This window comes from Panthera tigris, chromosome A3 (assembly GCF_018350195.1).
Source record: "Panthera tigris isolate Pti1 chromosome A3, P.tigris_Pti1_mat1.1, whole genome shotgun sequence".
Classification (NCBI taxonomy): Eukaryota; Metazoa; Chordata; class Mammalia; order Carnivora; family Felidae; genus Panthera; species Panthera tigris.
The window spans coordinates 4,349,207-4,420,077 of record NC_056662.1 but is presented as its reverse complement, the minus strand read 5'-3'; the positions used below and the strand labels follow the sequence as shown (position 1 = coordinate 4,420,077).

The window sequence follows — 70,871 nt, the reverse complement described above, 5'->3', positions numbered from 1 at the left end:
TCTTCTTTGCCCTCTTTTGTGTTCTCACACGCCGACGCGTGCCCTACCTGAAATGCTCTTTTCGGAAAGTTCTGTGAGGGCCGACGGGATCAGAGTGACATTCTCACAAAATGACATGAGACGCCATTGCCAGGACTTTAGCAAGAGCCCTAAACACTGCAGTGTCCGTGACAGGCAAGGAGTGTCACCCAGCGGCTCAGTGGCGCTCGGCTAGGAGGAGGAGGGCATTTAATTATGCGTGTAAGTTACAGCTTTATTTCAAACACAAACACGCAGGCCGAGGACGGTATTAAATACGCAGTCACGCTTTCCCTGTGAGCGTGAAAGGCATTTGGATTTTATCTTCCCAGATCCAGAACCTATTACCTTCCTCCCAAACAGCTTCCTCCTGCCCCTTAGATAAGTCAACAGGGAGAATCAGCCTCCAAATGCGGCTGGATTGTGCACCCTGACAATGACTGGTAATTAGGGAGCCCGCGTGGATGGGAGCCCAGAGGTAGCCGCGGCCGCCAGTCCTGCCCGTTAAGATGGCTTCGCCAGCACCTTGCCGCAGAGAGAGGCCGCTCCAAACATCGATTCTCTCCCCCCCCCACCCCCCCAAGGTTAGGATTCTGCTTCGAACTCTCTGCTTCCAGCTAAAATTTCCATCCCCGAAGGGTCTGATTTCTGGCGGAGAAAGGACCACTTTAGCAAATGAGAGAAGAGAAATGAGGGGGTCATTTCAACTGCGGCAAAAATCAGCCATGCCATTTTCCCTGACAGCACTTTAATTATGATGAAAGAACAAGATGGTTTTTGGTTTTTACAGAGGAGGCTGGGGGCGGGGGGAAGGGAAGGGGCCTCTGGAAGAGGTGCCGGCTGCAGAGCCTGTCACCCAGTGATGGATGCTCCGGGAGGGGGAGCGCCCCCCTGCCCTTGGCCCCCGGGCCCCTCCCCAGCCCCCTCCCCCCCCCCTCCCCGGTCACGCCTTGCTGTGAAGTATGAATAGGAAGGGCCCACAGGACAGAGCTCAGCAAGCTGCTGGGGGGTGGCCTCTGCCTTCCCTTCCATGCGGGTGAGCTGTGACTTTCACCCCGAGGAGCCTGTCTTCTCCACCGGCTTTGAAAGCCGGGGAGGGATTTTGAGCGGTCACACACCCCACTGTTGAAAATAATGTTTTTCTTTACAGTCAGGTGCGTGACTCGGATGGACGAGCAAGGGCCTTGGCGCCGCAGGGAGGGCCGGGGACCGATGCTCTCTGATGGGCAGAGAGGCCGTGTTTTGGAGTGAGGAGAGAGTTAGCAAAGCAGGTGTTGGCCTTCATTTGGCTCAGGCAAGGATCGGGGAAGGAGCCCCGTTTCCCCCCCTCCCACCCTCCTGGGCTTGTCTGTAATCCCCACCCTGACCTTAGGCACTGAGCCCATAGGGAGCCCCCCCAAGTGGGTTGCTGCACCCCCGGAAGGTGGCCCTGGAACTCGAGTCTGGCAGCGTTTAGAGAGAAACAAAAGTGAAAAGGAGACTCTCTCAGCTGCATACGGCCTCGGCTCCTGTGAATGAGGACGTAGGCTAGAGAAGAGCAAAACACATCCAGGTTAGCTGCGGGGTCCCCAGGGATGAAGGGAGCAGAGGAAAGAGAAAACAGACCCGGAAGGTGCATGATTTCCTGCCACCTTTCACCTCCCTCGTCCCTTTTAGGGCTCTTTCATGCCCTGCTCCAGCACAGAATCACACAGAACAGGAGAGATGATTTGAACCTGCTCATCTAGGCTGCTTTTGTGTAACTGAATCACACAATGTCTCTGCTCAAAGTGATGTCGCTGCCGAAAGCGCCCCTCGGCCTTGAATTAAACACCGGTGGGCATTATTTCCCTCCCAGGAGGCACCCTCTGCGGTGACGTCCCCCAGACAATTTGCGATTTTTCTGGGCTCCTTATCCCCCTCACTAAAAACTGGCATGCTGCTGGAGACACTTCCGATGTTGACGATTATTAACGGGCAGCAGATAATGAAACAGCGCGGACTTAGGGCTTTGTGGTGGATGAATTACGGACATTTACAAGTAACCCCACTTTATTTCTTGCATTTAACAAGAGGATTAACAAGCGAAATGCAACATGTGCAGACTCTTAAGAGGAGGGGCCAGCGGTCTGGAAATGGTGAGGCAGGACTGCAGGCTGGGCTGAGATGCCTCCTTCCCCTAGAACAAGCGCAGTCTCCCCAAGCCGAGATGCAAATCCTTGCTCTAGCTAGACACGCGGCGGTTCTGCCCGCTGCAGAGGTGGATCGTGGAGGCGCCATGATCCTGCTGATTTCAATGGACCAGTTGAGGGGAGAACGTTAGAAAAATATGCTTAAACCCATTCCCCTCCCTTTTTTGCTTGGAAAATAATATTAGGAGCCGGCAGTTTCGTCGGCAAGGAGAAACATTCCAGGACAGCATCTTGACTTACAAACCTTGGGGTAGTTTGACGTTTTATTTTATAGCTTGGAGGAGAAAAAGAAAACAGATAAGGTACAGAAGCTGGCAGAGTGGGGGGCGGGGGGGGGCGGTCCAGGCTAGCCCACTGTAGGAGACTGTGCCTTTCCAACGTCAGAAGAGGGACAGAGTGAGGATTTCATCCCCTCTTTGAAAGAAATGGGCCCTTCGGAAAAGGAAAACATCCCATTCTTTTGAGAAACACAGTGAAGTGATCGGTTAATGTCAAGCCATGGTGGTCATAATCCTATCTGCAGAATTGGTCTCGTTTTTCACGTCAGAATTAATATTGGTTGGGATTAGATGGCTTCTTGATTTAGACCATTTACATTTTATACAGTGCTAAAAAGGAGGGCTCGAGCCACTTTCTGGCAACAGCAACACCAAATAAACAGGAACAATGTAAGCCTTAAAAACATCCATTCTTTCTGCTATGGCTTTGTTCTGGCAAATTCTGAGTCACTCACCACAATCTGAAAACTCGGATTTTCATTGCTAGGAAAATGGAACGCCTTCCACCATCCTATGACTTCTTATTGCCCCCAAATGTCTCTTCTGGTGACCTTCTTGACTTGAGTTTTTGTCTTCTTCACGCTGAAGCGTCCAATGGATTTGGTCAAAAATGGAATTGTGAAAAGGCATCTGGTTGTTTCGTCTACAGACAGCCAGTTTGCCTGAATATTTCAGGGGAACAGCTCATCCAACCACCTACCCTGACTTCACCCCAGCACAGCCCAAATGCCGTAGATCAACTTATTTTTTGGAACCAGAGGGAAGAGACCGTAGAAGCGAGGCTGCGCTCTGAGGGACGAGGAAGACAGGGCATGAACAAGGTGTTGGAGGGTCCTGCTTTCTCTGCCGTGGCCATCTGAAGTCTGCAGAGGGACGCTGGGGGTGCAGTGGCAAGCCGGTCCTTACAGCCCGGCTCGGGGAGGCAGGCTGGGGCAAGGGACATCTTTATGACTTGGCTCTCGGCACCATCATCACCGAGGTCAAGATTTGTCTGGTGCCTGCAGCCATCTTAGAATTTAGAGGAAGCTGAAGTCACGCCTGCCCTTGTTTTGCCTTAGGTTACAACCAGCTCAGTCGCACCAGGAAAAAAAAAATAATAAGGATGAGAAATGTAGCTTTTATGGAAAAAGAAAAAAATGTCCATGATTCAGTTTCTCAAAAAAGCTGACACCCCCCCCCTCCTTTTATCTCACGGTCCCCCAAACTAGAACAGGATCATCAATCTTCTCTCCTTTTCTTTCTTTCTCCTGTGGATAGCAAATTTAGACTCTCCAGGCTACGTTGTTTTTTTTTCCCCCCGGATCTTTCAACGCGGTAAACAGCCAGGCAGGTGGAGGAGGAAGGGGATGAGGAGAGGCAGGGGAAGGGTACCGGCTGCCTTGTCACACCTCCCTTGTGTGCTGCAGCCTTGTGGATTTCATTTCTATTTGCAGACAGCTCAGCCCAGAGCGGAGCATTGCTATTACCCCCAGATACTGTCTCTAACCCGTCTTTCTTCCTTTCCCTCCGGGGTGCGTGCAGGACAGAGCCCAGATGTGCTCAAACCCCCAGAACCACCCAGCCTTGATCCTTTATTTTTATGTCAGAGTTACAGAACCTTGAAAATGTGTTTTCAGCAGTTTACCACATACCGAGAATTTCAGGAGAAAAAGGTCAAAAATTGATGACTTAGATTTATTAGTAGCCCCATTAGGCAGACCTCAGAATTCTAATAATGGGTGTTTGCCGGACAAATCAATGTCACGTTTCTGAAAGGAAGAGAGTGACAGCTGGGTGATTTCACAGAATTACCAGGTATTGGAAGGAAGGTTAAGCAAGGGTTCAATTACGATAAATGAGAGTGATTTTTCTCGTTTGTTTCCCTGGGGTTTGCGTGCCGCTATAGCTTTTAAAAAATTTTTCATTTGCAAGACGTGCTGTTTGGCTTTACACGTTTTAGAAGCGACGCGTGTTTTTTTCTCCCCAAATCTCCTGCCTTTGGCATCCATTTTAGAGACGAGATTTTTTGCGGCAGGCTTCCCTCCTTTGGTCCTTTTTCCTCTTTCTTTTTACCGAGTCCCCTCTCTGCTTTCTGTACCGTCAGTAAATCTCGCAGATAACGTGGTGACGTTACGCCAGGTTGAGGAAAACACGTTTATTTAACACATTTAAGAACGTGTAAGGTAAATGGAATACACACGTATTTTATATCTAAGATTCCAACATGAAGTGTCCTTGGGGATCACGTCAGTTAGTCAACAATTTGGTTTTCCCACATTTTGCATTCAGCCAGCTCATTGAAATGATGTGTTTAGAGGGCTTACTGACCTTATTAATAGCAAACCATCTAAGAGACTCTCTTTTAAGGCTGAGAATGATTTTCAGTTACCCTGCTCTGGGGCGCCCCCCTGAGGCACTGGGTTAATAACATCATAGTAGGTATTGGGGGTCAGTTAGGTTTTCCTAGACTTGGGGATGCTTTTAGTGGCTGTGAGTAAACGAAGTGTCCATTTAACTTGCGGATTAGAGGTCTTCGGGTCCCAACTAAGTTTTATATCAGCTTCCTTGGAAAGCTTCTTTCACGGCTCTGCTCTGTGGGATCCAGCTCTGGGGAGCCAATGATGAAGGAAATCCTGGTGCTCACGAGGCAGAGATTACCTGTTAAGGGTAGGAAGCAGAAAAGCCTGACAGTGCTTTCAGCCAGTCGACACCTTCCACCATCTTCTTAGAAGCAGCGTTACTAGAACCAGTCTCCAAAGTGGCAGCATCTGGTCCCCTACCGTCAGCCCCTATTGCCAAGAGACAGGGGCCCAGTGCACACGGGGGACGGACCAAGGAAAGCCTTGTGAAGGATCCATGTCGGCTCGACAAAAAGCCTGGCCACCTTCCTTCCCTCTGTAGACCGGGACGCCCTGTGGGAGTCGTCAACTGTGCCCAGGCCAGACTGACATTCCAGAGTGGCCCTCTGACCAGCATGCTGACATCAGCCCAGAACGCCCAAGGTTTGGTCTAGAGCCTTACTTGGCTTCCTCCACTGCTGCCAAGTTCCCATGAAAATCCGCTGCCTTCGCAGGTGACCGCTGACTTCTCACCCCAGAGGGGACCCCCGGACTCCGTGGAGCCGGTGCCCCGCGGCCCCCACCCCCAAGGTGTTTGCGCCTCGTACACGTGAAGGGCTAGTTTTCTAGAGATTTCATTTCTTGGCGTTAGGTCACTGCAACCCTGGGGTAAAAATAGGTATAATTAGTATGTTGCAGATTAGACTCCGTGTTTCTAGCTTGGTGCCACTTCGCCACTTCCTCTAATAATACCAATTTTGGTGACACGTCTCCTAGAATCCCGGGCTCGCTTCGGTTGCTAAAACCCTCCAAGAGGCGGTTATAGGACAGACCTGTTTGCTTGAAAACCTGGAAGGGTTTGGTCCTGATCAGTTCTCTCGGCTCCCACCTTGTCTTTCCCCCACCTCGCAGGGTCTGGATCTCCTTGTTTTATGTTCAGGGAGCGATGCCTCCATTTTCCGCGCGCCCCCCCCCCCCCCACCACCCCGAGGCTGGCGTTTTTGTTGATGGCTGAGCACACATGGTCTTCTGTGTCTGTGGCGAAAGGCACTTTCCTGGCTGGCTCCAGAGTCCCCTACCAATTAATCGGTGGGGAAAATCTGAGTGGGGCACCACTTGAGCCAAGCTGGGCATTCATTAAGTACACCTGTCACTCGAGCCGGTGTCCAAAATCCAGCCCTGCGGGGCACAGCTGTGGCATTATTTCAGCCTGAGCAATTCAGTATTTAATGTTCCTTAGAAAAATAAATCATTCCAAGCTGCTACTGTTCACCTATTAACCCTTAGGGGATTTCAGAGCGGCGGGGGCGGGGGGGGGGGGGTTCTAACCCACAGCTCCCTTGGCTTTGCAGGGATAGCTCGTCCTTCCCAATGCTGGCTTGTACAAGACGCTTCCCACACAGGGGAGAACAGGGGCAGTGCAACCCGCATCCTCTCGCTGTGCTACAGCCACCGCCTTCCCCCGGGGTGGGGAGGGGGGAGAAGTTAGACCTTCATTTCATCGATGCCTTTACCTGCATAGTACAGGTATTGCTTTCTCCAGGTGGCCAACTTCCTTTCTTTCCGCGGTCGCTTCCATTAGCCTGCCATCGTTGGCAAGTCATAATTTACAATTAAGGAAGTGTGTGGGGGGGGCGTGGGGGGGGTTCATCAATAATCCGATCTTCTCATTTTATGTAAATGGACCCCCAAAGCAGTTTGTCCTCCCGATCGTTGGGCCCTTCTGTCACCTGGGTCTTAATAAATGAACCGGCCATCTGCGATTAATCCACGCGGTACAAGTCGTGAAAGCCGAGTTGTGTGCCTCCTGAAAGAAATCGGCTATATTTAGGTTTCGAGGCAATCCTGCTTTGTGTTCTTTGTAAAGTCAGCGACATTCTTTCAATTTTTTCAGTGTAATTAGCACAAAAGGGGCCCGTAATCTGAGAAGGTAGTAGGGACTCAGGCAACGGAGAGGCAGGAATGTTCAAGAAAGCTGCCCAGCAGCTTTCACAGCCCGGGCGGCGTGCAGAGACCCCCGAGACGCGGCTGCGGGTAGAACTGAGGTCTGGAGCTCGTGGAAGCCTCTCCTTTTCATCTGATCCCCAGACCGGGGGCAAATGGCCGATGCTTTGGCCAAATGGTTTTCTCCTCCTAACTTGCAGTGGTTGGCAAAGACCCGGGGAAGCCACCGTGCCAATAGGGCTGTGCTGCTGTTGAGCGGGCTCCCGCCAGGCCGGCGGGGTGCGGTGCACCCCTGCAGACCCCAGCACCCGAGGGAGGGTGTCGGGGGGGGTGCAGCCTGGGCATCTCACCAAATGGTGGCTGAATGAAGATTGGGGGGAAGGGGAGGGGGGCGGCCGGGAGGAGAGCTGGGGCTTGCTTGGAGCCTCAGTGCAGAGCAGAAGGCCGCCTTCCCCGTCTGGGAGCTAGGCTGTTTGTGCCCCCTCAAAATAAAAACCCGGGCAGATAGGTGGACCTGAAGTATAATTACACATTTTTTCTAATTCAGTCTCAACGTGTGTGGGCAAACACAAGAAGATGAAAAGGTAGACCCATTCCTAGATGAAGGAGACACGTGACTAATTATGTCCCATTAATTGCTTAATTCAGGGTTTACCAACAGCAGGTAGAAGTGAGCCTCGGGAGGGGTTCCAGCGGGGAAGGCCAGCGCCCAGGCCTGGCCGGAACCTCGGGCATCTGAAACACAGGCTGGTCGGTAGTTGCAAGGCTGTTTGAAAGGGGTCGCCGACGTTCCGTTGGTAGGTCGATCAAGTAACACCCGAGATGTAAAACTTGTATCTCGAAGTCATTGCGTTGGTACGTAGGTAAAGCCAAAGCAGCATTTAATGAAAGGAAATTTATTACCCGGTGAAGCCAGAGCGTTTGACTGTCTAAACTCTTGATTACAGGGGGCTAAATTTGAAGAATTGAACGTGATGGCAAAAACCTAAAATCTTTAAAATCAGAGCAATTAAAGGGCTTCTTTGTATCTGAGGAGGTCTTATTAGGATGCCACTCTATTGATTGGGCCGACTGGCTTTTTGTTTCTTCCTGTTGATACTTGTTTAGTAGGATGTTGGATCAAAATGTCACTTAAATAAGGCACCTCGAAAATGAAAACAGAAGTTAGCCGGCCCTCCTTCCATCACTCCCCATCCTGGATGAGTCTCCATCCTCATGGCCAACGCAAAAGCTCTAAGCCACAGGCTTTGCCATTACCTTGGCCCTCAAGAAAAAATTTCCCCCCACGGGGAGTTAAAAATATTTTATGTTTAGGGGAATTAATCTTCCTGCTCTCAAGCAGTTAACGCTTGTACAGCTCTTTTTTTTTTTTTTTTTTTTAACCCAATTACAAACTCCAGTCAGTGGATCCATGGGTCTCTGTTTGATGTCATTGTGCCCCAAGTCCAAAGCGTGTCCACCTAGAATCTTCAGTCAAGGCTACCATGGGTATCATTGTATTTAGATATAAGTTTAAAATTTTTTTAATGTTTATTTATTTTTGAGAGAGAGAGAGAGAAGAGAGAGAGAGAGAGAGAGAGAGAGCACGAGTGGGGGAGGGGCAGAGAAAGAGGGAGACACAGAGTCCGAAGCAGGCTCCAGGCTCAGAGCTGTCAGCACAGAGCCCGACGCAGGGCTTGAATCCACCAACAGTGAGATCATGACCTGAGCTGAAGTCTGGCGCTTAACCGACTGAGCCACCCAGGCGCCCCCTAGATTTAAGTTTTAAAAGGAACAGAGGGGCAGGGGTCCTCTGATTTCAGCTCAGGCCATATCTCGCAGTTCGTGGGATCAAGTCCCATGTGGTGCTCCGTGGCTCACTCTCTGCCTCTCCCTTGCTCATGCTTGATATCTCTCTCTCTCTCTCTCTCTCTCTCTCTCTCTCTCTCTCTCTCTCAAAATAAATAAACTTAAAAAAATAAAATGAAAGGAACAGAGTAAAGCCTATAGTCTCCTTTTGAGGTTAGGGTTAGGGCCTTTTAAGGTCGGTGGTGACTTTGTTAAAAGTCTACTCCCAACCACTCTGGGACTCTTGGGGATGTTGGGAGGAAGGCACTAACAGCCTTGGCGACTGGGCATCCGTGGAGACCAGAAAGCTCCCCTCATAAATGGGGCCCACTCATCAGAGTCCAAAAAGTTCCATGAAGGTGCAGAAAATCCCAGGTGCCTTCACAGTTGTGCACCGTGGTCTACCACAGATGCTTGAATGGCGTCTTAACGCACTGGCTCGAGGAACTGGGTCCAAACGCTTTGGCTAGGGTGCTCCCCACAGTCCGTTTGGATTAGCTGTGTTTTAAATTTGCAACAGATTGTTTTGGAATTAGTCAACGGAAACGAAAGCAGGAAAGTTCATGTGGCAGGTAGTTAATTCTTTGACTTCGAATCTTCTGAGATGAAGTTTTACTAACTTGAACATCATGTGTCATCTAGAACGCAAGTTGAGAAGTACACTGTGATTGAAGTCACTAACTAGGGAATATGACAAGAAAAAATGCCCTGGGTCATCGCTAGGTTAGATTTTAAGGACTCTGTGGCCATAAGCGATAGAACCTCTTTCGCAGGGATTCCCTGGCTCTTGTGTGGCACATTCATCATCTGTACGGCACAGGCTTCACGTCACATCCATTTGCAACAATTTCATCCTACTTAAATAAAGCGCAGAAGGTGCCTTAAAGACCGAAAACACTGTGCGGAGGCATTAAATGCTATTAAAATCTTCTAGCTGAGGTTTCTGTTTCAGTGGAAACCTATTTATTGTTTCCTAGGCTATTAAAATATTATTATATTTTCTCTGGGCTCTTTCCATGACCCCAGCTGATGAAAGGCCAAGAACACCCTTGTCCAAAAACTGAATTACATCATTAAGTGTAACAATATTTTCACGATTCCGAGCTATAGTGAGTATAAAAGCAGACAAGGCATTCTTGCTCAGACAGGAAAATGTAAAAGAGCCAAGGAACACATCCATCCGTAAATACGAAGCTTACAAGACCACAAAACTCAAACTCGGACACGTGAATTCGCCGTCAAATGTGGCGCTGGAAGGACCCGTCGCTAGGCCGTCGCTCTGGGTAGCATGTGACAGCATCTGTCTCACCCAGTTGTATCATTAGGAGACCTCGTGTTTTAGGTTAAGGGTGCGTCATCCCAATTTGCTGGCTTTGGAAGGAAGCAGGTCACCTGAGCCAGGGACCTGTGCCCTCCCTGGATGTTTGATGCCCGGGACATTCTGGCCCTTTGCTCCTCTCTGGAGCCTGAAGTTTCCACGACCTCCATCTCTCCCTGAGCCAAACGAGAGGCCCCCCCCATTAAAAAAAACAAAACAAAACAAAACTCTAGTCTGAGCTGTTCCAAGAATTATGCTAATGGATCGCTTGTACTTTCAAAGCGTAAACCAGGTCCTTAAAATGGCAACGACCTATTAGAATAAATTACTAATTCATATGAAAAGGTCACGCATGGTGGCCTCCAAATGTGAAAGCCCTTTTTAAAAATTAAAACTTTTAAGGCCAGGGGTAGGTCAAATGCGAGACGGAAAACTATAGCCGGTGTCAGCTCACCACACCAATTAAGTAAAATCTCGTCTTTCCGTTTGTGTTGGGTGAAAACAGAAAGCCGGACAGACCACAACGAGCTTGTGTTTCAGGGCGCTCGGTGCCATTTGCTTACCTGTAAACCCTTGATTCCACCTGCTGTCGTTTATTTACAAAGTAGATGCCTCGTGCGTCCGCCAGCGGCCACAACGCCATATAGGTGAAGCCTACGCCGAAACAAAACAAAAGCCCCTGGAGGGTGGCCTGCTGGGTTAGAAGTCGAAACGAGTGAAGCCCTGACCTTGCTGGATACGTTTCCGGGACAATAGCCCCCATTGTGCCTTTGCCTGGAATATGTGTCTGTGTGTGACATGGGACAGCTTCACCCCTTTCAGGGTTCAGGTGTGATGTTTATCGAGAAGGGGGGAGATGGTAACCCAGCTCCAGGATTTCCAAATAAGGAGACTCAGCAGTAGAGTCACCCCAGTGATGTGTAGCTACTGGCATAAGTATGGAGGCCGTCTGTATTGGTCACCCTTTCGCTTGTTCCTCTTAAATACAGTGTATTTGTGTTTTGCCACATTAGAAGCAGGAAGGAAGATGCTTTTGAACAAATGGAGCGTAACAGAAACTTCTGGCCTGTTCCTCCTCCTTATCCGTCTTTGCCAGTTTTCAAAAATGACGATCAGTTGGTCGAATTCAATCAAGAAGTTTTTATTGAATAGGGGAAGATAACCAGTCGTTTCGGGGCTAGTCGGTGAATGATTGTGAGTGAGCCGTGACCCCTTCAAAAAGCCGCGGAATCCTTGCCCGTGAGGCCTTCCCGTCCAAGCGGCCTCCAGGCGCATTTGGGTCTATCCCTTTAACATCTTCATCCACTTGGGTTTAGGGGAAAAGCATTAACATCCAACATATCTCTTTGGAGCTCTTTTCAAAAGAAGGTGCATTTTGGGGGTGGAAGGGAGGCCAGGCCGCAGCCGGAAGTGTGATGGGAGACGTGGCTCCCTCTGCGTGCGTGTGCGGTGGGAAGGCGCGCTCAGCAGTTCGCGGAGGTTGGAGAAGGTTGGAGGCCCTCGGAGGCCTAGCAGCTGCAGGTTATGAGGGTCCGGAGCGGCTTTTGCTTCCTGTTCTTCGTGCCCAGGGTCTTTAGCGACTTTGCGTTGCCCTCTGTTGTCTTTCAGAGCCATAAAAAAAAAAAAAGGGGGGGGGGCCTTGTAGAGCAGGGATAGAGGTGTTACCTGACGGGGCCAAGAGAAATAATAGGTAACCTCTCCTTCTCTCCACCTCTTCTTACTTTTTGGCAAAGGGGGATTTCAGTGGTTCAGTTGAATGGTTAACAGTGTCCTTCTGCTTTCAAAGAAAACTTAGAATGTTACAGACAGTGTACTCAAGGCCTCTGGAAGGATCCACAGCCCCCACCCCTCCCGGTACCCCTAGGTATGGTAAGCGTGCTTCCCGTTTACAGGTGGGCTTCCTTCCTTCCTTTTTCCCGAGGCACCCCACGCTTTCCTGACTGTTGAGAAAGTCAGATAAGGCCAAAAGTAAGGGAGAGAGTTTCCTGACCACTTTGCCCGTCTGGGTTTCCTGGCAGGTAGGCCGGCCACGCACCCAAGGCAGTCACCGAGTCTTATTAGCCTTATCACCTGGGCACCAGGGGGGCCACATGGCCCGACCACCTGTTGAATGGATGAATGAATGAATGAAAGAATGAACTGTACCCAAGCAGACACCCGTGTGGCAGCAAGTGACTCATCCAGGGTCCCAGGAAAAAAAGTGAGCGACGGCTCTGAGGAACTTTAGCGTCGCTGCCCTGAACCCCAGTGCGCTCCTACCACGTCCTGGGGTGGGGACACTTGAAAGTTTTCCAACAAATTCGTGGTCAATAAACTACTTCTCCGTCTGTTGCAGGGGCTCCCCCGCAGTGCCCGGGCCGGGCCGCGGGCCTCCAGGACACCCCTCGGCCCTCCACCCCTCCGGCCTGGGAGGACGCCGCCGCCGCCGCGCACCAACTCTGCGGCCTCCGGCCACCGCCGCTCGGCTCTCTTGCGCGCGTCGCCGGCGCGCCGCCCGCCTCCTGCTCCTTGGCGGTAGGGCTGGCTTTGCGCTCGCACAGCGCCTCTCACCGCAAGAGCGAAACCCTTTCCAGGCGTCGCGATTAATTAGTCTTGCCGACACCTAGCTTCCACGGGCACGCGCCGCCGGGGAAGGGAGGGGTGGGGTGGCGGTCCCCGCGCGCGCTAACCGGGAAACTGGAGGTAAGGAGGCGCGCAACAGGGGTAAGCGCCGCCGTCGCACACTTTGTACGCCGCCCAGGGCTACACCACTCACCGAAAATTGGGAGGCAGGTCTGGGAGGCGGGGTCCGGCGCCCACCGCCTTGGGCGGCCCCGCGCCCCGCGCCGCCGCGCCCCCCGCGCCCCCCGCCCACACCCGCACCACCCGCACGGTGGCCCGCACCCCCTGGGTGCGCGGCGGCCCGTTTGGGTGCGTCCCCGGCGGGCCGATTTTTCGGCTTCCCCTTCGCTTTATAGGGGCCGCCACTGTGGGTCCGTCCTCTGAAGAGGCTGGGGCGTCATCGGGCTGGTTAGGAGCGCCGGTCTTCGGCGGGGACACTCAGTCGCGTCGGCACCGCGGAGCGGGCTGCGTCAGGTGGCTGGCCCGGCGCGGCACTCGCCCGCCCGCCCGCTCGCTCGCTCACTCGCTCGCCCGCTCGCTCGCTGGCTCTCCGGCTCGGGGCTGCGGCGCCGGCTGGAGCGAACCCCTGTCCCGGCGCGGGGCGGCGGCGGGCGGCCGGCCGGCAGGCAGGCAGGCAGGCAGGCAGGCACTGCCTTGCGTGTGAGTGCCTCTCACTCACATGTAAGTCCGGGTGCACCGTGGCCTCCCGCGGAAGTGCGAGTAGCCCGGCGCGGGGCAAGAGCCGCCGGGGCCGGGACGGGGCAGGGGCGCCCCGGCGCCGCCGCCCTGCCCCGCGCCTGCCGGGCACCCCCCAATTCTCTCTTTTCTCTTTTCTCCTCTCCATTGGCGTGCCCAAGAGCCAAACCGAGGAGCGCCTGAGGGTAACAGCAAACTCGTGCCATCGCGCCTCTGCACTTTTCTTTTTTGAGTTGTTTGACATTTCTCGGTGCTTTTTGGTTTCTCGCTGTTGTTGGGTGCTTTTTGGTTTGTTCTCACCCCTTTTTTTCGTTTGCTCATCCTTTTTGGCGCTAACTCTTAGGCAGCCCGCCCAGCAGCCCGAAGCCCGGGCCAGCCGCGCTCCGCGGCCCCGGGGGCAGCGCAGCGGCGGGGATCGCAGCCGACTCCCCCCCGACACGGGGCGCACGGGGTCCGGCCAGGCCGAGGCCGGGGGCAAGCAGGGCGCCCGGGCCAGGCGAGAGCCCGGCACCCCGAGGTGGCCGAGCCACCATGCTGAAGATGGCCATGAAGATCAAAGCCCGAGCGGCGGAGAGCGAGAAGAAGACGGCGGCGGCTGCGGCCGAGGTGGCTGCCGAAGCTGCGGCGGCGGCTGCGGCGCTGGCCGAGCCGAGAGAGCCGCTCGCGCCGCGGAAGAGCGGGGACTCCGAGAGGACCCCGAAGAGCGCGGCGCGGGAGGCGCCCCCCGAGAAGTTCCTGACCGAAAAGGAGCGCAGGAAGATGGAGAAGAAGCTGCTGGAGCAGCGAAGAAAAGAGGAGAAGAAGAAGGAGAAGGAGAGGAAGAAGCTGGAGAAGATGCAGAAGAAGAAGAAGAAGAAGACGGCGCCCGAAGCCCGGGAGGAGGCCCGAGGCCCGGAGGCCGCCGCCGCTGCCGCCGCCGCCGCCGCCGACGAGGGCGCCGCGGAGGGCGCCGGCGGGGTCGGCGAGGGCGCCGGCGGCGGCGGGGGCACGAGTAGGGCCTGGGCCGCGTGGGACACGGACTCGGGCGACGAGGACGACGCCTACTACACGGCGCCGCGCGTGGGGGGCGTCGTGTGGCGGCCCGGGCCGCTGAAGGCCGGCGCGCTGAGCGCCCACCTGCCGCTCGTGGTCTTCCTGGTCTTCTCGGTGCGCAGCCCCTCGTGGGTGCTCAACTTCCTGCTGCAGAAGCGCACGGAGCAGGGCCGCGGCTGCGGCTTCGTGTTCGGCGCGACCTGCTGCTTCCGAGTGTTCCTGGGCTGCGCCTTCTTCTCCTACTTGGGCGGCCGCGCCAAGCGCAGAGGCCGCGGGCGCTCGGGGGCCAGCGGTGCCTTCGGCCCGGGCAGTGGCGCCCGGCGCCGGGGGCGCGACGAGCGGCTCATCTAGTCAGACCCCCGCCCCCCGCCCCCCGCCGCCCCCACCAGAAACCACCATCGCTGTGTAGTGTGGATTTTTATTCAGTATTTGTGTGTGTGTGTTTGGACACATTTTCCTTTTCGGTTGCTCTGTCCTTTGGTTCGTGCTCGCCTCGCTTTTTCCACACTCCCTGCTCTCTGGTTCTCTCTGTGTCTCTCTCTCTCTCTCTCTCTTTTCGAAAATTTTCCGAAGTCCGGGCTCGGGCTGGCGCTCCCTCCCCTTCCGCCCACCCCGGCCCCTCGGCGGCGCCCGCGGGAGGAGGGGGGGTGGGGGGGACTCGGCCTTGGGGGCCGCAAGGGCTACGCGGCCCGGGGGGTGGAGCGTTGGCGTCGTGCGAGGGGTCGTCACTGGCTCGGGGCCGCCCCCTCTCCCCCCCCCCCCCTTTCCCGTGGCCGGGCCCTCCCGGGGGCCCGAGCCAGGGAGGGGGGCGGGGGGGCGGCTCCCCGGCCCGTCCCGTCCCGGGCCGGGCGCGGGCGGAGGGACCCCCCTTCCCGGGCACCCGGGGAGTGGGGGGGGTGGGGGACGCCTCCCTCCGCCAGCTCCCGCCCTCCCCGCCGCCGCGGCCGCTGCCGCGGCTGCTCCTCATCCCTCCTCCTCCTCCTCCTCCTCCTCCTTCCACCCCCCTCGCCGCCGCCGCCTCCTCCTCCTCCCCCCGCCTCCCCCCGCCCGCTGCAAAGCTTTGGGTCGGGGCGGCGGCGGGCCCGGGCCGAGGCAATAAGAGCGGCGGCGGCGGCAGCGGCGGCAGCAGCTCCCGCAGCTCCTGCTCTGGTCCGCCTCGGCCCGGCGGCGGCCATCAGCCCCCTCGGCCTCGGCTCGAGGGGCGGGGAGCGACGCGCTCCCCTCGGTCCGACCGCCACCACCCTCCCCGCGCGCTCCGCGGCCCGCGCCCCGTAGTCCGCCCCGCGCGCTCCTCCCCGAGGAGCCGAGCCCGCGCCCGGCCCGCCCGCCCGGCGCTGCCCCGGCCCTCCGGCCCCGCGTGAGGCCGCCCGCGCCCGGCCCCGCCGCCGCCGCCGCCGCCGCCGCAGCCCGGCCGCGCCCCGCGCCCCGCCGCCGCCGCCATGGGCTGCCTCGGAAACAGTAAGACCGAGGACCAGCGCAACGAGGAGAAGGCGCAGCGCGAGGCCAACAAAAAGATCGAGAAACAGCTGCAGAAGGACAAGCAGGTCTACCGGGCCACGCACCGCCTGCTGCTGCTGGGTAAGGGCGGGGCGGGGGGCGCCGGCCCCGGCCCGGCCCGGGGGCCCCTCGGGGCGCCCCGCAGGCCGCGCGCGCCGAGCCCGCCCCCCGCCCCGGGCGCGCGCTCCCGAGCCCGCCGCCCGCTCGCGGGCTCTGTCTCTGGGGGGCGAGGCCGGAAGGGGGACCCCGGGGCGCAGATTCGGCCGGGCGGGGGCGGGGGGGGCTCAAAATGGGGCGGGGGGCCGCGGCGGCGCGGGCGCGGGGCCCCCTCCCCTGGCCCGCCCGTTCTCCGTCTCTGTTTCTCTCTCTCTCGCCCTCCCCCTTGCTCTTTTTCCTCTCTCTGTTTTCCGCGAGGCCTACACGACGCCGGGGGTTTGGGTGCATGTTGGGGAGGGGGAGGGGGAGGGGGAGCCCCACAGGGCTCGGGAGACTGCGACAAAAAGAGGGTTTCGGGGACAGGAAATGGGGTGGCGGGCAGAGGGAGGGGGACCCGCCTCCGTGGGGTGTGTGATTTGTTGGGAGACGGAGAAGAAAAGAGGGGCCAGAGAGGAGGGGGTGACGTGGGGGGGGGGCCGCCGCGGTGGCGGAGGGGACCTCGCCGAGGGGAGGCTGTGGCGAGGGAAGTGGCCGAGGAGAGTGGGGGGGGGGGCGGGTGACATCAGCCCCTCGGAAGGGATCGGAGTGGTAAAGGTGGTGCAGTGAGGGGGAGGGGGCGCGGGCGAGTCGTGGCGCCGGAGTGGGGGGGGGGGGCGGGGAGGAGGGAGCGCGGCGGCCGCTGGGCGCGACTCGGTGCGTTTCGGGCAGGACACACTGTGTGCGCGGAGCAGACGTGTCCCGGGCCGGGGCCGGCCGTGGAAGGAAGAGAAGGAGAATCAAATAAAATGAGACCAAAAAAAAAAAAAAAAAAAAAAAAATGGAGTTAGTACGCTAAGTGCCCAGTGAAACCAAATGACACGTCATTTTTACAGTATGACCTTTTTTTCCCCTTCCAGACATGCAGGCTTTTTGAAAAGCAAAGAGAATTAATTGTAGCACAGCCCCCTCCCGCCCCCCCCCACGACACACACACACACACACACACACACACACACACCATTAACACACGCGCACACACACATTTTCCTGTTGGCCACATTGAGAGTGCTTTGTGAAAAAGAAAAAAAAAAGACATTCATAAATCAGAACTGGAAAATGACATTTGTCTGTAAATGGCTTCTTGGTCTGGAAATGGCGTGGGGTTTTTTTGTTTGTTTTTTTGTGTGTGTTTTGGTTTTTTGTCCTTCTCAAGGTGGGAGGGGGCATTGAGAGCGCTTTAAGGAGAAGACTTTTTTTCCAGGTGGAAGGAGATGGACAGACGTTAATTAGTTGTTTGTCAAGTGACATTTGGTTGTTTGATTTTGGGTTTTCTCTTGATTGCGGTTTTTCCTCTTTGGCCAAAAAAAAAAAAAAAAGGCGGGGAGGTGGGGGTTGTTAAGTATAAGGACATGGCCTCTCCTCTTTTCTTAAAGGTGCTGATGGGGGGGGGGGGAGGCAAAGTAAAACATAAGCACAAAAGAAATTGTTGAAATGACCACAAGAATGACACAAACATTAATTAGCATGGAAGTTTTCCACTTCCTTAGTAATTTGGCTGAGTTAATTTGTGAATTTGCGAGGTTAAACCCTAGTTCATGGTCACACTTCAAAAACAGTTTGACTATAAAGAATAAAGACGTAAAAGGCCGATTTTTTCCTTTGTGGTGGTGTTTGGTTTGCTGTTTCTGGATGGGTCACCTCTTTGTTCTCCTGGGTCCAGATTTATATAAAGCAGAAAATTATTAATTAAGTGGAAACGAGTCTGGTGTTCTGTGCATTTGCAATTTCAATAATTAAATGATACATATGTTGAAGTCTTGCCTACAGCTTCTGAAGGTAGAATTCTGCTATGTGAATATTAATATGCATATAACTTGATTTCAAAGTATCAGCTTGGAAAAGTCTAGAATCTTTTCCTGGGAATGCCATCTTGTTACCTGAATACTAATTAGAAACAAGTGTGACACTTAACAGTGCCTTCAATTTCTAACACCTTTGCTCTGTGAACATAAAGTCTCCACTTAATTTGAGACTGTTACTCTGAATACACCTTTTACATCCCTGTGGGCTAATTTTCCCCAGGTGTCCTAGTCTATATGGCTACATATTACCATGATTGATTGATAGCCTCTGGCAGGGGGGGTCTGCAACCAAAGTAATAAGCCCCCCCCCCCAAGAGGAAACCTCATGATGCCCAAAATGCATCTTAATGACATAAATGTGGAAACTGAGGCACAAATCTGTGCCTGTAAGAGAGAGGTGGTGCACATTTTAACACTTCTGACAGAAGAATTTGGAGGTTCTGATTAATGCCTTGTATTCTCTGCACGGAATCTCTTAATAGTGCCTTTAATATTTTAATTTATTAGACTTGGGCTCATTAAGATAGAGTGTTTGCTTTGAAATCAATGTTTCTGTGGAAACTAATTTTAACTTTTACAGATATTGATTACAGCCTTGTGAAAAAGCAAGAGAAGGAGGAATGCTTTGCCCTCTGGGCAGTAAAACAAAAACAATTAATAAAATTAAAACTGAAAAAGGGGGGGGTAAAAAAAAAACAGATTTGTGTGGGAGGAGGGCAAAAAATTTTTCACATACACAGTACTTGTTCAAGAGAGTATACATTTGCAAAAAAAAAAAAAGAATGAAAAAAATAGCAATCCTCCTCCTTGCTGGGTGGAACTGTGCTTTTTCCATAAAATATATGTTTACAAATGAAAGGTGATTTAAAATGGAGGCATGTGCTCCTTTTTACTGTTTAGTTGAGAAGGGCTCGAGGAATCTGAAAATCCAGTGGCTCCCTCATGATTAAAGTCATGTCCTTTTAACAGTACTTTTCATAGTTGTTGCTGCATGCGAATGTGGTCGTTTTCAAGCACTATATTTGATACCAAAACGTATTTTTCGAGAAGATGACATAAACTGGATGGTCTTCCATTTTCCACCCCCCCCCACCCCCCGCAACATGGTGGTTGTATCCAAAGAGAATTTATCTTTAGGAAGATACCCTTTGCAGAAAAGGAGGATAAATGGAAGATTGCGGGTTGGGGTTGATTTTTGAGTAGCCCGAGGGGAGAAAAGCTGTCCATTAAAGAAGCTGAATTGTGAAAATTTGCGGGAGGGAAATGCTGCGTCAGTCCGTGAGCTGAAGACAGCGGTGTCTGGGCATTGTTTGTGAATCCTGGGTGTTTTAACCGTGAAACCTCTGACAAACCGGGAATTCTGTGGCTATCTACATGTATGTGTATGTTTCACCAGTGAATGCTATTCAGTTTCAGTTTTGACTTCCAAGTTTCTCCCCCCCCACCCCCTCAAATGACAAAATTGCGTCATCCTGTCTTTGCCCCCCCCCTTGCTTTCCCACCCCACAAATTTGAAAACAACCAAAACAAAACAAAACCCTGAAAACAGCAAGCCCTTTAATTCTTGTTACTGTGATGGTGAAAACACTGCAGGTAGACACAGAGTTGGACATGTTACTTCATTTTCTCTGCGTCGAAATGTCAAGGAAGATTGCAAGTCTGTTGTTTTGTTTGTTTGGTGTTTTTGTGTTTCCTGTTGTTGTCGTGTTGTTGTTGTTTTGCGTGCTGCTTCTGTGGAAAACACGGCAGCCCTCTTCCCTGCCCAAAGTGTGTAAAATGCCTCCCTCATAACCTGAGACTTACTTTCATTTTCTAGGTGCTGGAGAATCTGGTAAAAGCACCATTGTGAAGCAAATGAGGATTCTGCATGTTAATGGGTTTAATGGAGAGTAAGTGTCAACTCTGTGCTGGGGCACAATAAGATTAACACGTTTTATACTAACCTTTAGGAAGTTTAGGTAGATTTTGGGGGCTGGGCAGCCAATTTTCACTTAATTTTTTCAGCCTACATAGGAGAAAATCCAGGGAAGAGCTCTTTGGAGATTCGCCCCCCCCCCCCTTAGACTCTTTGGTGCAGCAATAAATAATAAAAGTAATAATAAAGCACCAGTGTTGTTGTAAAACTATCCCCCCCCCCCCCCCCACCAGGGAGAGAGCACCTGGCTGGCCCCATGACAGGTCTGTTGCAGACCTGCCCAAATTTTGGTGCAGTGGGTCTCTGACATAGCTGACACCTGCTGTGACCACCCCCCTTTTCAGACAACCTGACCACTGCAGAGAAGCGCCCCCCCCCCCCCCAGCAGATTTCAGCGCAATGCGCCATTGCGGGATGTATTAAACTATTAGGGAGAACATTGTTTCAGTAATATTCTCACATGAAAACAGTTGAAGGAGACAGCCCTTGTTAATAATTCCTCATTCCCTCACCGTCCTCCCCCCGCCCCGCCCCCCCCCCCGGAAATTAACATTATGGGCAAATCATTGTTTCCCTTTCTAAAAATCAGTAGTCTTGCCTAGAGAAAGAAGATGGAGACTGGGAGTTAGGTACTTCCGGCTGGGTCAAGGGGCATTTTTGCCTTTGAAAAGTCCTTCGAGGCATCTTGGTACAGGACAATGTGACAATACCACAGTGAGAATAAAGATGAAAAGAGAGTGCGTGTACTAGGGATGTAAGAAATGGGGGGTCACGCTTGCCATGAAAAACATGCAAACAGAGGGGAGCGCTCAATACACTCAGAATTTGCTTTTTCTGCCCGGACCCCAGATGGGCCCTTCCCATGTGAAACAGAAGGACCTAAATCTGCCAGCCTCTGTTCTCACGGGATGACAGCGGTTAACCTTACAAACACCTGAAGACACTAGTTTACAATTACTAGCTGGTTAGCAATCCCATTCCCTTTCTTAAACCTGGATTCAGTTGAAAACTTGTCTCAGTTTGGTTTCATGGGTGGGGGGGGGGGGCGGACATTGAGTCAAGGTCGCATAGTTTAATTCAGTTATGCGCCAAAAGCCCCCAAAACAAACCAATAAAGAGGCAGTTACTGACACCTACTATGCACCAAGCACCAGGCAAACAAAGATCAATTTTATCACCTTTCAGAGGTACGAGGACTGCGCCTGAAGGCAGCTCTTTATGGAACATTCTAGAATTTCTTAGGTCACATAATCGGGGCTAAGGATGATGTCACACATGCAAATGGACGGTTTAGTTTAGGATGCTCTTTATCCTCGAACCTCGAATTCAGAAGGATGGGCTGTTTTACCAGTTGTATGAATGGCTCGTTATCAATATGGATATACAGGCGGTTAATTGAATAGCTCGCTTGCAGTTCTTAATTCCTGACACACCCTTCAATAAAGCCCTCTTACCAGAGATTGCCATCGGTTGATAAACAAAAAGCCAGAAACCGACTTTTTAGCTATGTGAATTTGTAATTTAAAGAAAAATCTTGCATAATTATTTCCCTTGCATCTTGCCGGGGAGTGCTTCTTCATGAGGCTAGTTAAGCAAAAATGATTTGACCATGTACCCTCTAGATAAATATTTTGATTAAAACTGGACATGGCTAGCATTTTTAAAAGGATGCAGCAGCCACTGTTTACCTTAGCTCGAGTCCAGTAGAAGATAGGACATCCTTGCAATAATTTACTTAAGGTTTTATTACTCTACAGACTGCCCTACGGTTTTTTAATTTTTAGAGCAAGGATTCTCCTCCCTTAGCGAGCCAGTCTGTAATGCACATGAGGCATTTAAACCAGAACTTCTCTTTTCTATTTTCTTTTTAAAAAGAGGAAGCGACATTCCCAGTTTGCCTGCCTTGTAGAGGAAGCCATAGGTAATCTCTGAGGACGTTAAATTTAGCCCGTGGAAGTGACATACAGGGGAATTCTTCGTGTGAGTCTAGAAACCTTATTTTTATCTCCTTCAACTGAGCCTCCTTTTTTCTTTTTCCTCACTGCGGTATTGCAACAAAAGCGGTTTCCTTCTTCACTAGGAATTCCCTATGAAATGGTGACATCCATCCACTAAAGGGTGTTCTGCGTGGTGCAGGGGCCTTCTCCTCCTCGCTCCCGTAAATGTGCGCTTTGTTAGGGCTGGGCTAAGCTATGAAATTTGCCTTAACTATCCGCAGACTGCCGTGCTGGTTACATTTTGAGAGTAAGGTGTACTATTAATCTGACCTTCAGAAATACAGAGGTCAAGTGCGGATTTTCCTAACTCAAAGCTAACTCTTCCTTACATTTAGTGCCAGGGCAGGGGGTGGGGGGCGGGGGGAAGGAGTGCCATTAACACTGGTTGAGCTAATAAGCTAATCAATTAAAAAACTCTGTAGAACGCTTAGCCGTCCTGCCCTTCCTACCTTCAAGGAGAAATTCCTACCATTTATGAAGATTGGGTTTTGTTTTGTTTTGTTGGGTTTTGTTTGTTTTTTGGAGGTGTAGTGAGTTTTGTTCTTTTAATTTTTTTTCTTTTTTTTTTTTTTTTTTTTTTTTTTTTTGCTGTCTCACAGTTCAGACATAGTTTTAATTGATGACAGTTATCAGGAACGAGTCTATATAAATAAAAACATTTCATAGGTAGTTTCCCTGACCTCAAGAAGGGAGGAAATTAATACTGCACCAGGAAATCATGGGCAAAAATCACCCGTACCTCTGCCTTTGTGTGTTCAGATACAACATGGTAAAAGATTGAGATCTGGGAGAATCCAGGAGCCTTATGCGCGGCTCTGTTCTCCAAAGAATTGTGAGATAAATCACTGCTTTATCTCCCTAATGCATGTACATTTAGTGAAAGCACAAGAAAATAATTATCCGTCCCTTCTGTATACCCTACCGGAGAGTCTCCAGAGGGCTCGGCTAATCCTGCGGCAGAGGTGTGGTGTTCTTTCCTCCACGGCCTGCAGTCTCAGTGGACATTGCAACTTAGCCAGAAAGGCGGCTAAGAATTAACGGGAGGATGGTGACCGTTTGTTTAGGAATGTAGAGAGGCTGTGTGGGGTTTTTGGGAAATTGCGGTGCCTTGCAGATTAGGTGAGCTTTCAATCTCTCTTTAAAAGGGGCGGCGAAGAGGACCCGCAGGCTGCCAGGAGCAACAGCGATGGGTAGGCACATTCAAAACCACAACAACTTTGTAACAAACAAACAAACATGAAGATCATCCTGGGAAACTGAGGGCAGAGCCCCGGGGAGAAAACAAAACTCATCTCGGGGGCCATCAGCCATCTTGGTATACATGTTTGCACATGACACGTAATCTCTTCGCATTTCGGAGCAAGTGCAGTGCAAAACATAATTTTTTTTTTTTTTCTGGCCATCCTTTAAATGTAATTAAATCCAGGTGGGGGAAAGTTAACAGATTTCAGCTTTAGACGATCAGTTTAAGGTTTCGAGTATTGACGTTTTTCCATATGGTTTCTGTTTCTCCACCCACCCCACCCCCCAGCTCTCCGTTTGAATTGGCTACTCGTTTTTAAAACTAGACTAAATTCCATCCACCCGCTGCTTGGTCTGATGTTAAAATTTCAGACTTTTCGGAGAGGAAAAAAAAAAATCTTTTTCCTCGATTAAGATACATGGTGCTGCACCGTCTATAATTTGGGGAGGGGGGGAAAAAAAAACACCTCGGCACCTTGAGGAGGTCATTGTTAAGAATGGTCTCGAAAAGCCTCTGATCTTTTAAAACTTCTCAAATGTAGGTTAACCAGAGGCACTTTGCGTTAGCCAGTGGATAGGTAATTCACGATGGCATCCGCTTTTTATTTTTTTTTTCCCCATTCATTATCAGTTTTGTTTTTCTTCACTTCCTACATCCCCGCTGCCCATCACACGCCGACATGCACACGCATGCCAGGTAGCCATCGCAGCTCAGCTATTTCTCATGAGAGCACGCAGAGCCGACTGACCCAGCCTAGGGCATCTCAAAGAAATAGCTTCTGTGGCCGGGGGTGGGGCGGGGCAAAGGATACCGGGGTGGACAAAGTGACTTACACATGTCTGTTCATCTGTTTCTTTTAGAATGTATTATCCCTAGATGGTGGCTACAGTTTCTCCTCTTCCCGGCTATGCTATCCCACTTTGCATGCTGGAATTGCCTGGTCTTAGGAACCTCTAATAAGAATACTATTCTGTTGTGGGGGGGAGGGGGATGGGGCCCTACCACCTAACCTCTAAAGATAACTGAAAACAAAACAAAACAAAAAAAACCAAAAAAAAAGCACAAAAACCCACAAAACCACAAAAAAAAAATGGAATGAAATCCTTAATTGGCAAAAATGTAGTGTAACAGCAATCCAAAAAAGGCATCTACATAAAAGTGACTAACTGACCGTTTACTGTACCAAAAGTTGGCATCTGAGAACTATGACAAGCCCATATTGACCCCCCGACTCTGTACTAGATGCTGTGCTAGACCCCCGAACCCTACTAACACCTGCCTGCACTTCTGTGACTCTGTTCTGCAAGTAAATATAAGTATTAACATACGTGATAAATAAAAATTCTCTGCATGTTTCAGCAATCCCCGTATCCTGCGTCTGTCTTCTGTCTTTCTTCTTTTGTCTGTCCTTTCCCACAAAGGCACAAAGAGAAAGGTGCAGGACCGAAAGAAACTTAATACAGTGTAGCCTTCCCCCACCACTTGGTTAGCTGAAGGGGGGGAGGGAAGGGACTTTTAAAATAAAACCCCAGGCGATAGGCTTCGCGGACACACTGGGGGAGGGAGGGGGCCACGTCCCCAAAGCATTTCCAGCCCCACCCAGTGTTTTAGTCCATCAGATCAAAAGTGTGGCGGTTGATACATAACTTGGCTTTGTTAAGTAGTTTAGAGACATCTGAGGAATTTGCTCTGAATTTCACAATCAACGTTAAATTCATTAAGCGATAGTAAAAATGATGATAGACCTGCCAGCCCCGGTATAATGTCTCCATCTACATAGTAATTGCTTCAATGGAAGAATTTTATGTTTTAGTATTACACACCCGAATTAGATTTCAGATTTCTGTTTTAGCTGTTTTATACTTGATCTACTCCCACACCTATTCACATACGTAGATGAATACTGAACACGTTCTCAAAATATCCGTATTTAAGACTGGAAGTTTTCCAATTACCATACTACTACTTAGACCAAAATATCAAACCGAATGAAAGAACCTCCTTTCTGGAAGGACTCTCCTCTTGCTCCACGTGCATTTGGGTAGTTAATACCCGGACGTCTCTAATTTCAACTACTGTGGGACCTTGAAAGCTAGGGTGACGTCATGGCTCTCGTTACCATGGAAATGGAGCCTGTTTTTAATGAATGGGATTTGTCCCGTGGGGTTCTAGGTAAACCTGGGCCTGTGTGCGAACATTCGGGGCAAACGCGCATCCTTTCAACATTTCTGACGTCTACGTAACTGACTCGGACTCTATAGCACCAAGTCTGGACGTGGTTCCCGATTTCAGAAATGAGCTTCAGTGGTGCACACACACGAGCAGAAAGGTCCCACAGGGCTCGGGGCTCCCGTCCCTTTCCATGGAGGGTGGCGGCAGTAAGCAGGAGTCTGGGGGCCAGGGGCACCCTTGCCATCGGGGCGTGGATGCCACGCTCCTGGTTTGCAGGACCCCTCTTGCTGTCCTGCCTCTTCCTCAAATTCTCCTGACTCCCAGCACTTGTAAGTGGCCGTGAGGGGGTTCCTTCCTGGTACGGTCTTTTACTCCCAGCCTCCCCCACTGAGAAGAACACCTGTAAACCAGCTTTTTAGTCTGACGTTAAAAGCAGTTGCTCCAAAGCCAGGGTAACAGAAAGCGGGCTGACCCTGCCTGGGAAACGGGGGAAATGAAGTCAGGAAGTGTGGACCCACCCCTCAGATCGATAGGCAGATCTTTATTTTGGTAAGAATGAAATACTTAATGCTAGCTATGACCGCTCCTTGAAAAAAGTCACGAGCGGGATCTTCGGAGGTGGGGGCAGAGCTGTTGGCAGGCGAGCACGTGGCCGCCCCCCTCCCCCTTCGAGAGCTCTCTTCTCCACTCCGCACTCCTAACCATGCTGCCAGGCTGCGGATGCTGTCATTCCCCCTCCGCGTCTTCCCTACACTAACACACTGTCGCGTGCTGCTCCTGAGGGGCCACGGGGTTAATTTCTACCCCCGTGCCGGGACTCCTGGTGAAATCAACCAAGTGAAAGCGTCAAAAATGAGGAATTTTGACATTTTCTCTAAAAATTATACACAGCAAGGAAAAGTGAGCCCCGTCCCCTCTCCTGCCTCTGGCGCACTTTTCAGCCTCAGTTTCCTCTGGGAGGGGGGAGCACCTTAACCTCCCCGTGACCGTGCTGTCTCGTCCCGGGGCTCAGTTCACCGTAGGTATGTCCTGGATATTGGCTCCATGCCCCCCACCCAACGCCACAAGGTTGAGGCAATGGGTGTATTAAGATTTATACCCCAAGCAAGAGGTCCTTCTTACCCCTGAAGACACAAACTCTAGAATGTTCTTTGGTCGTGTCTCCAATGGAGGACAGTTGCCGGAAGACCCCTACAGCACTTGAGTTGATGTCACTGGGTGTAAACATTTCTCCAGGGGACCCCAGAAGCCAAAGGGTGTGACCTTTACTTATGGTCCCAGTGACCCTGAATAAAGATCACCATGTCCTATATGACTTACATTCGGGTCATAATTAAAAGGCCACTCAACCTCTAACCTCCAACCCCCCACCCCGGCACACGAGTCCCAGACCATACAGACTTCTGGGGGCAGAATCTCATTTTATCCCCATTTACACTGAGGGACCAATGTATATTATCACCTAGGAATGTCGTTGCTAGCTGACTGACATGATGACTTAATAAAAATGGCCTCAAAGCCTCAGAATCTGTAATCTCACCATCTGCGTTCACTGGTTCTCTGTATACTAAGCCAGTGACCAAGTAAGCCCCAAGAAGAACCATGAAACTTTTTCTCCTCCCTAGTATGTGACTGACATCACCCTCTTCCCCCCCAACACAAACACACACGCACGCACGCACGCACACACAGGGATGTTGATAAGGGCCAGGAGGAGCCTTTTAGGAAGTGTCGGTGTGCAATGGGGGCTTCAAAAAAAAAAAAACTGGAACCACACCTGAAATAGTCCATGAACCAGGTCTGACTTCTGGTACAGTAGCCTTGATTCTTATCTCGATGCCAATTTGCTAATCTCCCCCAATCGGGCGTGTCCTCGGGACACATTTGGGAGGTTATAATTTGAAACCACCTTTATTCAGGAACCTCCAATCTGTACAGATCTGAATCCGCAGGTCTTTCAAGAACAGAATACTATGCTTTTAGTTGGAATATCTTGACTAAAGAGACGCTGTTCGCCAATGTGATGCAATATGATTTCTTTTTCTTTTCAATCCCACTGTAGTGAGAAGGCAACCAAAGTGCAGGACATCAAAAACAACCTGAAAGAGGCCATCGAAGTATGTGTTTGGGTCCTTTGTCTCGTTCTCCTCTTAGCTCCCCTTTCAGATAGTGCCGTCCCCCTGACTGCTTTGCTAAATCATTTGCAGACCATCGTGGCCGCCATGAGCAACCTGGTCCCCCCCGTGGAGCTGGCCAACCCTGAGAACCAGTTCAGAGTGGACTACATTCTGAGCGTGATGAACGTGCCCGACTTTGATTTCCCTCCCGTAAGCTAAGCTCTTGAATCATTCCTTTGCCCCCTCCCCTGTACAGTGGGCGGCACAGGGTGATGAGCTCTGGGGACCGGTCACCGGTGTATCGCATATAGGCACACCTGTGTCAGAGCCACAGTTCGGGCCGAACACATTTCTGTGATGCTGATTCTTATAAAAAAGTGATTTCCGTTAGGGCTCAAAATCCTAATCATCATTAGGGCTTTGCTCAAGATGGGTGAGTGGAATTCTGTCACGCCTTGTAAATCTCCCCCCCCCCCCCACAAGTAAGCATCACACTTTATTCTCACGACGTTAGATGGTAGGTTTTTATAAAGGAAAACGTCGTGAGCTGTGGCAGCCTTAATTATTCCCTCGTACACGTCTTGTGACAAACAAAACTGTATGTTAAATATGGCACACAAATGCTAATTGTCCAGTTAAATGAAAGTATCCAAAGATACCAAGGAACGCAGAAGTGAAGTGCGAGCCCTGGGTTTTATAAATGGAAGACATTCTCCTTTTAAACAGTTTACTATTTGACCTTTATTAAAGTTTTTTTTTCTTTTTATTTTTCTCTAAAATCAGTGCTTGCCTTGGGGCAGATGAAACCTTTTTTCTTTCTTTTTTTTTTTTTTCCTTTGAAAAAAGAAAGGACTTTCACCTAAATTATAACTTGGGAGAGTTTCTTCTGCCCATCCTGGTTGATGTGCAGGACCCTGTTTACAAAGGTTCTCTGTTCCATAAAGAACTATTTTTAGGGAACACAGAAGGAGCCATACCCAAACATACGTTTTGACCCCTCTACTGTAGGGGAAGATTAGTTTATAAGAGGGGGACGGGAAACAAGATGGGAAGATGCACCAGTTTATAAGGCCCAGAAGGAAAAGACTTGTCTACAGTTAGAACAATGAGTTATTGTTGCCTTTTGTCAGGCTTTCCTGGGAATTTGTGTTTGTGTATTTTAAATGGGCTTGGCTGCAAACTTACGCTAGCAGGGAAGCAGTATTCATAAGTATGGCTAGGTGAATTTTTTTTTTTAAATAGCGTGTTTGAAGAAAACTCCAGCAGTAAGAACAATATACATAATGCATGTTTCTAATAGAGGGGAAAATGGCAGCCTATTGAAAATGCACCAGAACAGTAACCTTTTATCAGTCGTGCCGACATCTGAACTTTGTGTCCCCTACCTACCTTTAATCTTTCTCTTGGCTGAATTCACACTGAAGAAAAACCCTCTCTTGCCTTGTAAGGGAAGACTGCCCCCATAGAATTAAAAATGTGTTCAAATGACACGTGAATCATAACCGATTGCAATTTAAAACGACACAGTTTATTTGCTCCCTTGTTCCCATTAGGACCCTTCCCAAAGGACAGGCACTGACAGGGCCACGTTTGCCAGTGGTTCCCAACCATATTACTTTTTTGGTAAAATTCAAATTTTCCTGGAAGGGAACTTCATCCCAAGCACATCTTACAAATGAAATATCTTGTTTTCACAACACTGAATCATTTCTTGGCATATTCTCCTAATGCAGATTAATGTATATCTTTCCCATATAAGCAATTGTGTAAAGAAGCAAAATTATTCGGTAGGTGACTATGTCCCGCACCCCCCCCCCACCCCCCCAAAAAAAAATACACCTAGGAAAACTACCCAAGACCCGTAATTCACAAGAAGAGACAGCAGGAATTAATTACTCTGGCTTTTAATTACGTTTCGCAAATTGAGTGAAAAGCCTTTTTTGAGCATGAAGTCGTTAACTTGGCTCTCAACTGGGAATCCCACCCCGTGCTGGTCACACAGTGGACCGTGGTGTGGGGGTTAGGGGGGCAGCGCGGTGACGGCCTGGGCACAAGCTCATCGGTGCTCTCTCTCATGTGTCTCAGGAGTTCTACGAGCACGCCAAGGCTCTGTGGGAGGACGAAGGAGTGCGTGCCTGCTATGAGCGCTCCAATGAGTACCAGCTGATTGACTGCGCCCAGTAGTGAGTAACCTCTCTCCTGCCTCCGCACACGGGACGGGCACGCCTCGAGAAAGTGCTAGAAGCCTCTACTCCCGCTTGTCAAGTCCTTTGCGGAAGAGTTGCGTTCACAGAGGCCAGCCAGTCATTCTCACCTGCACTTAGAAAGTTCTAGTTGGAGTCATTTGTTCTATAAAGCCCTTAATTACACTTTTTTAGTGCAGCGACATTATTTTATATAAACAATTAGTGCCTTTTAGAGCAAAATGATAATTACTTGCAAAAAGGTGACGCTCGGAATTAATTAGCTTGAGGTAATTAATTGGATTGACCTCCAAGCTTTTAGAAAGAGCGGGCAGCTCTCGTACTTTGAATAATGTAAAAATGTTGTATTTTATTGCTATAATTTAAAAACCAAGGGAAATGGTGAGGACAAAAACATACCTCCCCCCTCCTCGGTAGCTAGCGGTTGCCTTGCTATTTCTGCCATCAGGTAAGTGACTACAGTTAGTCGAGTTAGGTTTTGTGTTGAATTCCATGTCCTACCCTTACCCATCCACACCGGGCTTCGATTCAAGGATGCTTCCCCCTATGGCGGGGGGGGGGGGGGGGGGTCCTTCTCTGTCCCCCCTTCCAGTGGACATGACAACACATACCTGGAGAGTTGCCTTTTAAATAGCTTACCACCTCCCTCATCCTGTACATGTTAGATAGCAAATGCATGATGGTCAGAGCCGTAAAAAAATTCTTAACATTGCTCGTTGGCTGCTGTTGCACAAACATGCTAAGGGGTCGCAGTTAAAATATTCGGAAGCTGGAGTGTCTTGTGACCGGGCAGGTGGGGGGGTGGGGGAGGCAAAAGACATTTGTGGGGTTTCAACCTTTCTTCTATAGGTAGCTGAAACTCAGAAATGGCTTTGCTATTAGGTAGAAAATCCGAAGTACTCAGGACCAGGGTTCCAGGCTGGCTCACCAGAAGCTGAAATTGCGTTACTGAGGAATTTATTGTGAATACCAGTTGAATAAATAGGAGGCAGGAAGAGGTAGCAGCAAACAAACAGCAAGTTCCCTAGAATCCTGTTATCTACAAATCACAGAGGCACTTGGTAGGGTCTGTGAAACCTATCAATTTATCTTTCCCTGGTCCCGCCTTCCCATAGGAAGTGCACAGTGGATTATTTCCACTTGTCACATAGAGGGCTATTTCATGGCTGGGTATGCAGGCAAATCTGTGTATTTTCTCAAGGACAGAAAAACAGTCCATCTTGGCCAGTCCCTGTGACCCCAACCCCCTACCACTTCTTCAACAAAGTCCCTGATTTTCTCAAAAGTTTGAACTGAAAGCTGGAAGTGCTAATTATAGTAACTCAAAACAAATGGAAATCCTGGAATTGTTTGCGTTTTGTATTTTGGATCCAAGTCAGAAGTACAGGTACAAGATTAGGAGGGTTTAACCCTCCCAGCTTTCAGTGCTCTGGAAGGGGGAGGGCGTGACAGTTTCATTAATAGTAATTTAGCCAACATTTTTTTTGTTTTGTTTTGTTTTGTTTTTATTTCACACCATTTAAAAGTTTTCTTTTAAAGCAGCGTTAAACTGCTCCTGCAAGTTTATCAGAAAATGGCAACATTTGCACCGTTTATGGAAAGTTTTAAGGAAACCGGTGGGGGGGGGGGGGTTGTGGAGTGAACATGGCTTAAAACTTTTAAAATGTCTTCCCTGGCGGGATGATTGGAACAGCCCTCTGTGCACACTGACCAGCATGTTTCTGGTTGAACTGCCTTTATGTTCAGGTTGCCATACGGGTACCTTGACTATTTCTTAAGCTGCCTATTTTTATTTGTTGAGCTGGGGTTTGGCTGGCCCGGCTCCAGATGTCTCTCTCACAAGATTTGGTGCTGATGATCTATTTATAGAACTGTGGTTCTGTTGCCATGGCAACGTGCTGGAGGCCAGGGCGGCTGGGGAGCTATTTCTGGACTGGTGCTCTAATGTAGGACTGATTGGGCAAGTTAGTATATCCTCTAAGCCAGACTAACTCTAAAGTGGTAAAAAGGAAGGGGGGAAGAAAACTCACAGAATTTTGTTAAGTAGACTTTTCTCTCTCGGGGAGTTTCTTTTCTGATTAGCCCACTTTTAAAACAAATTCCAAGCCCCCTTCCCTCTCCCCCCCCCCCCCAAAAATAACCCCCTGGTTTTAAACTTAATTTTCCATATTAATTAAATGACCCCAATCTTTCCAAAGTTAGTTTTCCTAATGGTGCCCAGTGAAGCAACACGGGCAGGACCATCCTTACTTTGGGAAGAAAGTTATGGCCACTGCCTGCTCCTCACGGAGAGCCTCCTTAGCGTGCATGATGGGCTCTGGGGCTCTGAGCCCCTCTTCTGTGCAGGACCCTTGCCATGGGAAGATCCATAACCTGGATGGCTGTGAGGTTTCTGAAAAACGCAAAGTCCCCTATCTGGAGTGTTGTATTTCATGGACCCAACAGAACGGAAGGGCACTGTGTGCTTATTTCCTGTTCGGTGTGGTTAGGGCAGAAAGGGGCCCTTTGTGTCCGCCTCCTTTGTTCTCTTTTAATAAGCGAGATTCTTAAAAAGTAGGAGGAAGGGATACCCATTCTGAGTAATTCAAACAATCTCATTTTCATGAGTCCCTGGAGGGGAAAATCCTTGCTGCTTTTAAGTGTGCCATTTTACTCTTTACCCAAAAAAAGTGGAATGAAGTGGGGCAGCATACAGTTTTTGAATTCCTTGTCATTTTAGTCAAGGCCAGATAACTTGAAAATTTTAAATTTTTAGTCCTTATCAACGGCACAAGCTCAGATACGCCTGATTTCGGGCCCTCTGCCGGCTGCCGGGCGCGGAACTGAGACCAGAGCCAGCCCTGCTCTCGTCCCGTGCTCTCCCTGTAGGGCCGGGGCCCCCCAGCGAAAGTCCATTTTCCCGGTTCCTAGATCTACCAGCCAGACAGGTTGACCTTAAACGCTGCCTGCGCTAACCCCTCATAGGCATCGAGGCCTAAGCGTGAACGACAAGGCCCCCACTGACTTCCTGCGCCTAACTACCACACCGTCGTTTCCACTGAGCTCAACTAACTGTACAGCGAGGCGGGACTTGCGGGCAAATGCGGCATGAGCTCTTGGAACACCCCGGTGTGTCTGTCTTTTCCTCCCAGCTTCCTGGACAAGATCGATGTCATCAAGCAGGCCGACTACGTGCCTAGTGACCAGGTATGCAGAGGACTTGGAGCCCCCTTTCCAAGCTCGTCGGGATCTCTGCGCCCGGTGGGCGGTTGTTAATATCCCAGTTGGATTTGGTGAGATCCACTGACCCGGGTTTTGTTTTTAGGATCTGCTTCGCTGCCGCGTCCTGACTTCTGGAATCTTTGAGACCAAGTTCCAGGTGGACAAAGTCAACTTCCAGTAAGTGAACGATCCCCTTCTCAGAACGGACGCGTGTCCTTCTGTCCCGCCAGCAGCAGAGTGGCGGGACGGTGTCAGCCCTGTGGGGTGACCGGGTGTCCTCTGTCTCCTGCAGCATGTTCGACGTGGGTGGCCAGCGTGACGAGCGCCGCAAATGGATCCAGTGCTTCAACGGTACGCAGGCCGCGAGGAGCTCTGCTCCGGGGACGCTCCGCTCTCTTGACCGGTAAAGGTCATTCTCGCCTCTAACCCACACTGCTTCTGCTTTCTTGGGCCGCAGATGTGACTGCCATTATCTTCGTGGTGGCCAGCAGCAGCTACAACATGGTCATTCGGGAGGACAATCAGACCAACCGCCTGCAGGAGGCTCTGAACCTCTTCAAGAGCATCTGGAACAACAGGTGTGCGGTGCCCCGCCCCCCGGCTTCTCCCAGTTCTCTCACCCCGGGGTCCTGTCCCCGATCTCCAGGCCCCTCCAGGCCCCGTGCAAGCGCGTCAACCCCTTAGCGCGTCCTTTTCCCGGACCTTAAACCTGCACCCTCTCTGCCAGATGGCTGCGCACCATCTCCGTGATCCTGTTCCTCAACAAGCAAGACCTGCTCGCTGAGAAAGTCCTCGCTGGAAAATCGAAAATTGAGGACTACTTTCCAGAATTTGCTCGCTACACTACTCCCGAGGACGGTACGTACGACCTCCCGCCGAGGGCCGGGCCCTTCTCGGGTTCACGGGGCCTGTACGCTCACGAATGTGCCGGACGTGTCCGTTCCCGGAGGGTTTTCATGCCAGTGGAGTTTAAGAGTCCCCTCAATGAACAACCTCTAGAAGAAAGGAAGCCTCTCTGCGTTCCCGCCCCCAGACTCTAAGGGAGCTTGCGGGGAAGCAAGAGAAGCTTCTTTCTGCCTATTTGCCTATGGAGAAACGAAGGGGCCCCGGTGATGCCAGCTCTCTGGCTCTGCTCGCTGAATGACCTTACCCCGATCTTTCTGTTCTTCATAGCTACTCCTGAGCCCGGAGAGGACCCACGCGTGACCCGGGCCAAGTACTTCATCCGCGACGAATTTCTGGTGAGTAGAGACCCTCCTCTGGTTCTCTCTCGTTCTTTTTCTCAGCGGTGTGGATTGACTGACTTCAGTGTGGGGACTGACCTCTCCAGTTCCCTTTGGTTTCACCAAGGACCGGTGTGAACTTTAGCGGAACCTCGGTAGCTGGTCGATCGTCTGCGGTAGGCGCCCCGCGGGCGACGGTGGGGACGGTGTGGTCTGACTGTGTGGTCTTGTGTTTGTGCCACAGAGAATCAGCACTGCCAGTGGAGACGGGCGTCACTACTGCTATCCCCACTTCACCTGCGCCGTGGACACCGAGAACATCCGCCGTGTGTTCAACGACTGCCGTGACATCATTCAGCGCATGCACCTTCGTCAGTACGAGCTGCTCTAAGAAGGGAACACCCAAATTTAAGTCAAGCCTTAAGCACAATTAATTAAGAGTGAAACGTAATTGTACACGCAGTTGATCACCCACCATAGGGCATGATTAACAACGCAGCCTTTCCTTTTCCCCCCAAGTGATTTTGCGAAATCCCCTCTTCCCTTCAGCTTGCTTAAATATTCCAAATTTAGAAAGCTTAAGGCGGCCTACAGAGAAAAAGAAAAAAAAAACAAAGGCCACAAAAGTTCCCTCTCTCTTTCAGTGAATAAAATAACAGCAGCAAACAGAAATAATGAAATAAAAGAAATAAATGAAATAAAAGAAATAAATGAAATAAATGAAATAAATATTGTCTTGTGCAGCATTAAAAAAAATCAAAATAAAAATTAAATGTGAGCAAAAGGATGTGAGTCCTGCCAGTCATTTACGGTTTCGAGCAAAAGCCCCCTCGTTCGTGGTCTTGACCACGTATCAGAAGTCGTTAACCTAACGTGGGTTTCTGAAAACAATTTGCAGATAAAGTCCACCCCTGCCCTGGACCCAAGCCCGGGCCCCACACAAAACCATTAGCCCGTGTAAAGAATTCGGCCTTGACCATCGATGGCCGCCTCCCCCGTTCGATCAACCTCCCTTGTACATGTCTTCACAGTGTGCCTGCTGGACCTAGAGTCTCCCCCAAATGGGTGTCAGGTCTGGGGCTCCCCGGCTAGCTGGAGGATATGGACTCAGTTATGTGGGGGGAAATGGGAGCAAGTCAGTGTTGCCGATGCACGAGGGAAGGTGGGGTTACTCGTGAGACGGTGTGCGACGTGGGCCCGGAGCCAATCACCCCGTCGTGTACGTTACGTATCTTACGATTCTGTCGGTTATCCCTCGAAGCTGGGGACACGATGGAACGGGAGCCATCGAATAGAAAGACACGGTTTTGAAACAAATGGTTAAACATTTGGGGGGAAACTTAAGCTGGATCCCTACCTTGTTCCATACACCAGGGAATTTTATGTGGCTCAATCATATGATTAAATACAAACAAGTACTTGAAAAAGGGTATTTTTACAGTTAAAATACTGGTTTGTAGAAGGCCTAATACGCATGACCTAATATCCAAAAGCCACGGGGGTGGGGTGGACTATACGATACGAAGATTACATGAAACAAAATATGAATGGGGTGGAGACTGGGTGAAGATCTCTAACAAAGAGTTGATTTCCCTAATAAGCACGATACTCTTAAAAGCTAATCAACGGTCGTAGAAATGCAAAGTATGCGAACATACAGTTTAAAAAAGAAGACACAATTAACATCAGGAAAAATGGGGAGTCTCCTAATGCACGACAAAGTTGCATTGTTGGCGGTGGGGGTGGTCAGCCTTCATAGGCCCCACGTGAAACTCATTAAAGCTATAATGAACCGTGGCTTGAACCTGGGGTCTACTGGAGCCCCCTTGATCTTCATCCCCGGGCTCATCCCTTAAGCTTGTGCCCCCCCCCCCCCCCCCCCCCCCCGGCACTGCTTCCTGGAGCAGCGGGAGGAACTGCACCACCAACCACCGCACCCTCTGAAACTGGTCAAATGAAATATTAAGTTGATTCTGTAAATCACACCAAAACTCCACTTATTTTCCAGGTAAAGTTAATCCGAACCAAATTAATCCTCTAGCATACATAGCTCATCAGAAGTGAGCAAAATATAAGCCCCAAGGAGGGCAGAGAAAGTAGCAAATAACCTATTTCCATAAACCCTTCGAAAGCTTCCTATGTAATATTCCATCCACATAAAAACTGTGTGTATGCTATGCAGATTTAATCGCAAAACAACCCTCAAAAGCCCCCCCAAATTAATACACACTCCCCCAAATTAACAGCAATCTACGTAAGAGATTATGCAAATACGGCCAAAGACCAGCCCACCAATCCCCATCATCCTCCAAAGTACTCCAAATACATAAGTAAAACCTGCGTACCAGCCATCAAGACCACAGCCCACCAAGATGACCGACTCTTCCAAAATGGCTGCCTGTATGCCCCCTCCGTAGAAATCCCAGAACCTTCTCTGAATAATCCACGTAAGATTACCGTAACACTAGCCACAGATCCATCAAAATGAGCAAACCAATCCTCAGGCCATAGAGCAGTTACACCAAGAACATGATACCCCAGAACCCTACCCCCCTCGCTGGTCCACACTGGCAGACACTGTATAATGACCTCCAGAGGGAGGGTCATAAAAGTCACAATTATCCAGTACCTATTATGTGCCAAGCACTGCCCAATGAGCTTGTTTTGGCCATCACCACCATTTTACCAAGGAGTCAACAGAGGCCTAGAGAGGCCAAAGCACCTTGCTACAAGAAACATGGCTAGTAAACAGGGAAAATGGGCTTCAAACTCAGGTAGCCAAACCCCACTGCTTGACTACCACACCATACTGTCCTTCTAGAAGATACAGAAAAAAGAGGGAAAGGTCTCCTTTGTTCTTTCCAGGATGCCAGCTGTCAGGAGTCCATGACTTGTGACCCCAAAGGGAAATCCTGCAGGGCTCTCCTGGATTCCAGAGCCAGTCAGGTGGTCATGGGACAGATGGGTTGGTGATGGAGCAGGGAGGGGGTCCTGTTCCCTCAGAGAGTGGCGTTGGACATACTCCTGCCCTCCCACCAGTTCAGAGGTTTGCTGTGGGGCCGCTGTCGGTCACTCAAATGTGTCTGAGGGTTCCTTCTATTCCTCAGGACTTACTCCTTCTACTTAAAACATTCCCATTTCTGTTTTCCCTCTGAGCTGGCCCCAAACATAACTTGTAGAGGGCTACTTTAAAATCTAAAATCTAAGATCTTCAGAAAGCCAAATAATTATGAAGAATTTCATTTAAATCTTTGATTACAAGTAGCCATTAGTTTTTAAAATTTCAGCTGAATTTTACATCTCTGTTTCTACAGGTAACAGTTTGTTAATCACAATGTTTTAGGTATCACTTTTGTTATTCACGGTGTCTTAGATACCACTTTCCAAAGGTACATAGACTATATATAACCACAGACCTTTTAGAGAATAAATAAAAACACAGTAATAAACCACCAAGCCCCCAATAAGGCCTAATATGAGGAGGGTCTAGAATTGAGCATAATCTTTTTTTTATTATTTTTTTAATGTTTTATTTATTTTTGAGACAGAGAGAGACAGAGCATGAACGGGGGAGGGGCAGAGAGAGAGGGAGACACAGAACCCGAACAGGCTCCAGGCTCTGAGCCTTCAGCACAGAGCCCGACGCGGGGCTCGAACTCCCGAACCGCAAGATCACGACTTGAGCCGAAGTCGGGCGCTCAACCGACTGAGCCACCCAGGCGCCCCGAGCGTAACCTTTATCCATCTTCATTTTTATTTAAATGTGGGCAAAATCACACCCCCAAAATGACCACCACTGCAAAACCCTCCTATGTCAAATGGCATTCTCTTCTAATAGTTTCTTGGACATCTGGTCATCTCTTTATACAACAAATGTATGGGGATCCCGTGTGGGACCTCAGCCAGCCACGGAGAGTTTTGCTCTCGTGGGGTTTCTATTCTATCAGGGGAGGCATACATTTACTAAATAAATAATCAAAAGAATTCCAGATGGTGACAACATCTCTGAGCTAACGACAAGACTGGGGCAATGGGGAATGGGAAGTATTTGGGAGGGATTCCACTTGAGGTAGAATAGCCAGAGAGGGCCTCTCGAGGGAGGTGACTTTTCTTATGGGAATGCAAAAGATGAGAAGGGGCTAGCCATCCATATATGAGTAGCTAACATCGGTATTTTATATTAATATCGATTATTAAAGCATTATGATTGGGGCATCTGGCTGGCTCGGTCGGTGGAGCACGCATTTCTTGATCTTGGGGTCATGAGTTCAAGCCCACATTGGGTGTAGCGATTATTTAAATAAATAAAAAACTAAAAAAAAAAAAAAACACATTATAATTAACACTTATGGGTTACTTTACCATGGGATTAAGTGCTGTCCTAGGCCCTTTTTGTGGACTATCTCATTTAATCTCTTTGAAACCCTCTGAGGATGCGTCCTATCATCTGTACAAGATGTACCCAATCTGTACCCCACTGTACAAAATCGTGAAAAGTGATATCTAAAACACTCTGAATAATTTATGCAAATTATGCTTTTAACAACAGTTACACTAAAAACGCCACTGCAGTAAGCACTTAATTTGAGGGATTGCTACCCAGGTTCCTATTTTAGAGTTAGGGGATTTGGTGTCTCTGTGATAATCTTTCTGTGCTTAATTAAACACTCATATACTATGAACAACTCAAGTTTCCTGGTTTTGTCTCATTTATCCTCTGTATCGGTTAAGAATGTGTCCGGCTGCACATAACAGACCCCTGACCTGGAGTGGCACGGATGGAAAGAGGCTTGTAACTCACTTCACAAGAATCCTGAAGAATTCTGAGGGTGGTTTCTGATGTTATTTAAGCAGCTCATCAATGGCAGGCCGAGGCCTCCACGATTCTCTTGGCTTCTCTCTCAGGCTCACAAGATTAGGTATCACATCTTAGCCCAAGGCAGAGAGGACAGGGACAGACAGCCCAGCCGACTCCCTCTTTTATCAGGAATGCAAATGCTTTGTAGCTGCCCTTGCATTTTCTCCACCATGTGAAATACACACAGATGCCTGGATAGCAAGATAGTTAGATGGCTAGATAAGTAGCTAGGTAGCTGGGCAGACAGAAAAATATATATTTAATAACAATATCTCACACACACACACACACACACACACACACACACACGATTGATAATTTCCTGTGGCACAGACCTTGAAGGAACATCTAGAAAGATATATCGAGTCCCTGCAGTTTTTAAGGATTGGGGAAGAAGACAGGAAGAAACTTTCAAATCATAAGAGATTAATTTGTAGAATTCTATGTAAATCAGTTTGAAAGCCTAGATGAAATAGATGGTTGTCCAGAAAAAACAATGTATCTCAAAACTGACCCCAGGGGAGACTAAATAAATTAATTAATTAATTAACTAATTCTAAGCAAATCAGTTACCATAATACAGAGCCTAGTGAAGCACCATGACAAGAAGGTTCGGGGCTCTTGCTGGAGTGGGGAGGCAGTGAGTGGAAGGAAACATGAGGGAGGCTTTGGGGGCATCTGTTTGTAGACCTAACTGCTGATTAAACAACTGTGAGAAAATTGATTGAGCTATACACCTATGATTCGTGCAGATTTCAGTCTGCATACTTAACAAATGTATACTTTGAAGTGAGAGAAAGGAAGAAGGCACCAGACCCAGGTCGTTTCACAGAGAATTCTACGAAACCGTTCAAGATCAAATAATTCTAATGCTGCTTAAATTATTCCAGAGTATAACCAAAGGAAAATTTCAAAGTTATTATTGTAAAGCAAGTATAACGTGGATTCTAGAACATGCCAAACACTGCATCCGAAAATAAAATTATAGACCAATCTCACTTATGGTATCAGTGTGAAAATCTTAAAATAGAAGCAAACAGAATCCAATATTACACTTAAAAAATAATACATCCTGGGGCGCCTGAATGTCTCAGTCGGTTGGGCATCCGACTTTGGCTCAGGTCACGATCTCATGGTTTGTGAGTTCAAGCCCCATGTCAGGCTCTGTGCTGACAGCTCAGAGCCTGGAGCCTGCTTCGGATTCTGGGTCTCCCTCTCTGTCTGCCCCTCCCCCACTTATGCTCTGTCTCTATCAAAAATAAATAAACGTAAAAAAATTTAAAAAAAATAATAATACATCATGCCTAGGGGAGATGTATTCTACAAATGCAAGGTTGGTTCAATATTAGCAGAACAGCAATATGTGCCAAAATTTAATACCCATTTATATTTTTGGAAATCCAATAAAACAGTAATCAATGGGTGCCTTCTTAATGTAATGACTACATGTATACTATATATATATATATATATATATATATAAAACATATATATATAACATATATATATTCTATATATATATATATATATAACATATCTCTGTATAATATACATAGTACACCGTATATGTGCATATATAGTACCTAAAATATACTTTATCTCCTACATGTTTTATATATTAATATACTAAATATTATAAATATATTAATTATATTTAACTATATTATTTATATTAATAATTGATTATGCAACCAATTACTATAGACATATTAAATATCTATAAAATTTTTTTCTCCCCAAACCAACATTTTACTTAATGAGAAACCTCTAAAAGCAGGAACAAGCAGGAACCTCTAATGTCAGGAACAAGAAACAAAAAAGACAAGGATGCCATATTGCCCTACTATTTATCATTGTATTGGAAATACACGCTAATTCAACTAGACAAAAGAAAGCAATTAAAGGCTTGAGAACTCGAAAGAAAGAAGTAAAACTTCTATTTTTATCTTTCACTGCAAATGATGTAAGTATCATGAGTCCCCCCAAAAAAATCCACAGAAAAATTACTAAAAAGTAAGAATGTAGGAAAGAACAGGTTTATGAGACCAACATGAAAAATCAGTAGTCTTTCAACAATGGATGGAACATCCAGACAGGAAGTCAATAAACAGCTGACATGAACAATACTATCGACCAAGTGGACCTAACATATATACAGAACTTTCTTCTGAGCAGGAACAGGATAAATCAACGTTAGGTCACAAATTTAAGAAGACCAAAATTATTCTAAGTGTCTTTCCCATCCAAAATGAAATAAAACTAGAAATCACTAAGTAACAGTAAGAAATGAGAAAATTCAAATATGTAGAAACTCAACAATACATTCTTGAATGACTTTAGGGTCAAAGAGGAAATTAAAAGGAATTTTAAGATTTTTATTTATTGTTTGTTTTAAAAAAATTTTTTTTAGGTTTATTGATTTGTTTTGGGAGAGACAGAGACAGTGCAAGTGGGGGAGGGACAGAGAGAGGAGGAGACAGAGAACCCCAAGCAGGCTCCACACTGCCAGCACGGAGCCCGATGTGGGGACCAAACCCACGAAACTGCGAGATCATGACCTGTACCAGAACCAAGAGCTGGACGCCTAGCCAATTGAGCCACCCAGGTCAGGTGGCCCAGATTTTCTTTTTAAGTAACGTCTACACCCAACACGGAGCTCGAACCCACAACCCTGAGACCAAGAGTCACGTGCTCCACCAACTGAGCCAGCCAGGCACCCCGAGGGGAATTTTCGAAGTACCTTGAGACAGACAAAAATGAAGATACAACACACCAAAACCTAAGGGATGCAGCGAACAGAGTACTAAGGGGGACGTTTATAGTGATCAACACCTACATTAACAAGAGGAAAGATCTCAAAATAAACAACCTGACTTTACACCTCAAGGAACTAGAGAAAACAAACTAAGCATAAAGCTAGCAAAAGAAAGGAACTAATAAGATATGGGCAAACATATATCAAATATAAAAACAACAGGAAAGAAATCCCAGAAGTTGGTTCTTTGAGAAGATAAACAAAAGCAACAAACCCTTAGCCAGGCTAAGAAAAAAAGGGAGAAGACTCGGGAGCATGTGGCTGGCTCAGTCTGTGGAGCAAGTGACTTTTGATCTCGAGGTCCTGGATTTCAGTCCCAACTTGGGTGCAGAAATTGCTTAAAAATAATTTTTTTTTTTTTAAAAAGAGAAAAGACTCAAATTTAAAAAATCAGAAATGGGGGCACCTGGGTGGCTCAGTCGGTTAAGCGTCCGACTTCGGCTCAGGTCATGATCTCGTGATTCGTGAGTTCGAGCCCCGCGTCCGGCTCTGTGCTGACAGCTCGGAGCCTGGAGCCTGGAGCCTGGAGCCTGCTTCGAAGTCTGTGTCTCCCCCTCTCTCTGTCCCTCCCGTGCTCTGTCTCTCTCTCTGGTCTCTCAATAATAAACATTAAAAAATTAAAAAAAAAAAAGAAATAAGAGTTATAAGGGAATATTATGAACAATTCTATGCCAACAAACTGGATAATGCAGAAGTAGATAAATTCTTAGAAACATATAACCTACCAAAACTGAGTAAGAAGAAACAGAAAGCCTGAACAAACCAATAACGATGCAGGAGACTGTATCAGTAATCAAAACTCTCCCAACAAAGAAAAGCCCAGGACCAGATGGCTTCATGGGTGAATTCTACCAAACATTCCAAAATAACAGAGAAAGAGGGAAGACATCCAAACTCATTTTATGAACCCAGTATCACCCTGACACCAAAGCCAGATAAAGATACCACAAGAAAAGAAAACTACAGGCCAGTATCTCTGATGAACACAGATGCAGAAATCCTCAGTGAAATACTAACAAACCAAACTTAACAGCACATTGAAAGGATCATACACCATGACCCAGTGGGATTTAGCCCTTTAAGATGCAAAGATAATTCAATATATGCCAATCAATCAATGTGATACAATACATTAACAAAATGAAGGATAAAAGATTACATGAGCATCTCAACTGATGCAGAAAAACGTTTGACAAAGTTCAATATCCACTCACGAGAAAAACTCTCAACAGAATAGGTACAGAAGGAACTCACCTCAACCCGGTAAAGGTCAATATGAAAAAAGTCCACAGCTAATACCATAATCAATGGGGGGAAACTCAAAGCTTTGTCCTCCAAGATCCAGTACAAGGCAAGAATGCTAACTCTTGCCACTTCTGTTCAACATAGTACTGGAAATTGTAGCCAGAACAATTAGACAAGAAAAAGAAGTCATTCAAATTGGAAAGGAAGAAGCAGACGTATCTCTGTTTGCAGGTGACTGGATTCGCGTATGTGGAAAACTCTAAAGACTCAAAAACAAAAACTGTTAGAATAAATGAACTCAGCAAACTTGCAAAATTAAAAATCAACACATAAAAATTAGCCACGTTTCTCTACACGAACAACAAACTATCCAAAGAGGAAGTTAATTTTTTTGTTAAATTTTTTAACGTTTATTTATTTTTGACAGAAAGAGAGAGAGAGACAGAGCATGAGAAAGGGAGGGGCAGAGAGGGAGACACAGAATCGGAAGCCGGCTCCAGGCTCCGAGCCGTCAGCACAGAGCCCGACGCGGGGCCCGAACCCACAAACCGCGAGATCGTGACCTGAGCCGAAGTCAGTCGCTCAACCGACTGAGCCCCCCAGGCGCCCCAGCGACAGAAACGTTTTAACTCTCCTCCCACACCAGAGGCCTTTTCAGTTTGGCCTCAGAAGCCAGAAACCAGCTGTTCCTGGAGGAAAGAAGGTTAACGACACAGGGGGTGCTATGCTACAAGAATAGACTCAAGATGCAGTGGCCACTGAACTTGGTATCTTGGGAACGGAGACTGCTACTGTCAGAGGCAGACAATCAGAGGCCTACAGCTACTTGCTTGCTAAGAAACTTAAGAGGAAATCTCAAGAACATACACAAAAGAATGAGACAAACATGTAGATGAATATATGCACGGTGGCAAAAAAAAGGAGGGGGTCAAAGGAAGAGGAAAATGGGCAAGGTCATCTCGCACAGAAACAACCCGTTAAAGAGAGTCTGGGGGACAGACTAGAAACGAACTATCAAGGCCGGTAGGAGATCGCAGAGGACGATCTGCAAGAGAAAGTGGCTGATGAAATTTCATTCAGGTTGCAGAAACCAAAGAGAGATCTGATCAGCAGTGAGGCTGACTGGGGAACAAAGGGTCAGCTGAACTTCTGATGGAAACCGCTGAAGTCGCCTCAATGGCGGCCTTTCCACAATGCACGCTGGTTGAAGACCAGGTGGCGTTTTCCTGAATCTCCTGAAACCCATTCCCAGTGTCGATGAGGAACAAATTAAGGACGTGTTCTGCGCTGGAAATCAAAAGGAGTATGAACATAAAAAGGCTGCTCGGAAGAGAGGAACACAAGCGTTGGGGGAAAAAAAGGTGAAACAAACTATTTAAGAATCTAGATGTTCAACAAGTTGACAAGACATGATGAGAAACTTCTGCAAGTGATATGAATGAGGGGCTGGCCTCTCTCTCTCTCTTTAATGTTTATTTTTGAGAGAGAGAGAGCGCGTGCAAGCAGGGGAGGGGCAGAGAGAGAGGGAGACGCAGAATCCAAAGCAGGGCTCCAGGCTCTGAGCTGCCGGCACAGAGCTCGACGCGGGGCTCGAACTCATAGACTGCGAGATGATGACCTGAGCTGAAGTCAGACGCTTGCTTAACCGACCGAGCCACCCAGGCGCCCCTGGGGCTGGCCTCTCTTGACAAGCCCCTGGGAGGCCAGGGAGAGACAAAGGTGGCCGCAGAGAAGCCATCAAGGTTGAGGATTCTCACGATTTGGACTGGGTATCTTTCAGTACATTTTGAAGCATAAGCCTTTCTAAAATAACATTGTAATAAGCCATTTCTACTGAGATTGCTTTGTTTCACTTTGCACTGATAAACATAAAAATCTGGAGAGAAAGAACTGTTTTCTTGTTTAAAAAAGAATTGCATTTGTGGGGAAATGAATGTTATTGACAGAAACATTTCTCAAGTCTGACAAAATACTTAAAAGTATATAGCAGAGGATTTAATTTCTCAATCTGTTGTATGTGTTGTTACTAATCGATAATTACTTTTGGCCAGGCCATAGTAACAGGCCGTTTAAAAATGCTTCCTTTTTCTGATTTATCATTGCAGTGAATTATGACTGATTTCAAAACATTCAATTAAAGGATCTTAATAAGGCACATAAATTGTTAAGCTATTACAAATGCATTCAAAATTTAGTTTTTCTGTGTTCTAAGAACTTTTAGGCAATTTTAAGGATAGAGACTAAAATTAAAATAGGTTCCTACTGATGGCTTTCCCCCTTATTTGTCCAGAAGTAAATTAACATCAGAAGCTTTTCAAAGCAGTATTGTTTCTTAAGTTTAACTTTGTTTTCGACTTCTTTTTAATTAGCTTGACCATACACTAAATACTACATGTGATCCGTACCTGTGTAATCACCATGGACATTTAAAAATTTTGCAGTGGTTGCCTGCCTAAGACTATTTTGCCTTATGTTTAAAACGTTGGGTATTAAAAATGTTACATTGGAAAAAAAGAAAAGAAAAGAAAAGAAAAGAAAAGAAAAGAAAAAGAAAGAAAGAAAGAAAGAAAGAAAGAAAAGAAAAGAAAAGAAAAGAAGGAAGGAAATCCCATTCACAACAGCAACAACAACAAAAAAATAAAATACTTATGTATAAACTTAACCAAAGAGGTGAAAGACTGGTACACTGAAATTATAAAATGTTAATGAAGGAAATTAAAGACAACACAGGTGAATGGAAAGACATCCCATGTTCATGGACTGGGAAATAAATATTGTTAAAATGTCTGTACTACCCCAAATTATCTACAAATTCAATGTACTCTCTAGCAAAATCCCAAAGGCATTTTTTACAGAAATAGAAAAAAAATCCTAAAATTATTGTGGAACAAAACACTTCAAAATAATCAAAGCTATCACGAATAAGAAGAAAAACGCTAAAGGCATCACACTTTAAAATATATTTCAAAACATATTACAAAGCTACAGTAATCAAAACACTATGGTGCTGACATAAACATGGACATATAGACCAATGGAACAGCATAGAGAGCCCCAAAATAAATCCTCACATCCATGGTCAATTGATTTTTGACAAGAGTACTAATGAAGAACAGGACAATCTCTTTACTAAAGGGTATAGGGAAAACGGGATATCCACATGCCAAAGAATGAAATTGGACTCTTATCTCACACCATATACACAAATCAACTTAAAATGGATTGAAGACATAAATGTAAGAGCAATTCTAATTAATGGAAGAAAACATAGTGGAACAGCTTATAGACTGGTTTGGACAATGATTTTTTGGATATCGCCAAAAGCACAGCCAGCAAAAGCACAACAGAGACAAACAGGATGACATCAAACTAAAAGCCTTCTGCAGAGCAACAGAAACCATGAACAGAGTGAAAAGGCAACCAACCTATGGAACAGGAGAATGTATGGGCAAACCATACATCTGATAAGGGGTTAATACGCAAAATATATATCCAAAATCATAGCAAAAAACCCAAATAACCCAATTACAAAATAGACAAAGGACCTGAATAGATATTTCTCAAAAGAAGAAACACAAATGACCGAAAGGTATATAAAAGGTGTTCAATATCACTGATCACCAGAGAAATGCAAGTCAAAACTTCCATAAGACATCACCTTACACCTATCAGAACGGCTGTTGTCCAAAAGGCAAAAGGTAAGTGTTGATGAGGATGTGTGGAATAGGAAATCCTTGTACGCTGCTGATGGCAATGTAAATTGGTACAGCCATTACGGAAAACCTCAAAAATTAAAACAGAACGAACTCATGATCCAGCAACCCCACTTCTAGGCAGAGAGCCAAAAGGAATGTAATCAGTATCTTGAAGAGAGATTTACTCTCCCGTGTTCACTGGTGTTACAATAACCACGACAAGGAAACAACCTAAGTCTGTCTAGAGATGAACGGATAAAGAAAATGTTGCACAGACACACAACAGAATACTACTCAGTCTTTTTTTTTTTTTAATTTTTTTTTTTTAACGTTTATTTATTTTTGAGACAGACAGACTGAGGATGAGCAGGGGAGGGGCAGAGAGACAGGGAGACACAGAATCGGAAGCAGGCTCCAGGCTCTGAGCCGTCAGCACAGAGCCCGACGTAGGGCTCGAACTCACGGACTGCGAGATCGTGACCTGAGCCGAAGTCGGACGCTTAACCGACTGAGCCACCCAGGCGCCCCAATACTACTCAGTCTTAAAAAAGAAGGAAGTCCTTGGGGCGCCTGGGGGGCTCTGTCGGTTGAGCGTCTGACTTCAGCTCAGGTCATGATCTCCCAGTCCGTGAGTTCGAGCCCCACGTCGGGCTCTGTGCTGACGGCTCGGAGCCTGGAGCCTGCTTCCGATTCTGTGTCTCCCTGTCTCTCTGCCCCTCCCCTGCTCATCCTCAGTCTGTTTGTCTCCCTCCCTCCCTCTCTCTCTCTGTCTCTCTCAAAATAAATAAAACATTCTAAAAAAAATGAACTCTTTTATGTGTGACAGGGAATTAAAGGTCTGAAGGAATTCTAACCTTTTAGGTGTACCCACTGAAAGAAAATAACGATGCTCCCAGATAATCTAGCCGGGTGGAGGGCAGGGTGGGAGAGGGAGCAAGGGCATGCCGGTAACGGCCCAACGGCAGGCTCCCTGGCACAGAGGTGGGGGCAGGGGAGTCCTGGTCTGTAGTATTTGCCGATTTCCGCGACGTAAGCACGCCCATCGCTCCCAGTAGTACACCCCCCAGCACGGAGTTGGGAAGGGAGGAGCTCTTGGCAGAAGGGGCGACACAGCTACAGCACGTCACCAAGGCGGGCAGAGGCGAAACGGGACGGGCTGGGACTGGATATGTGCTGAAACCGAGTGATGCGGATGGGGGTTCGTTACACTATTCTCTCTAAATTTGGTTACTGAGCTATCACAGACATAACACTGTATTCGTTTTAGGTGCACCACATAATGATTTGATATATGTATATATATCCCAAAACCATCATCAGAGGAAGTTTAGTCAACATCCAACACCACTCATAGTTACAAAACCTTTCTTTTCCTGTGATGACCACTTTTAAGACCTACCCTCTCAGGAGCTTCCAAACACACAATACAGGACAGTAAACTATCTTCACCATGCTGTACATTACAATCCCACGTCATCCTGTATATTCTTGACATTTCAACCAAAAATTTAAAAAGAAAAATCCTTGGGATACCTGGGTGGCTCAGTCGGTTAAGGGTCTGACTCTCGATTTCGGCTCAGGTCATGATCTCAGGGTTCGTGAGTTCGAGCCCCGCATCAGGTTCTGTGCTGACAGCGTGGAGCCTGCTTGGGATCTCTGTCTCCCTCTCTCTGCCTTGCCCCCACTCACTCTCTCGCTCTCAAAACATTTTTTTAAAAAACAAGAAATCTCCAAAAAAAATGAAAACCCCTAAATTTCAAGATTAAAATGTTTACATCTTTTTTTTTTTTTAACGTTTATTTATCATTGAAAGACAGAGAGAGTCAGAGCGTGAGCCGGGGAAGGGTAGAGGGAGAGGGAGACACAGAATCCGAAGCCGGTTCCAGGCTCTGAGCTGTCAGCACAGAGCCCGACGCAGGGCTCGAACTCACGAACCGTGAGATCATGACCTGAGCCAAGTCAGATGTTTAACTGACTAAGCCACTCAGGAGCCCCCAGAACCTGCAATTTTAAAGTCTGACCCAAGACACTTTATTTTTTTTTTTATTTATAATTTTTTTTATTTCCTTAAGTAATCTCTAAGACCAACGTGGGGCTCGAACTCACGACCCCAAGGTCAAGAGTCACATGGTCTACTGAGCCAGCCAGGTACCCCGCTTAATTTAAAAAAACCACCCCAAATTGGTAGATTGGAAATAAACTCTGTGATGCAGCCCACTGACAAAACACTGCTTAGAACTGTTTTCTAATCGCAAACTCGGTGAGTGCCTCCTTGAGACGAGAACCAGAGCAGATCACGGTGACCAAGGCAGATGTGGCTCCCGTCTTCACGAAGCACGCCTCTGGAGGAAGGCAAAGTACTTTCCTAACGTGGTATTTCACTGTTACGGGGCTCAGTGAAGCAGGCTCAAGGGGACTGTTGATATCAAGTTTGGGGTTAGTCTTTTATCAACATGGTATTCTGGTAGTTCCTCTGCATAAATCTGTTAAGAGTAATTTTTTCTATAGTTTAAAAACACGAGAAACAACAGGTGTCGGCGAGGATGCAGAGAAACGGGGACCCTCTTGCACTGTTGGTGGAAGGCAACGCGGGGCAGCCGCTCTGGAGAACAGTCTGGGGTGGCTGAAAAAAGTTAAAAAGAGAACTTCCCCATGATCCAGCGCTGGCACTGCTAGGTTTTTACACGACGGATACGAAAACGCTAGTTCAAGGGAATACGGGCTCCTCCAGGTTTACAGCAGCACGGTCCACAGTTGGCAAATGATGCCAACAGCCCAAATGTCCATCGACCGATGAATCGATAAAGAAGATGTGGTTCACACACACAGCAACACACAGGGATAGCTTTCAGCCATAAAAAAGAAAGAACGCTTGCCATTTGCAAGGACACGGATGGAGCCGGTAATTAGCGTGCGAAAGCAAAGTAAGCCGGAGAAGGGCAATTACCGGATGATTTCACTCATGGGTGGAATTTAAAAAGCAAAAGCGAGGGCGCCTGGGTGGCTCAGTTGGTTGAACGTCTGACTCTTGGTTTTGGCTCAGGTCGTGATCTCAGGGTCGTGGGATAAAGCCCCATGTCAGGCTCCAAGCTGAGAATGGGGCCTGCTTGGGATTCCCAGTCTCTTTTCCTCTGTCCCTCTCCCCTGCGCGCACACGTTCTCTCTCTAAAATAAATAAATAAATGGAACAAAACAAAGGAGCAAAGGGGGAAAAGAGAGAGAGAGAAAGAGAGAGAGATGCAAAGCAAGAAACAGACTCCGAACTACAGAGAACACACTGATGGTCGCCAGAGGGGAGGCGGGCAGGGGTTGGGGTTTAAGGAGCGCGTTTGCGGGATGACCACCGGGTGACGGATGGAGGTGCTGAATCGCTGTATCGTACACCTGATATTACACTGCGTGTTAACCATTTGGATTGAATAGAAACTTAAAAAGATGCTTTCACTGCCTGTCATAGCGCAGACTATTTCACCCGCTCGGCAAATAGTTACTGGGCACTTACTATCTGCCCGGCGCTGTGTAGGCACCGCTGGCCGCAAACAGGGCAGGGAAAGCCTTCTCGTTCTAGAGAGAGAACTCAGACAGTAAAATGGTAACGTAATAAATAATCAAGGTGACTCAGCAGGTCACCAGGTCCACCTGAAACCCCGTGATGTGGTGGTGGCTGCGTCACTTTAGAAGGTGTGATCAGGGAAAAATCAAATAAAATAAGGGGGGCCCGGGTGGCTCAGTCAGTTAAGCATCTGACTCTCGATTTCGGCTCAGGTCAAGATCTCACAGTTTGGGAGTTCGAGCCCCATACCCGGCTCTGTGCTGACAGTGTGGAGCCTGCTTGGGATTCTCTCCCCCAGCCACCCCCCTCCCTGCCCCTCCCCACCACTTTCTCTCTCTCTCAAAATAAATAAATAAACTCAAAAAAATTTTTTTAATTTGAAAAATAAAAAAAGAAGGTGTGATCGGGGAAGTGTGTCTGAGGGGGTGACACTGGCCTGAGCCCAGAAATGTGGGCAGAGGGTGGGGGCTGAGAGGGGAGCTCAGACACAGGGCACAGCCCCCAGCAAGGCCCTGGTGCACCCCATGTCCCCGAAGCACACATCTTGAGACCCAAATGTGTGCTTGTAATTCAGGACTTTTACGATGCCGCCTGGGACCTCTGGCCTTGCACCTCGGTCCTTCCTTTCCAAACTGAGGTTCTCCAGAAACACAAACCAAAAGTGGAGAGTTTGGCTGGGAGGGGTGGCCTCGGGGGTGGGATTAGCAGGAGCGTGAATGATGGAAAGACTACCTGTTGGAATGACAGTTGTGGAATGAACCCACTGGAGAAACAGGACGGCATTTCAATCAACTTTCTGGTGAAACGAATAAGCTCGTCAATGTGACGCTCTTGATATCGGGGAGGTGAGCATAGGACTTCCCTGACCCCCACTTACCTAGACCGTTCACACACACACACACACACACACACACACACACACACGGCTGCTTCAGAGATGAAGTTCAAGTTTGAGAACAACTGAGTTCAGCTGTCAGAAGGATCCATGAGCCACAGATAAGAATCGGTTCCTCATCTTTTTCCAAAAGGGAAGAAATTTAAAAAAAAAAAAATGCTGCATGGTACCAAGGTTGGGGTACCTCAAAAGAAAGAGAGAGAGTCTCCATTAAATTGGGTTTCAGTGAACAAAGACTTTAAGAAATGGATAACTGCACACAGGGCTGGGATTACTAAACAGCCCCTCAAATGAGGGATCCTTCGACATTGTACTAAGTGGCCAGTGAGGGCATGTGAAACTACATTCTTTAGGGTTTTATAATTTAATAGTGCTTAGCAAACATCTGAAGACCCGTTAGAAATCACACCGCAAAAACAAAATCACACTGTATTTGGTAAATCTGCAATTATTCAGTACTCCTCCCACTGTTCTGTGTTTCTCAATTATTAAGCAGCCTCTGTTGGCAGTGTCCACAATGACATTTTTTTCTGATGCCTCTCAAGTGTGAAATGTCTCAGACTCCTAAAGTTCAAGGAACCCTCAATATAGTTTCATTTGGGTAATTTGGTGCTACAATTTTCTCCTTAGTTTCAAACTGAAAACACAGGTCACAAATAGATTGGCCATACATAGATGTGGATCAAAGAAACAGAGGCTCCTAAAGAAAAATGGTTAACAGGTGAGGCAGAAACCAGACTGTTAATACAGAAAGTTTTAAGGGAAAATTCACATTTTCTTGCCTTCACACAGAAAGGAATTATTGTCACTGGAATAGCTAGAATAATTCTTATTTGTCTCCTGGAACACGAGTCCAACACAGAAATGAATACATTTCACAAGAGAAGAGGTCTTTCCTTAATTAGTAAGTGAAAATCTAAAAATCAGTAGGTAATACAGGTTAAATTCAAAACGACAGTACATGGTAACAAAGCATTAAACCTTTACCCATAAAATTATAGCTTATTATACAACCAATTGAGAAATTACCCCATATAGAAGTCTATAATTGCTTCCATCCACAACTACAAACATTTCCATTATCTTCATATAGAGGTTCAAATATTCTTATAATAGTTTCAGCAATAAATTGAAGTTGTAATAGTAGCTTATCATTTGCCTTAAGGCTTTTACTCTTATTAAGTAGTAATACTAATATGGAAGCCACAGGAGTCCCAAGTGTGTGCCTGTGACAATAAGAGTCCACGTGACCAAGGTTCAATCCTCAATGAAACCCGCTGATGTGCTGAAATCAACAGCTCAGTCTTGCGTTTCTTCCTACCCAACAAAGACAGAAACAAAGACAGAAACAAAAACCCAGGATTTGCTTTATACCTACCTACCTCAAATAAAAATTCTACTTAAGGGCCACCTGCTTCTTCTTCAGTTAGGAATTTTAAGTTTGCACATAGAATTAACTCACCTACACACGTGATCAAGGCAAGGGCTTTTTCAGGTATAGTTCAGTGCATCTTTGGAAACCCGAACCTCCAATGTAAGAGTTTAAATTTAGATGAGCTTTCAGATGCATTTAGGTTTCCACCCATGCCCGCTTGTAGAAAAAGCAATTCTGACCATAGTTCTTTTGCATTCCACTGCTGCTTTGCATTTGTCAAAGCTGCTTCAACAACTTGGCAACATTTAGAAGGATGCTGTCGTGTTAGGCTTGCTTCTTGCCCATTTGGTTCTTCCTAAAATGATAGTGAGGCTTTGTCTTCTGACCCTGATGCTTGACACACTACTTATAAAGTGAGAGATGGGTTACATTAGAGACGATGGGATCCAGACAAAAGCCAGAGGGGTTTACGGGACAGGATCGCAAAACTGGCCAATGGGATTCTCCATATCAATGGGTCCAAAGAGCAGACACATCACGCTGCTCAATGAAGGTTCAAAAGGCATCTGAGTTTGGTAAGTTCTTTGTAGATTTTGGATGCTAACCCTTTATCCGATAGGTCATTTGCAAATATCTTCTCCCATTCAGTCTGTTGCCTCTTAGTTTAGTTTTGTTGATTGTTTCCTTTGCAGTGGAGGAGCTTTTTATCTTGATGAGGTCCCAGTAGGTCATTTTTGCTTTTATTTCCCTTGCTTTCAGAGATATGTCGGGCAAGAAATTGCCGCGGCTGAGGTCAAAGAGGTTGCTGCCTGTTTTCTCCTGTAGGGTTTTGATGGTTTCCTGTCTGCCATTTAGGTCGTTCATCCATTTTGAGTTTATTTTTGTGTCTGGTGTGAGAAAGTGGTCTAGTTTCATTCTTCTGCATGTTGCTGTCCAGTTCTCCCAGGACCATTTGCTAAAGAGAATGTCATTTTGTCATCGGACACTCTTTCCTGCCTTGTCAAAGGTTAGCTGGCCATACATTTGTGGGTCCAATTCCGGGTTCTCTATTCTATTCCATTGGTCTGTGTGTCTGTTCTTGTGCCAGAACCATACTGTCTTGATGACTACACTAGTAATGTAATGATGTAAAGCAATGATGTAGTGGAGGCTAAACTCAACACCCGAAAAACAAATAATCCAGTGGAGAAATGGGCAAAAGACATGAATAGACACTTCTCCAAAGAAGAGACCCAGATGGCCAACAGACACATGACAAGATGCCCAACATCACTCATCATCAGGCAAATACAAATCAAAACCACACTGAGACACCACCTCACACTGGTCAGAGTGGCTACCATTAACTCAGGAAACAACAGACGTTGGCGACTATGTGGAGAAACAGGAACCCTCTTGCACTGTTGGTGGGAATGCAAACCGATGCGGCTGCTCTGGAAAAGTATGGAGGTTCCTCAAAAAATTACAAATAGAACTACCCTACAACCCAGCAATAGCAATACTAGGAATTTATCCAAAGGATACAGAAGTGCGGATTCACAGGGGCATATGTACCCCAATGTTTACAGCAGCGCTTTCAACAATAGCCAAATCATGGAAAGAGCCCACATGCCCATCAACTGATGAATGGATAAAGAAGATGTGGTTTATATACACAATGGAATACTACTTGACAATGGGAAAGAATGAAATCATGCCATCTGTAGCAACGTGGATGGAACTGGAGGGTACTATGCTGAGTGAAATAAGTCAGGCAGAGAAAGACAGATATCATATGCTCTCACTCATATGTGAAACTTGAGAAACTTAACAGAAGACCATGGGGGAAGGGAAGGGGAAAAAAATAGTTTCAAACAGAGAGGGAGGCAAACCGTAAGAGACTCTTAAATACAGAGAATAAACAGGGTTGATGGGGGGGGGGGCGCGGGGGAGAGGGGAAAATGGGGGATGGGCACTGAGGAGGGCACCTGTTGGGATGAGCACTGGGTGTTGTACGTAAGTCATGAATCACAGGAATCTACTCCCGAAACCTAGAGCACACTGTATACGCTGTGTGTTAGCTAACCTGACAATTAATTATATATATATATTTTTTAAAAAGACATTGGAGAACTTTGGGACCCTTCCTGGTTGTTTTGTAAAGCCCTCGGCAGGAAAGTAATAAAAGGGATATCTCTTTCACGTCATGTATACATCTCCCAAGTGAGCATGGGTCCAGCAGCCAGTGATATGCTCACCATTCTTGAAGTCAGGAGCAACGAAAACAGTGCCTGCTCTCATCACTGCTATTTAATTCCACTCTGGAAGGTCTGGTTACACTTCCAGTACGATTCCACAAACATAATAATTACTATTGGAATTAAAAACCTGAGGAAGTAGAAGGAAATGCCATCATTACCTGTGGATGATATGATCGTACAGCTTAGGAAAACCCCAAAGAATAGTCGCTGCGTGTACTGTAATTAGACTTAACAACTACTGAGTCGGCACCGTGCTAAGGACTCACATGGGTACGACCGTGGTGATACAAGCCACCACTGACAGAGGACTTACCATGTGCCAGTACCGTTCAGTATTTTGCTACTCATGTACATACGACTGTAATAGTAAAACTCTGTATTTCCTGAGTGTTTACAATGGGCCAAATACTTTTTAATACTTTTATCAATTTTCAGAGATTTCAAATACTATTTGTGCCGTGTCGCAAGATAGTACAAATTATTCATAACACATCGCTACGGATGTATTTCTGTAATATGGTTTGTATGTAATTATACACAATTTATACGCTATACTACATCATAAATTTCATCTTACTGTAGATTAAATTGTGTTATATTCTGACGTTGTTACATATTTACATAGCTCATATAATGACACATGTGTAAGATGCTATATTACATATTAAGGTATATGTAACTTATCGTTCTACACTACACTAGATTTATGATATAAACTCCCTAACAGGATACACAGTAAACAAGGCATGATTAGATGGTTTCAGGAGGGGGTTCCAAGGGGGAAGTCGTTTTCCCTTTAGTGGAACTCGGGAGAAGAGTTGAGCTGTCACCCCAGGTCCCGGCCAAGCCCTCGCTGGCCTGTGCAAGGTCACGTTTCGGTGATTTACTCGTGCCCCCTCGGCTGTATCTCCCTTCCCACCATCAGCAGCAATTGTAGTATGTTCGAGGCATAGCCTTTTGTGTGTTACGTGTTCTGGGAAAAATGCGTGAACTGTTTGGGGCACATTATTTTTAACTGAGGTAAATGGTGTTGTGGGAGAGATCTCGTTCAGCTTCTCCCCTACCCAGAACTCTTTGTAAGACCTATGCACGCTGCTGTGCGTGCCCTAGTGCACAGCTTCCAACGTCTACCTGTGGCCACTGCACCCGTCAGCGTCGCTTACACGACGGTAACAAATATGCCCCAGACTGAAATGGTTGAAAGCCACAAAGGCTTACTTCTCATTCATACTGCCTGCCCACTACAGACTGCAGGAGGGCTTTGCTCACTGGAATCGCCCAGAGACCGATGCATCAGCTCTATCGCTGCCAGGTGCCATGCCGGAGGTAAAAGAACACAGCAAAGCAGGCACTGACTTGAGTCCCGTCCGGAGGTGACACACATCCCCTCTGCCGGCATTCCGATGGCCAGAGTGTGTCACGTGGTTCTACCTAACTGTTAACGGCAGGGAAGTTCAGTCCTACCAGGCAGCTATAGAAAGAGAGTCGAAACAGTCACGGACGGTCCCGGCGAGTGGTCCCACACGCCCTGATGCTGCCTTCACCCCCCTGCCACCCCAAACCTTGATGAACACTCCCGTACGTGTCCCCCACAGGCCCACTGGACCACCGCTTCGGACGTGCGCCCAGGAGTGGGGCTTCTGGGCAGGCAGGCACGTGTTTAATTTCACTAAGAGGACCAGATCATTCTCCACAACGGCTGCATACGCTACGGGCATTTGTACCCACATCTTGCCGATGCTTGACAATAACCAGTTTTGAAAATTTTGCCAAATAGGTGTAAAATGATAGCTATTACTGCTCTAAATTGTAGTTCTCGGATTTCTAATGAGTTTAAGTATCTCTCTCTCTGTTTATTGATTTTAGGTTTCTTCTTCTCTAAATTGCTTGTTCATATTTTTTCTATTGGGGTTTCTATATCTTTCTTATTGATTTTCAAGAGTTGCTTGTAGAGATTTTTACTGCATATCCGTTAGTATCTTTTGGATGCGGACAAATACGTATATATTCCTGTTCTGCCAGAAAGTAATCGATTATTTTAACGGACTGCATCTCATCTCCCAACTCGTTGGGGAAAAAAACCCTCAAGAATGGAAGATAGGCCAGGCTTGAATCAGGAGCCTTTCCTGGACCAATCAAAGGTGAGTGGGAAGGTGGACCCATAAAATGACAGCTTTTACTTTATTCCATTCCATTCCATTTCATTTCAGACAAAGTGCGCATGAGTGGGGGAGAGGCGCAGAGAGAGAGAGAGAAAATATCTTAAGCTGGCTCCGTGCTCAAAAAGGAGACCAACGTGGGGCTCAATCCCATGATCCTATGATTATGACGTGAGCTGAAATCAAGAGTCGGTCACTCAGCCAGTTGGATGCTCAACCGACTGAGCCACCTACATACCCCCGACAGCTTCTATTCAAACCACAAGGCAGGAATAGAAGAAAAAACTTTCCCAGAACAAGTTGGGAGGAAGTGGGCGGAGAGGAAGGAACGGACACTCTTCTGGGCAGACAAAGCAATAGATTAGTCTAATCTATTAGACTAATAGGCTAATATTAGTCTAATCTAATCTAAACACTAATCTCTAGCTTAGCGTTTGATGTACAAAGTAAGGTCATATATCCAGGATGCTTCTGACTGTAAGTGACAGACACTCAGTTGAGGCTAATTTTTTTGGGGGGGGAAAAAAAGGAATGCTTTGGGGGCACCTGGGTGGCTCAGTCAGTTGAGCTTCTGACTCTTGATTTCTGCTCAGGTCATGATCTCACAGTGGGAAGACCAAGCCCCCATTAGGCTCCATGCTGAGCATGCAGCCTGGTCGGGATTCTTGCTCTCTCCCTTGCTCACTCACACCCTTTTCAGGAAGGAAGGAAGGAAGGAAGGAAGGAAGGAAGGAAGGAAGGAAGGAAGGAAGGAAGGAAGGAGTAAAGAAAGGAAGAAAGGAAGGAAGGAGAAAAGAAAGGAAGAAAGGAAGGAAGGAAGGAAGGAGAAAAGAAAGAATGGAAGGAAGGAAGGAAGGAAGGAGAAAAGAAGGAAGGAAGGAAGGAAGGAAGGAAGGAGAAAAGAAAGAATGGAAGGAAGGAAGGAGAAAAGAAGGAAGGAAGGAAGGAGAAAAGAAGGAAGGAAGGAAGGAAGGAAGGAAGGAAGGAAGGAGAAAAGAAAGAATGGAAGGAAGGAAGGAGAAAAGAAGGAAGGAAGGAAGGAAGGAAGGAAGGAAGGAAGGAAGGAAGGAAGGAGAAAAGAAAGAATGGAAGGAAGGAAGGAGAAAAGAAGGAAGGAAGGAAGGAAGGAAGGAAGGAAGGAAGGAAGGAGAAAGGAAAGAATGGAAGGAAGGAAGGAAGGAAGGAAGGAAAGAAGGAGAAAAGAAGGAAGGAAGGAAAGAAGGAAGGAAGGAAGGAAGGAGAAAAGAAAGAATGGAAGGAAGGAAGGAGGAGAAAAGAAAGATGGAAGGAAGGAAGAAGGAAGGAAGGAAGGAAGGAGAAAAGAAGGAAGGAAGGAAGGAGAAAAGAAAGAATGGAAGGAAGGAAGGAGAAAAGAAAGGAAGGAAGGAAGGAAGGAAGGAGAAAAGAAAGAATGGAAGGAAGGAAAGAGAAAAGGAAGGAAGGAAGGAAGGAAGGAGAAAAGAAAGAATGGAAGGAAGGAAGGAGGAGAAAAGAAAGATGGAAGGAAGGAAGAAGGAAGGAAGGAAGGAAGGAAGGAAGGAAGGAGAAAAGAAGGAAGGAAGGAAGGAGAAAAGAAAGAATGGAAGGAAGGAAGGAGAAAAGAAAGGAAGAAAGGAAGGAAGGAGAAAAGAAGGAAGGAAGGAAGGAAGGAAGGAAGGAAGGAGTAAAGAAAGGAAGAAAGGAAGGAAGGAGAAAAGAAAGGAAGAAAGGAAGGAAGGAAGGAAGGAAGGAGAAAAGAAAGAATGGAAGGAAGGAAAGAGAAAAGGAAGGAAGGAAGGAAGGAAGGAAGGAGAAAAGAAAGAATGGAAGGAAGGAAGGAAGGAGAAAAGAAAGAATGGAAGGAAGGAAGGAGAAAAGAAGGAAGGAAGGAAGGAAGGAGAAAAGAAAGAATGGAAGGAAGGAAGGAAGGAAGGAAGGAGGGAAGAAAGGAAGGAAGGAGAAAAGAAGGAAGGAAGGAAAGAAGGAAGGAAGGAAGGAGAAAAGAAAGAATGGATGGAAGGAAGGAAGGAGAAAAGAAGGAAGGAAGGAAGGAAGGAAGGAAGGAAGGAAGGAAGGAAGGAAGGAGAAAAGAAAGAATGGAAGGAAGGAAGGAAGGAGAAAAGAAGGAAGGAAGGAAGGAAGGAAGGAAGGAAGGAAGGAAGGAGAAAAGAAAGGAAGAAAGGAAGGAAGGAGAAAAGAAGGAAGGAAGGAAGGAAGGAAGGAAGGAAGGAAGGAAGGAGAAAAGAAAGAATGGAAGGAAGGAACGAACGAACGAACGAGCGAACATATTGGTTCCAGTAACTCAAAAGTCTAGTGGATAGCAGGACAGTTGGATCTAGGTGCTCAGATAATGTCATCAGATCTCTCTCTTTCTTTCCATCTCTCCCAGAAGCTCTCCCGATGTGTGTGTGGTAACTTCCAATAACCAACACACATAGCACCTTGAAGATTTAAGCCTAAAGACAGTGGTTCTTTCCTAATCGTTGTGGTAGGAGAGAAAAAAATCCAATCGTAGGCAGAAATTCTGATTGGCCCAACCTGTACGACAAGCCCTTCCCTGGACCAATCACTGTGGCTAGAGAGACGGAACAGTCTGATCGACCAGACATGGATCCAGCATGCGTGCTGGATGGGCTCACTCCACCCGACACTGCAAAGAGAGAAAATACAATGGACAGGCAGGACCCAGAAATGCCAGATTCCTGCCTCATTCCTTACATTAGTATGTATTCTATATGGACAAGGATTTAAGGGGGGCGGGGGGGAAGGAAACCATTCAAGAGCCGGCAAAAAATATTGGCGACTGAAAAGAATTAGAGAGTTGGCAAATGCCTTTCCAACCGTGACACTAAAATTCAACGTCATAAATAAAGACACGTTCACATACTAAACATCCACAGCACAAAAATAAGCCGAACCACCAGAATCTCTCCAAGCAAGATCAAGGGACTAATGACAGGTGGGGGCGGGGGGATTTGTAACCCCCAGGGCACACAGAGCACTGGTACCCCATTTATGCTGAAGAGTTCTTAGAGATGAATACAAGATGGACACCCTGACGGAAGTCTGAAAAAGTGACATAAACAAACAATTCTGAAAAGACAGGACAACGGAAGCGTGATACATGTGTGAAAGACGTGCATACCAAAGATTTTAAAAGACTGAATTCCCAGGAGAAAAGTCAGCGTGCTCAGGCATGGCTGCTCGAAGTGTCAATCGGCCCAACCTTTCCAGAAGACAGGCTGGCTCTAGGTATTATTCACTGGTTCATTCAGCAACTATGACTCGAGCGTTCCATGTTACGAGACACGACTCCAAGCGCCCGAGAAGACAGGTGAACAAGCAGACACAGTCCCGGCCCACTTGGGAGTCCACGTTCTACAGGGAAGGGAAAGGTTAAAAACCAATTGACAAGAGGGGCGCCTGGGTGGCTCAGTCGGTTCAGCGTCCGACTTCAGCTCAGGTCACGATCTCCCGGTTTGTGGGTTCGAGCCCCGCATGGGGCTCTGCGCTGACAGCTCGGAGCCTGGAGCCTGCTTCGGATTCTGTGTCTTCCTCTCTCTCTGCCCTTCCCCCACTCATGCTCTGCCTCTGTCTCTCTCAAAACTAAATCAAGGTCAAAAAGAAATTGTTTCTTAAAAAAAAAGAGAGAGAAAAGGACGAGGCATACCTAAAGGCAAAAAAAAAAAAAAAAAAGAAAAAGAAAAACTTGGAAGAGACAGAGCATCGGAACCAGACACAGCAGGGATGTTGGAACTGTCAGACAGGAAATTTTAAACAATTAAGAAAACACACAGGCATACCTCACCTCCTTTTATTGTGCTTTGTGGATACTGCTTTTTTTTTTTTTTTTTTTTTTTACAAACCGAAGGTTTGTGGCAACCCTGTGTCGAGCAAGTGTATCAGTGCCATTTTCACCAACAGCATTTGCTCACTTTGTGCCTCTGTGTCACGTGTTGGTAACTCTTGCAATTATTTTCAGCTCTTTCATTATTATTATATTTGTTACGGTAATCTATGATCAGTGGTCACAACTTGCTGAAAGCTCAGATTATGGTTAGCATTTTTTAGCATGAAGTATTTTACTTATTTACATGTTTTAATGTTTATTTTTGAGAGGCGGAGACAGAGCACAAGCGGGGGAGGGGCAGAGAGAGAGGGAGACACAGAATCCGAAGCAGGCTCCGGGCTCCGAGCCGTCAGCACAGAGCCCGACGCGGGGCTCGAACCCACAAACTGTGAGATCGTGACCTGAGCTGAAAATGGATGCTTAACCGACCGAGCCACCCAGGCGCCCCCGCATGACGTATCTTAAATTAGGGTATGTGCATCGTTTTTGCAGAAGTAATGCTCTCGCACACTTAATAGACTATGTTATACCGTAAACGTAAGTTTTATATGCACTGGGAAACCAACACATCATTTCACTCGCTTTACTGCAGTATTCGCTTTGTTGTGGTGGTCTGTCTGGAACCAGCCCCACAAGGCCCCTGACGTGTGCCCGTGCTACGGGCACTATCAGATTACGTAGGCAGTGCACAAGAATAGGTAGGCAGTGTGGCAGGGATGGAAATCCTAAGGAGGAACCAAAAGAAATGGTAGAGATTAAGAAAACACTGAAACGAAGAATGTCTCTGATGGGCTTACTAGCTGACTGGGCACGACTGACGACAGTCTCCCAGCTGAGGACATCTCAGTAGGATCCTCAAAAACAGAAATGCAAAGAGAATTAACAGTGTCACGTGTGATGGGGATTCTAGATGGAGAAGAAAGAAACGGCAAAAATATTTGAAACAATGACGACTGAGAAGTTCCCCCAGATTAATGTCAGACAGAAAACCACACACTCAGGAAGCTCAGAGAACACTAAGCAGGTTAAGTGGCAAACAAACAAAACAGAAAACTACACTTGGGCGTATCATTTCAAATTCTGATTTTCAGAAAATCAAAGATGAATAGGAAAAATCCTTAAAAGAGCTGGAGGGAAAAAACCCATCTTACCTATAGAGGCCAAAGGTAAGAATTATATTTGGGGAACGTAAACTGGTGCGGCCACTCTGGAAAACAGGATGGAGGGTCCTCAAAAAACTAAAAATAGAACTACCCTACGACCCAGCAACTGCACCACTAGGCATTTATCCAAGGGATACAGGGGTGCCGTTTCGAGGGGACACATGCACCCCCGTGTTTACAGCAGCATGATCAACAGTAGCCAAAGTATGGAAAGAGCCCAAATGTCCATCGATGGATGAATGGAGAAAGAAGATGTGGTCTATATACACAATGGAGTACTACTCGGCAATCAAAAAGAAGGAAATCTTGCCATTGGCAACTTCGTGGATGGAACTGGAGGGTATTATGCTGAGTGAAATGAGTCAGTCGGAGAAAGACAAAAATCCTGTGACTTCACTCGTATGAGGACTTTAAGAGACAAAACAGAGGAACACAAGGGAAGGGAAACAAAAATCATATAAAAACAGGGAGGGGGACGAAACAGAAGAGACTCACAAATATGGAGAACAAACTGAGGGCTGCTGGAGGGGCTGTGGGAGGGGGGAGGGGCCAAATGGGGGAGGGGCACTGAGGCATCTACTCCTGAAACCATCGTGGCGCTAGAGGCTAACTAACTTGGATGTGCATTTTAAAAAATAAAATAAAATAAAAATATATTTACCAAAGAGCTTACCACTCATAAAAAAAGAAAAAAAAGAATTAGATTTGACTTCTCCTCAGAAACCACGCAAGCAAGAAGAGAATAAAACGAAATGTTGCAAAGTGTTGAGAGGCAAGAAACCCCACCGATCTACAAGTCTGTACAGTGTGAAGGGGAAATAAGGATCTTCTCAGAAACACAACAGACAAACACGGGGGAGGGAAAGGAAAATAAGATAAAAACAGAGAGGCAGGCAAACCATTAGAGACTCTTAAATACGGAGAACAAGCAGGGTTTGTGGAGGGGAGGAGGTGGGGGATGGGCTAGATGGGGGATGGGCACTCAGGAGGGCACATATGTGCTGGGACGGGCACTGGGTGTCGTATGTAAGTGACGAATCACTGGGTTCTACTCCCGAAACCAATACCACTGTATGCTAACCAACTAGAATTTGAACAAATAAATTTTTTTTTTAACATTTATTCATTTTTGAAAGATAGAGACAGAGCACAAGCAGGGGAGGGGCGGAGAGAGAGGGAGACACAGAATCCGAAGCAGGCTCCAGGCTCCGAGCTGTCAGCACAGAGCCCGACGCGGGGCTCGAACTCACGGACCGTGAGATCATGACCTGAGCTGAAGTCAGACACTTAATTGACTGAGCCACCCAGGCGTCCCTTATTTTTCATATTCTTAATAACAGATCTTAATACTTTGTTCAAAACAGTAACAGCAGTAATGTATTCAGTTATGCATGTTAATGTATATGCATGTGCTTACTTATGATTGTGTAGAGGTGAAATGAATGGCATAGCAACACAAGGATGGGAGGAAAGATTAAGGAACAGTTTCTTGCACCACCTGTGATGGGGTAGAGCAGAACAGTGCTACTTAAAGTGGATCTGGATTCGTTGTAACTGTATGTTGCAAACTCTAGGTCAACTGTTAAAAATAGCCTACCGAATCCAATGATGTATAAAAAGAATTATACACTATGACCTGAGGGGGTTCATCCCAGGGGCGCAAGGAAACTTGGTTCATCATTTGAAAATCAATGGATGTGATGCATTCCCACGTGATCATATTAGATGAAAAAAATCACATGACTGTATTAATCAATAAGTGCGGAAGAGCCATGTGTCAAAATTCAGCACCGTTCATGATAAAAACTCTTAGTAAGCCAGGGATGAAGGAGAACTTCCTCAACTTTATAAAGGATATCTGCAACCCATTCCTCCCACAGCTGACCTTACACTGAAAGGAGAGAAACTCAAAGCGTTTCCACTAAAATCAGGTATAACGGGGGCACGTCCCTTCTCACCACTGCTTTTCAACACTCTACTGGAAATCCTAGTTAATGCAACACGATGAGAAAAGGAAATAAAAGGTACACAGATTGGGAAGGAAGACATAAAATTGTCTTTGTTTGCATCTAGATGACATGATCATGCATGTAGGAAATCCAAAAGAATGGGGGGAAAAAAACCACAAACTCTGAGAGCTAATGAGCAATCATAGCAAGCTTGCAGGACACAGTTTTAAAATACAAAAAGTAAACTGCTTTACCCACGTCCCAGCAACGAACAAGTGGAGTGTGATAAACTCACACGTACACGCACACTCACAAGACTATTTCCGTTAGCACTCCAAAATACTATTTACGTCAGCGCTCCAAAATGAAATACTTAGGGTATAAATCTAACGAACTATGTACAAGATCTACGTGAGGAAAACTACGTGAGGAAACTTCTTTGGTCAAAATCAAAGAAGAACGAAGTAAGCGGACAGCTCTCCATGTGCGGGAAGTGAGAGACTCACTATTGTCAGATGGTCAGTTTCTACCGACTTGACCTCCCAACTTGATTCACTGCAGTCGTAATCAAAGCCTCGGCAATTATTCTGTGGATACCGACAAACAAATTCCAAAATTTATGTGCAGAAGCAAAAGACCCAGAGAAGCCAACCCAATATTAAACGAGAACAAAGTTGGAGGGCTGATGCATGTAATTTTCAGACTTACGGTAAAGGAGGGCTCCTGGGTGGCTCAGACGGTTAAGCGTCCGACTTCAGCTCAGGTCATGATCTCGCAGTTCGTGAGTTTGAGCCCCAAGTTGGGCTCTGTGCTGACAGCTTGGAGCCTGGAGCCTGCTTTGGATTCTCTCTCTCTCTGTCCTTCCTCTGCCTGTGCTCTCTCTCTCTCTCAAAAATAAACAAACAAACCAAAGATGTAAAAAATCTGTATGCTGAAAACTATAGAAAGCTTATGAAGGTAATTGAAGAAGATATAAAGAAATGGAAAGACATTCCCTGCTCATGGATTGGAAGAATAAATATTGTCAAAATGTCAATACTACCCAAAGCTATCTACACATTCAATGCAATCCCAATCAAAATTGCACCAGCATTCTTCTCGAAACTAGAACAAGCAATCCTAAAATTCATATGGAACCACAAAAGGCCCCGAATAGCCAAAGTAATTTTGAAGAAGACCAAAGCACGAGGCATCACAATCCCAGACTTTAGCCTCTACTACAAAGCTGTCATCATCAAGACAGCATGGTATTGGCACAAAAACAGACACATAGACCAACGGAATAGAATAGAAACCCCAGAACTAGACCCACAAACGTATGGCCAACTCATCTTTGACAAAGCAGGAAAGAACATCCAATGGAAAAAAGACAGTCTCTTTAACAAATGGTGCTGGGAGAACTGGACAGCAACATGCATAAGGTTGAAACTAGACCACTTTCTCACACCATTCACAAAAATAAACTCAAAATGGATAAAGAACCTCAATGTGAGACAGGAAACCATCAAAACCCTAGAGGAGAAAGCAGGAAAGGACCTCTCTGACCTCAGCCGTAGCAATCTCTTACTCGACACATCCCCAAAGGCAAGGGAATTAAAAGCAAAAATGAATTACTGGGACCTTATGAAGATAAAAAGCTGCTGCACAGCAAAGGAAACAACCAACAAAACTAAAAGGCAACCAACAGAATGGGAAAAGATATTTGCAAACGACATATCAGACAAAGGGCTAGTATCCAAAATCTATAAAGAGCTCACCAAACTCCACACCCGAAAAACAAATAACCCAGTGAAGAAATGGGCAGAAAACATGAATAGACACTTCTCTAAAGAAGACATCCGGATGGCCAACAGGCACATGAAAAGATGTTCAACGTCGCTCCTTATCAGGGAAATACAAATCAAAACCACACTCAGATACCGCCTCACGCCAGTCAGAGTGGCCAAAATGAACAAATCAGGAGACTATAGATGCTGGAGAGGATGTGGAGAAACAGGAACCCTCTTGCACTGTTGGTGGGAATGCAAATTGGTGCAGCCGCTCTGGAAAACAGTGTGGAGGTGCCTCAAAAAATTAAAAATAGATCTACCCTATGACCCAGCAGTAGCACTGCTAGGAATTTACCCGAGGGATACAGGAGTACTGATGCATAGGGGCACTTGTACCCCAGTGTTTATAGCAGCACTCTCAACAATAGCCAAATTATGGAAAGAGTCTAAATGTCCATCAACTGATGAATGGATAAAGAAATTGTGGTTAATGTATACAATGGAATACTATGTGGCAATGAGAAAGAATGAAATCTGGCCTTTTGTAGCAACGTGGATGGAACTGGAGAGTGTGATGCTAAGTGAAATAAGCCATACAGAGAAAGACGGATGCCATATGGTTTCACTCTTATGTGGATCCTGAGAAACTTAACAGAAACCCATGGGGGAGGGGAAGCAAAAAAAAAAAAAAAAAAAAAGAGGTTAGAGTGGGAGAGAGCCAAAGCATAAGAGACTCTTAAAAACTGAGAACAAACTGAGGGTTGATGGGGGTGGGAGGGGGGGGGGGGGGGGGAGGGGAGGGTGGGGGATGGGTATTGAGGAGGGCACCTTTTGGGATGAGCACTGGGTGTTGTATGGAAACCAATTTGACAATAAATTTCATATATTGGAAAAAAAACAAACAAACATTAGAAAAAAAGACTTACTGTAAAACTATAGTAATCGAGATCGGGAAGTGGCAAAAATACAAATAGCTCAGAAATGGGCCCACATAGATACAGCCAACTAATTTTTAACAAATGCAAAGGCAGTTTGTTCAACAAATGGTGCTAGAACTACTTGAGGTCCATGCGCAGAAAAATGAATCTAGACCCAGACCTTACACCTGTCACAAAATTTAACTCAAAACGGATCATACATCTCAACACAAAACACAAACCTGTAAAACTCCTAGGAGATGACACTGGAGAAAACCAAGGTGACCTTGGACACAGGGACGCATTTTTAGACAAAACACCAGGGACACAATCAATGGAAGAAATGACTGATGAGCTGGACTTCACCACAATTAAAAACTTTTTTTTTTTTTTTTTTTGTCGTTTTTAGCACAGAGAGAGAGTGAGAGAAAGCTAGTTAGAGCTCAAGCGGGGGAGAGGGTCAGGGGATGGGTGGGAATTTAAACAGGCTCCACTGCTCAGTGCAGAGCCCGATGCAGGGCTTGATCTCACGACCCTGAGATCATGACCTGAGTTGAAATCAAGAGTCAGATGCTTAACCGACTGAGCCACCCACGTGCCTCCCCCCCAAGTAAAAACTGCTGCTCAGCAAAAGGCAGTGTCACAACAGCATGAGAAGACAAGACACAGAACAGGAGAAAATATTTCCAAAAGACATATCTGATAACAGACTGCTATCCAGAATATACCAAGAACTCTTATAACTCGACAGGAAGAAAAATGAAAAAACATTTAAAATACGGGCCTAAGACCATAACAGACAACTCAGCACAGAAGACGTGCAGGTGGCCGGGGCACCTGGGTGGCTCAGTCGGTTGGGTGAACGACTCATGATCGCTGCTCAGGTCACGGTCTCGAGGTTCGTGGGCTGGCGTCCCGCATCTGGCTCTGCACTGATGGCGTGGAGCCTGCGTGGAATGCTGTCTCTCCCTCTCTCTGCCCCTCCCCCACTTGCGTGCACAGGCTCGCTCTCTCGGAAAAAAAACCCCAAACCTAAGAAGATGTACAGGCAGCAAGCAAGCACAGGGAAAGATGCTCCACATCTTATCTCGCCAGGGAAACGCCAAATCGGGCCGGCCAAAATCCCGAACCCTACGGCACCAGACCCTGGCGGGGATGGGAACATCGGGAAGTCTCGTTTGTCGCCGGTGGGAAGGCCACACGGCACAGCTGCTCCACAAGACAGCTCGGCCGGTTCTTCCGAAACGAAACACACCCTTGCCATACGTCCCACCAGTCACGCTCCTTGGTATTTACCCCAAAGAGTTGAAAACTTCTGTCCACACAAAAATCCGTACACAAGTGTTTACAGCAGCTTTAGACATAACCGACACGTGTTGGAAGCAAGCAAAATGTTCTTCAGTAGGTCATTGTGTACATAAACTGTGGGACCGTCCAGACAACGGGATATTAGTCACTGCTAAAAAGAAAGGAGCTACCAAGCCACAAAAAGACACAGAGGAAACTTAAATGCATATTACTAAGTCAAAAGGCGACATATTGTAGGATTCCAGCTGTATGGCGTTCTGGAGAAGGCAACACTATGGAGATGGTAAAAGATCAATTAAAAAAAAAAAATCAGTGGTTGCCAGGCACCGTTGGGGGAGGGAATCAGTAAATGGAACAGAGAGGATTTCTAGGGCAGTGAAACTACTCCAATACCATAATTACGGATACATGTCATTATACGTCCGTCCGATTCCAATTCATCAGGGGCTGAAACACGGTCAAAAACGAATAGTAGCATCCCGTTTCCGTGTATTCGCTGGAATGCTGCTTTAAAAAGAAACTTCTCTCTCTCCCTCTCTCTCTGCCCCTCCCCGGCTCACGTGTGCACCCTTTCTCACTCTCGCTCTCACAATAAGTAAACTTTAAAAAAAAAAAAAAAAAGAAAAAGAAACCTCCTCTAGTCTATTATTTGGTTACCCAAATAGGGTTCAAAATAATGTGTTCATCCTCCAACAGCCTCCATCTGCGGCTAACTAAGTAGGTTTCAGTGACTATCATCATTATCAATTCTAATCTATTTAGTATCCTATTAATATTTTTTTCAAAGGAATTAAAGACCCTATTCTGCAGGAAGACTCAGGGTGATTACGGTTGCCCCCTGAACTATGCAGGAGTTTGGGGCATCAACCCTCCACACAGTCAAAACTCTGCTTATAACTTTGGACTCCCCCAAACTTAACGACGAACAGCCTACCGTTGACTGGAAGCCTTACTGATAACACAAACGACACGTATTTTGTACATGCATCGTCTGTTATATCCTTACAATAAAGTAAGCTAGAGAGAAAGAGCTTAAGCTTAAGAAAATCATAAGAGAAGATACAGTTACGGTACTATATTGCATGTATTGAAAAAAATCTGCGTGTAAGTGGATTCGTGGGGTTCACAGCCATGTTGTTCTACGGTCAACGGTATTTCCGGGTATCGGAGAGACGAGCCCAGAGAAAGAACAGGCCTCCGTGGTGTGTTGGGAGCAGAGGCCTGCACTTGTGCAGTGAAGGCACAGCAAGTAGCTGTTAGGTTCACCAAGCAAGATCTTCCTCCTCCTCCTCCTCTTCTTCTACTATATTTACTTTTTTTTTTAATTTTTTTATGTTTATTTATTTCTGAGACAGAGAGAGACAGAGCATGAGCGGGGCAGGGGCAGAGAGAGGGAGGCACAGAATCTGAAACGGGCTCCAGGCTCTGAGCTGTCAGCACAGAGCCCGACGCGGGGCTCGAACTCACAGAGTGCGAGATCATGACCTGAGACAAAGTCGGTCGTTCAACCCACTGAGCCACCCAGGCACCCCTCTTAACTAGTTTTTTAAAAATTTGTTATGTTTCTTTATTTTTGAGAGAAAGAGAGAGAGAGAGAGGGATCAGGGAAAGGGCAGAGAGAGAGGGAGACACAGAATCTGAAGCGGGCTCCGAGCTGTCAGCACAGAGTACTATCTTGACTAGTGTTAAGTGTGTCCAGGTGTATTAAATACACTCATAACATTGGGCAACCAGCACCACCATCCATCTCTATAACTCTTTTTATCTTTTATTTTTTAAAGTTTATTTATTTTGAGAGGGAGAGGGAGAGAGGGGGGGAGGGGCAGAGGAAGAGGGACAGACGGAGAACCCCAAGCAGGCTCCGCACTGTCAGCATAGAGCCCGATGTGGGGTTCAAACTCGTGAACCGCGAGATCATGACCTAAGTCAAAGGTGGAGACACACGGACTGAGCCGCCCAGGTGTCCCTCTTTTTATCTTTTAAAACCAAAACTCCATGCCCTTTAAGCAATTAACTTCCTATTTCCCTTTCTCCCTAGCCCTACTGTCTGTCTCTATGATTTTGTCTACACTAACTCATGTAAGTGGAGTCACACAGAATTTGTCTTTTTGCAACTAGCTTATTTCACATAGCGCAATATTCTCCAGGTTAACCGTGTCGTAGCATATGTATCAGAATTTCCTTTTGAAAGCTGAGTGAGATTCCATTGTATGTATATACTACATTTTGTTTCTCCACTCCCACTGGGGGACCCTTGGGTTGCCCCCATGTTTTAGCTGCTGTGAATAATGTTGCTATAGATGGGTGTACAAATATCTCTTCAAGATCCTGCTTTCAATTCTTTGAGCATATACCCAGAAATGGAACACGATAGTTTTATTTGTAATTTTTTGAGGAAACGCCACACTATTTTCCACACTGGCTGTAACATTTTGCATTCCCACCAACAGGGCACAGGGGTTCCAAATTCTACATACCCTCTCCAACGCTAGTCATTTTCTTTCTGATGGCTGCCACCTTAATGGGTGTGAGTATCTCACTGTAGGTTTGATTTACATTTCCCTAGTGATTAGTGATGTCGGGTATCCTTATGTGCTTATTGGCCATTGTGTATCTTTTTTGGAGAAATGCCTAGTAAAGTCTTTTGTCCATGTTTAAAACCAGGTTGTTTGATTTTTGTCATGGAGTTTTCAGAGTTCTCTATAGTCAACCCTTGTTGATTTTCAAATATTCCCTCCCATTCTGGGGGTGATCTTTTTACTCTGTTGATCCTGCCTTCTGATGAACAAAATTTTTAAATTTTCAGGAAATCTAGGTTTTCTGTTTTATTTTTTTCTTTTGTCGTCTGTGCCTTTGGTGTCATATCCAAAAAAAATCATTGCCAAAGTCAATGTTGTGACGTTTTTGTCCTGTTTTCTTCTAAGGTTTTTACAGTTTCAGGTGCTACATACAGATCTTTGATCCATTTTGAATTAATTTTTTGCATGTGGTGTTAGGTAAGGGTCCAACTTCATTCTTTTGCATATGGCTACACAGTTTTCCTAGCATCATTTATTGAAAAGACTATCCTCTCCCAATTGGATGGCCTTGGCCCCTCTTAATCAAAAACCATC

At 47.0% G+C, this 70,871-nt stretch overlaps 1 protein-coding gene, 2 long non-coding RNA genes and 1 pseudogene across 8 annotated transcripts; 2 read left to right on the top strand and 2 right to left on the bottom strand.

Moving 5' to 3' along the window:
• The first annotated feature begins 15,826 nt into the window (after window positions 1-15,826).
• Window positions 15,827-34,589, top strand: GNAS (GNAS complex locus). Of its 6 annotated transcripts, none has more exons than XM_042980045.1 (13): window positions 15,827-16,000; window positions 19,733-19,805; window positions 22,974-23,018; window positions 27,306-27,360; window positions 27,451-27,570; window positions 29,446-29,543; window positions 32,696-32,750; window positions 32,869-32,942; window positions 33,058-33,116; window positions 33,223-33,343; window positions 33,493-33,623; window positions 33,939-34,006; window positions 34,233-34,589. In XM_042980045.1, the coding sequence occupies exons 1-13, from the start codon at window positions 15,862-15,864 to the stop codon at window positions 34,377-34,379; spliced, it is 1,185 nt and encodes a 394-aa protein (XP_042835979.1). In that variant the 5' UTR covers window positions 15,827-15,861; the 3' UTR covers window positions 34,380-34,589. The 6 variants fall into 6 exon arrangements, with proteins under 6 accessions (XP_042835979.1, XP_042835978.1, XP_042835981.1 ...); XM_042980044.1 differs by having other exon boundaries at window positions 27,303-27,360; XM_042980047.1 differs by lacking the exon at window positions 22,974-23,018 and having other exon boundaries at window positions 15,828-16,000.
• LOC122237137 lies at window positions 25,765-26,605 on the bottom strand. The gene is made up of 2 exons (XR_006215344.1): window positions 26,366-26,605; window positions 25,765-26,063 (listed from the first exon to the last, which is right to left on the bottom strand). It is a non-coding gene; the product is annotated as an uncharacterized LOC122237137 (long non-coding RNA).
• LOC122237138 lies at window positions 28,867-34,238 on the bottom strand. The gene is made up of 2 exons (XR_006215345.1): window positions 33,916-34,238; window positions 28,867-29,674 (listed from the first exon to the last, which is right to left on the bottom strand). It is a non-coding gene; the product is annotated as an uncharacterized LOC122237138 (long non-coding RNA).
• Window positions 34,590-42,432: 7,843 nt separating the features above from the next.
• LOC102964448 lies at window positions 42,433-44,696 on the top strand (annotated as a pseudogene).
• The last annotated feature ends 26,175 nt before the right edge of the window (window positions 44,697-70,871 follow it).

What these genes read in the sequence shown, in the direction of transcription:
- GNAS (XM_042980044.1), top strand. Translation starts at nt 15,862, where the DNA reads ATGGGCTGCCTCGGAAACAGTAAGACCGAGGACCAGCGCAACGAGGAG. An exon ending in ACCTGAAAGAGGCCATCGAA is followed by an intron (nt 27,361 to 27,450) that starts GTATGTGTTTGG and finishes AATCATTTGCAG; the next exon opens with ACCATCGTGGCCGCCATGAG. An exon ending in CTGATTGACTGCGCCCAGTA is followed by an intron (nt 29,544 to 32,695) that starts GTGAGTAACCTC and finishes TTTTCCTCCCAG; the next exon opens with CTTCCTGGACAAGATCGATG.